General features: G+C 31.5%; 4 protein-coding genes and 1 pseudogene across 7 annotated transcripts in view; 2 read left to right on the top strand and 3 right to left on the bottom strand.

Annotated features, from left to right (window-relative positions):
- The window catches only part of LOC114739213 (zinc finger CCCH domain-containing protein 53-like), a 4,928-nt gene extending 2,197 nt beyond the window's left edge, over nt 1-2,731 (top strand). The window contains exons 5-11 of the mRNA XM_028927262.1: nt 47-226; nt 325-407; nt 485-739; nt 853-1,045; nt 1,213-1,449; nt 1,627-1,705; nt 1,862-2,731. Of these exons, the coding sequence (XP_028783095.1) occupies nt 47-226; nt 325-407; nt 485-739; nt 853-1,045; nt 1,213-1,449; nt 1,627-1,690 (1,012 nt within the window). The 3' untranslated portion in view covers nt 1,691-1,705; nt 1,862-2,731. The remainder of the gene's footprint in view (nt 1-46; nt 227-324; nt 408-484; nt 740-852; nt 1,046-1,212; nt 1,450-1,626; nt 1,706-1,861) is intronic.
- A 6,095-nt stretch (nt 2,732-8,826) lies between these two features.
- Nucleotides 8,827-12,925, bottom strand: LOC114739211 (uncharacterized). The gene is made up of 3 exons (XM_028927261.1): nt 12,746-12,925; nt 11,093-11,404; nt 8,827-9,257 (listed from the first exon to the last, which is right to left on the bottom strand). The coding sequence occupies exons 1-3, from the start codon at nt 12,871-12,873 to the stop codon at nt 9,188-9,190; spliced, it is 510 nt and encodes a 169-aa protein (XP_028783094.1). The 5' UTR covers nt 12,874-12,925; the 3' UTR covers nt 8,827-9,187.
- A 13,259-nt stretch (nt 12,926-26,184) lies between these two features.
- Nucleotides 26,185-28,685, bottom strand: LOC114739216 (cytokinin dehydrogenase 6-like). The gene is made up of 5 exons (XM_028927267.1): nt 27,984-28,685; nt 27,587-27,714; nt 27,226-27,486; nt 26,831-27,093; nt 26,185-26,743 (listed from the first exon to the last, which is right to left on the bottom strand). The coding sequence occupies exons 1-5, from the start codon at nt 28,651-28,653 to the stop codon at nt 26,422-26,424; spliced, it is 1,644 nt and encodes a 547-aa protein (XP_028783100.1). The 5' UTR covers nt 28,654-28,685; the 3' UTR covers nt 26,185-26,421.
- Nucleotides 28,686-42,280: 13,595 nt separating this feature from the next.
- LOC114739214 (protein IQ-DOMAIN 14) lies at nt 42,281-47,110 on the bottom strand. 4 transcript variants are annotated; one of them, XM_028927264.1, is made up of 8 exons: nt 46,928-47,110; nt 45,578-46,151; nt 45,167-45,279; nt 44,752-45,015; nt 44,185-44,403; nt 43,523-43,654; nt 42,713-43,292; nt 42,281-42,579 (listed from the first exon to the last, which is right to left on the bottom strand). In XM_028927264.1, exons 3-8 carry the CDS (start codon nt 45,239-45,241, stop codon nt 42,551-42,553), a joined length of 1,299 nt encoding a protein of 432 aa, XP_028783097.1. In that variant the 5' UTR covers nt 45,242-45,279; nt 45,578-46,151; nt 46,928-47,110; the 3' UTR covers nt 42,281-42,550. The 4 variants fall into 4 exon arrangements, with proteins under 4 accessions (XP_028783097.1, XP_028783099.1, XP_028783096.1 ...); XM_028927266.1 differs by lacking the exon at nt 45,578-46,151; XM_028927263.1 differs by lacking the exon at nt 46,928-47,110 and having other exon boundaries at nt 45,578-46,312.
- A 21,190-nt stretch (nt 47,111-68,300) lies between these two features.
- The window catches only part of LOC114739212 (tetratricopeptide repeat protein 5-like), a 6,646-nt pseudogene continuing 2,857 nt past the window's right edge, over nt 68,301-72,089 (top strand).

Genomic DNA, 72,089 nt, shown 5'->3' with positions numbered 1-72,089 from the left:
TCTTATTCTTCTTTTTTTTTTTTTTCCCCTTTTATCTTTGTTGAAGCATTTATGGTCCTGTTCAAGATGTGAGGATTCCATACCAGCAGAAGCGTATGTTTGGATTTGTGACCTTTGTTTATCCAGAGACAGTGAAGCTCATTCTATCAAAGGGAAACCCCCACTTTGTTTGTGATGCTCGCGTGCTAGTCAAGCCTTACAAGGAAAAAGGCAAAGTCCCGGACAAGTACAGGCATTCTCTCCGTCTTTTCTTGATGTGTGCATAGTTTTACCTATCAAAATCCTTGAGCTTTTCTAATACAACATATTTCATTTCTTCTACAGGAAACAAGTTGAAAGGGGTGATTTCTCACCTTGTGGTACTCCTACTGGGCTTGATGCTAGAGATCCATTTGATCTTCAACTTGGTAAGTTCCTTCTTTTGCCTTTGATTGTCTCAGAGTTTGAGCTCGCCTTGAGATGCCAACTGTTTCCTAAAACTTAGGAGGGAGAATGTACTATAATACCCAAGATATGCTGTGGAGGAGGAAGCTGGAGGAGCAAACTGACTTGCAGCAAGCTCTTGAGCTTCAAAGTAGGAGACTCATGGGTCTACAATTTCTTGACATCAAGAAGCAGCACCAGAGGGCATTCTCAACAGGAAGCCCAATTCCTTCCCCTACTCAATCTCCCAACATGTTCAATCAGAATCTTGTTCTTCCTTCATGTCATGGTGGCAGCTCTGAAGCTTCTCTAGAGGGTATATAAGCTTAAGACAATCTAATAAATGCAGTTGCTTGCGACTGGTCTTAATTTTACATGGTTCTTTCTGGGAATTGGAATGAACTGGTCGAGATTTATGTTTGATTCCAGAAAGTGTTTTGAGCTCTGCTCCTCCTAGCGCGGCACAGATTTCTGCTGGTCAGCAGCCACCAATGGAGCCGAAGGTCAATGTTTCTGTTGGCAAAGTTATACCCAATGGCGAGAATGGAGGGGGCAGTGGCTGTGATGGCAATGGGAATGGCAAGCAAAGCACTAGTCATGAAGACTGTAATTTTCAAGAATGGTATGAAACTTTTCTCATTCAGAATTGCTAAAAGGCTACTAGAATAGCAAACATCTTTATCTCCTTTAGATTCCTCTTTTAGTCCATGCTAATTGGATCCAACCATTTATTCCAATAATTCAAATTTCCAAATTAAATTGTCAAAGGTAATGTATTTATCTGTTTAGGTTCCTGAATAAATGCAGTTTGGAGCATAACCTCCCAGATAGCCCTTTTGCTTCTCCAACAAAAGCTGCTGGAGACTACGTGGCTGCCTTCTCCAACGGAGGACCTAACGAGGCCCTTGATTCCGATAGCTCAGCTGCATCTACCAACTCTGAATTCGGTACTACAAGTGCATTTCCTCCAGCAACATCTTCTCTTGACATGGGATCTTTCAAGTCCTTTAACTGTCAAATTCCAAGGTACTACTATCTCCTGGAATCACTTCAAAGTTTTCAGATTGGACGGGGATTGATTAGTCCAAACAAAGTTGCAAGGGAACCTTGGCCTTAAAAAGCAAATTCAATCCCATTGTCACAATGAGTTCAATTATTTATAAATTTTAAATTTTAAAATACGTGATCTGGGTTTTAATATAGGTTTTCTTCCAGCCACGGAAACATTGAAATGTTTGCCGGCAAGGGTGGACCCATCGCCATTTAGCATCCTGAGCTTCGGGTAAATGACTTTGGATCTCTTTTAATTCTGTGCTCGCTTTATTGCATGTTGTCTTCAACTTGCATATAGCATCTTGTGTTTCTTTGTTTATTGAATTTTGGGTCTGCTTGGTCTTATTTTGTCTGTTTTGTGCAAATACAAATACAAATTTTGCAGGAAGAGAGAAGTAATGGACCAAAGAAGACCAGGAACAGCAAACAAATCTGTAGAGAATCACCACCACCAAGCCCATCAACATCATCATCAATACTATACTCCTTACTACCATACAAAATGCATACGTAAAAAGCAGTTTAGTAAAGGAAGTGGGGCAGCCATTCCTTTTTCTTTTATTGTCATTATTGTACCATTGTCCATCTTTCTCGTCTCTCATTTTGTGTAGTAGCTGAAAGTGAATGAACCACAGGTTAAAGAAAAAAAATAACGTAGAAAGAATCTGAGTCTATTGGTATTAGGAAGAACTAAAGTCCCTGGTACTGTAATTTCTTCTTCCCCTTCCCCTTTAATTGCTAGGGTTGAATGTATTGAAGTCTTCAGTCCTGCGATGTTTTAGAGCTTAGAGGTATAATTTGAGTCCTTGGATTTGCTGGAGCACAAGCAGATAAAACATGAAGAAGTGAAAACAAGTAGAAGCTGAGTTGTAACTACCGGGGCTGATTCAATCAATCAAATTCCATTATGGACAATTTGACTTTGGAGGCCAGAAGGGAAAAAGGGAGGGGATGATTGTTATTCCTAGCTGGCTGAAGTTTCAAAGTGGAGATTTCAGACGTCAACCTCTGTTGTGTTGTAGTTTGTCTGTAATTCCTACTTAGTTTATAATATACACAGTCAACAAAGCCCTTTAGAGATTACCTGAAAGCAAAGACTAAAGAGAAAGGTTTAGAAGAAAATCACAATGCAAAAAAAGAGAGTAGAGATTTCTAGACAGAATGGTCTGTGTCCTTGCCTACCCTTCTCTTTTGTTATTATTTATAGATGAATTCTTGTCTCTTTGTTGCTGCAATTAAACTTTCATTTTCAAAATTTGTAACTTGGTGGGGGGGTGGTGTGTCTTTATTTCCTGTGCCATCATTGGTGGGGAGAAAAGGAGGGGGTCCCACGGGGATTCACTGTCTCTCATGTATGGGGTTGTTGAAGCTGCAAGTGAGGCCTACACATTTATAAGATGCCAGGTTGTGTATGGGTCCGGCCCCACCATCAACACCCACCCATGTGAGCCTTGGCCACATTCTCTCTTGAATCCATCTCTAGAGAGGAAGTAGGATGTTCGTACAAATTTTATAAATATATAAAGTCCTGATGTTTCTCTATCTTGCTGACCGGAAAGGATATGCACAGATGTAAAAGCAGAAATATTTGCCCACACGTATGACAAAATTGCACGGTTTCTGGAATCTTTCGGGGTCTGTGACAGTAACCGCAGTCTCTACGTGGTTACTTTTGATTTAACTGCCCCCTAGGTGTTTGTGAAAACGCCTAGCTGAACTCAATGAAATTGAGAAACCCATCAATTTGAAAATTACAAACAAATCTTAGAACAGGGAAAATTACACCAATAAAGTAAAAAATTGATAAATGCCAGATCTCGAAAAGTAGGCGAGAAAGTTGAAGAAGAGAGAGAGAAGAAGAAACGGAGCAGAATCGGAACGGCGCACCTTATGGATAAGAATAAGCCAAATCTGAAGGCGAAGGCGTGGCGACGTTTCGAAGAAGTTGGGTTTGACACGTCAGTAGGGCAGTGACTGGGACTGAGAGCGAAAGATCACTGGCGAGAGAGAGAGAGAGAGAGAGAGAGGAGCTTCATCGATTTTTCGCGCGTCCTGCAAAAAAATACACAGCCGATATTTTCGAATTTGTTCAATTAAATATTTAAATTTTAACGATCTATCTACATTTGATATACATTTGTCTTTTTCAATGGAAAAAATATTTTTTACTGTTATTTTTTGTTTTGTGGTGAGAGAAGGAAAAAGTTATGAGAAGCTTCTGAAAGGTCATAATATTTTTTATTTATATTTTTTAATAAAAAATCGAGATTTTATTACCACAAAAAAAATAGAACTATCAAATAAAACTATTAATCTTTATATTCATTATATCAAGTTTTCAAATTAAACTTTCTTTTATTTCATGTGAATTTATAACTAAATACTATTAAATATTAATATTTTAAGAATACAACATATGATTATGTGTGATTAGAGAACTTGACATAATAAATAAAAAGAACATGATATAAGTATTGTTCAAACTATTATTATCATGCAGGAAAAAAAATCTCAACAGGGTAACTACCTCTAGAATCTAATGTCAAAGTACAAAAATAAATAGGCACCTCATCAAAATTAAAAAATTAATTACTATTATTTCTTTTAAAGAGTTAAATATTTAAAACTAACCCTTAAAATCTTATTCCTTTTTAGATTTGAACTGTTATTCTTGTTGTTATTATTATAATAAAAAGAAGGGGAAAAATTGAGGAGAGAACATTAGGGAAGGGAGAAAGCAATAATTGGGGGAAGGAAAGGTGGTGTTTGGTTGATTGGATAATGGATGTTAAGTGTGACTAGATTTTGTGTTTTGGGGACAGATTTATTGTATCCATCAATGTTATAATCCTGTTCCCCAAATCTGATTACGACATTTTTTTTTCCACGTCACCCTTTTTAAGGTTTTGGATTTTTTTTTTGGTGGCAAATGCGTACTGGACATCACTATTCACTAGAGATGGGAAATTATTTTCTACAGAGCTTCCCCTTTTTTATAATTGTTTTTAGAAATATTAATTTTTTGGTAAACAAATCATAATTAATTTGTTATTTTTTACTTTATTTTTTAAAACCATTGTGATAGTTATATATGTGTGTGTATTTTTGAGTAATTATTACCATCCGGTATCACAAACTAACAAAAACAAATCATTTGCATTTTTTTTGCCAACATAAAAAAAAGTCATTTTCATTTATTTTAGTTTGATCAATTTGTTAGTTGAACCCATTTTAAATATAAGAATTATTTAAAGGAGTTTATTTTGGTATTAAATATGATATCTTAATCCTTTTTATCTCTCAAATTTATAATTATTTTCTCAAACGATGATCGAAGGGAGTATTTCAATACACACATTTACTATAAATAATTTAATTGGTTTTTCAATATTTATAAATTAATTATAGAACTCATACATTTAGAATTGTCATGAGTATTAACTTGTTAAAATGAAGTCGTGCAACTTTTTGATAAATTGTGTTGTAAATTCTAGTGCTTTTCTCGGAAGAATTATAGCTAATGTTTTAAGTAACAATGCTATAAGATGATAACACGTACTAATAAATAATACTCCTTCAATCCTAAATATAATAACTATTCTATAGTATAAATTACATTACAAAATGGATTTTATATTTAGGACCGGAGGGAGTAATTGTTTATTTATTTTATATGGTTAATTTTTTTAATCATTTTGGGTGACTAGTTTGGTCAGATTAAGGAATACTTATTGGTTTTGGAGAGAATCTTGGATATTGAAGGGATTCACTCAACCTTCATTAGATTTGAACAGAAAATAGACAAGTAAATCTGATACAAACTCTTCACCTAAAATTATATCAGTTTCTTATACAGTAAGTTTGAGTTAACTAGAAGATTCTACAAACGCTGAGGGATTAATTTTTTCATAATATTATTTTTTAAAAAAATCATTATTGTTTAACATAAAATAATTGTTTTGATTATTGGAAATATTGACATATGAATTATTCTAGTCGTATCAAAATTCTCTATTCAAATTTTATTTAATGAGGGACTCTCTTTTGTTAGAATATTTGGTAACAAATATTATAACATTGGGTATTGAGACATCTAATTAGTTCTCTTAACGTGATTTTTTTTTTGGGTGTGATATTTGTATATCTAATTTTATTCAAACTGAAACTGGACAGATCATTGAATTGGTCGAAATTGTGTTTTCAAGAGTTAGTAGTTCAATTATGGTTAAATTGGGGTTAACACAATCATGATTCAAATAATATAATTTAATTAAAATATATAAAAATATTAATATATAACCTTAACAATAGTAGTATTTAAATAAAGAATCACAAATTAATTAATAAATAAAACATTCATATATAAACCAAATATATTCTAGTAAAACAAAGTACTAAAACACTAATATGACGGATTACTATTTTTCACCAAAATGACATCGTTTCAAGCTTGGCAAGAGGCCAAAAAAAAAAAAAAGAAGAAAAAAAAATAGACCCACCCAATTGGCCTAACCAGTTGAGGTGTTCATAGGAGAGAACGGGACAAGAACGACCCCGTGTCCCATTCTGTTTGTCCTAATAGCGTCCCATCCCAACATAACTAGGACGGATAGGGACGCTTTATTTTTTTTTTATTTTTAATTTGAAAATTAACTATACATAAAATATAAGAACTTATGATTAAAAACCATACAAAAAAAAAATAAAAATGAGAAAACAAGGACAAAGAAAAGTGTTTTTTAATCTTGAGAGACAAAAAATAAACAAACCTAAAATATTCACTATATAGAATATCACGTAATTCATACAAAACAACTTATAAACAAATAAAAAAATGATAAATATCATTACCAAAATATTATTATTATGATAAATAAAATAAATTTAAAAAAATTAAAAATAAATATATTATATCGGGATGGGATATCTTTGTCCCGCATCCTGTCCCGCTTTACAGGATTGTTACGTCCCAAAATGATTGAGATGAGACATTGTTGAACACCCTTACTAACTAGAAGATTGATTTATTGATTTATTTTTTTGATTGATTAGTTGAGATTGAGTTTTAATTTCAAGAAATTGAGTCTCTTTTACGTAAACACAAAAGTGGGATTGGTTTTCAGTCATAAGTGTGTGAAAATCCATTGGATCCCTATTTGGATGATCATCTTTGTACCTGTTTTTGTTGAAGTTTGAACCTAGTACTATTGTTAATACTTCATACATGACAAAACCTTATTCCAATCATATTCAGGTGAGCTTTTTTTTTTGGGGGCGCTATTCATTGCATACACTTGACCAAAACAAAAGTTACAACCCAAGGCATCAAGTGATTTTGTCTGCAATACTCATAACATCAAGGTCAAAGCAAGAATGTCCAATGATCACATTGCAATATGTATGATTTAATGCATTGGCAAATTGAATAACATAATTGGTTTAGTATAGCAGAAGGAACTTCATTTTTTTAAGCAAGGTTGAAAATTGAAGATTTAAACTTTATGGATTAAAAAAAATCATGTTTTAAGAGTTACTATCTATCTGTATCCAACTTTTCCTATGTAATTACTTAATACTCCCTCCAGTTTTAAATTTGAGTTAGTTAATTAATTTACAGAAATTATTTAAATTAAATTATTTATTTGTAATAAATATATATTGGCTTCCCTAAGATGTCTATAAAAACCTCTTATGTATGTGTAGTTAATATTATTACTCAAAAAAACAAAAATTTAAATTATAAGAAAAAGTAAATAGAAGTTTTATATTCAAGATCGGAGTAAATTTTTCTTAATCTAACTTCTATATTTAAGAATTAAGATAAGAGGAGGTAATGTATAATATTATATAGTAGTAAAAAATGAAAAAGTTCATAATTAGCACATGTACTCAACATGAACATGTCATCACATGGACATGTCTTGAATTGAACAGAACAATGTGCTGCCATAGTGGTGAATATCATTATTACAATTTAGAGACAGTTTTTGTAGTACATGTGTTAAAAAGAGACCATGATATTAAAAAAACATAAAAAAAAAATTTAAGTACACTTTTGTTCTCGTGAATATTATAAGTACATCAACTAACTCGTAATTCATATCTATATTCTAATAATTTGAATTAAATTATTCTTGTCTTTTCATATTTTACAATAATCAATAATTAGCTTTAACTCTTTCTGTCTTAATTTATTCTTATGGTCAACTAAACATTGACCAAGTCAGGTTATGGCTCAAACTTTAATATTTTTAGATTTTAGACTAACTTAAATTTAAATGTTGATGTAAATCTATTAGAGACAATCCTATTTAAGGTACTGTCGAGCACTAATTGTGGATACCTTTTCTAATAAGAATTTGAATCTTAGTTCGTTACGTTAACTCCTTCTGCTAGACTCAACTCCTTCTGCTAGACTCAACTCCCGTTGGTAATGTTGACGTAAATCTAAAACCTGATAGAAATTTATTGGTGTGAGGGCCATACATGAACAGCATCGTCGTCAAAAATTGGAACGCAATCACATTGGGCTCATATAGAAAGTTGTGGGCCTACGGAATCTGAATAATATTAAGCACATTTGCAGATCGGATTTTGAATTCAATCAATTCGGATTATTGTACCCCAAAAAAAAAAAAATTCAATTCGGATTAGGTCTAATTAAAAAGACTAGTCGATGAATCAAATAAAATTTGAAAAGCTGAACTTTGACATGAATTGATAGAGTTGAACACAATACTTGGTGTTTCTGTGGCAAACTCCCATAATCACTTAAAAGGAAAATCTTTTATGATTTAGAAGACAATACTCCTAAATAATTTAAATAATCTAATATTGTAAGTGGACTGTAGATGTAATATCGACGTCAGGTAAAGTTTCACTCATTCTTTTGTTGAGTATTACTATCTCTGATCTTTAATATAAGACCTCTTTTGACTTTTATTTTAGTCCTAATTATAAAACTCCAATCCACTTTATCTCTCATATCTATACATTCTTTCCTAAGATAGTTCCTTTAATAATAGTAGTTCTAACCAATAAACTTGATTAGTAAGGATATTTTAGAAAAGACAATACCTATTTATTACAAATAATTAAATTAACTTCTTTTCTTAATCTATTTAAATTAATCAAATAGTTCTTATATTTAAAACCAGAAATAGTATAATTAGAACTGGAGGTAGTATTTCTCAAAATTGATGCCAGCCTTAGGATGAAGTTTATTTGATGTTTTAAAAACATTTATTTGAACTTACACATTATGAAAACCATTCATATTGCCATTTCGAAATTATAGGAACTTAATTAATATGAAATGAAACATAGATATAATAAAATTTAAATAATCAATTTTTAAAAAAAATCAATTTTTTTTAATAACATGAGAAAACACAACCGAGGTTACATATTTCTCAGGGAGTTTATCCCATTATATCAACAACAATCAGCTTAAAATTTAAATTCTCTTCAAATAAGAGGCCTGCGCAAAACTTATATCCGTCTCACAGAAACTACTCATGTTCCTCCTACAAGTTTCACACATTTTGGATCAGTTTCTTCCCCTATAAAAGTTTAGAAGAGCCTAGGGTTGTAAATAAACTATGCAGCTGTCCATACTAGAGTAAGAAGTACAAATTTAACAAGGCCTTCCACAGTTACAGTGCTTGGAACATGCGAGGCTGCAAGTTAGTCGCTCATCATTATGTGATCTCTAGTGAGCTGATGAAGGCTTGGGCTTATTGACAAATAGCTTGGCCATGTCTTCTGTAACAACGTTACTCCTGTAAAACACAAATCAGAATTCCATGAATACTAGTATCATTTCAACAGTGGATCCAATAACAGATGTCTTCAGTGATAAATATATGCAAGAGTCCCGTGTACAAACTGTAATCTTAGCTTTGGCTTAAACAAGAACAGAAAAACGTGAGAAGAACACCAAGCCATGGATTTATAATCATATCTATCCAGGCAATTTCCTTCTTTCTTTTGGTGATATCTATCCACACTATTTCAAACAAACAATAATAAACCGTCATGTGGTTAGACAATTTGCTTCTGCTTCGTTTTGGCATTTAAGAAATTTGACTGGTAAGAACCTATTCTCATAAAAAACACATATTGAATAAAATTAAAATGTTCCCCTGGGTTTGGGGGGAGGGGGGATCCAAAAGTCGTAAGAATACATGTCATCTGATAGAAGACGCTGCAGCATAAGCAGTGTGCCTTACTGAAAATATGGTTACAACAAGAAAAACAGGGAGATGACATCATACCTCTTCTGTGTTATAAATAGAGTTCAATATTTTAATACAATAAAATCAACAGAAGTATATAATAGAAGATACGACAACAGAAGAATATGCCTCCGGCATACAAGTTTCAGCATAGGCAGGAGGACTATAGTTTGGAAAATTCTTCGCTCTGTATGGCAATATGGCTATCAATAATAAATATGCAACTAGGGGTTATGAGTTCTTGGATTGAGGTTCGTCTCCCACGAATACCCCCTCTCTCTTTCCTCTACTTCCTATGCAACTAGGGGTTGAATCCCAAATATGTTATCTTTTCTGTGGAAATTCCCCCCTTCTTGCAATTTTAGTCCGAAGTGACCATACGATCTGGTCCCTCAAAACTATGCCTCCTTATGATGTAATCCTTGGATTTTTTTTTCCCCCCCCCTCCTATGCAAACAAATCTCTTCATAACAAACTCATGCGCAATTGAGTTAGTCCTTCATAGTTGAGAGTGAATGAACAATTCAATCCAACAGCAGGATTAACGTTTAAAAGATAGAAAGGTACAAGTTTCGAAGGATTAAATTGTTTAGAAGATGAAATCTAAACAATAAACTGTCAAGAGGTATATAATTAAGAGACCAAATGGTGTGTCTCTGTATTCTACCCCCAATAATGCTCTGATGTGATCCCCCCGTTCTTCTCTGGCAAAGGCTCCTGTCATGTGTTACAGAAGTTCAAAAACATGCTGATGTGGCAGTTGTAAGCAGGTTGTTTGGGAATCAGGTAAATATCAGATTTTTCCGCTTTCCTTAGAAATCCCCCACGCATCAACCACCCCCCCCCAACCAAAAAAAAAAAAACACCTGGAGGGAAATGTAAGATGAAGGTCTTTGAGGAGCTAAAGTCTTTTCGGTACAAGGTAGGCCTCCCCCATTTCTGATTCACGCAAGGATTGGAGGGCTTTGAGACAATTTATTTTTATTCTCCCATTTTTGTTTACTTTTTTGCTATACAAGCAAGAGAGATTCTTAATAGTCCTTTCTCAATGATTAAAAATAATATTAATAGAAAGTTGCAGAACATTAGCCAGTAGTCTCCAATAAAATTAAAATACGGTACATACGAAAAACAGCAAAAATTATCATATTATTAAAAAATATAAAATGAGTAAATAACAGACTGAAGCAGTAAGTCGATGCCAATTTCAAAGTAAGGTTATTGTCTAAATGTCACCCACCACCAATTTGGATTGTTTACCGATTATCACATAATATTTCTATTAAAAAATAAAAAGCTAGATTTTAAAAACGTCTAGTGAGCGCAACATGAGCGTATTAGAAGCTAATAGAATTATTCTATAATATTTCACAACTAACCTTCCTTTGACCTGAGGTGGAACTAGCATGCCACTGGAAGTATCTGGAACAGTCCTTGAAGGAGGCAAGTCACCTCTAGGAACTTTACTGCGAAGTGTAGAGGGAGCCAACCCATTTGAGTCTCTCTTACGAAAGGCATTTTCAGCCTGAGCAGCCGCTACTCGAGAGGAGTGGTCGCTAGTATTCATCAGATTGGAAGATACCGCTGGTGAATTTAATAGAAGTGAAGCATCAGGAAGTTTCTCCAAAGAAGGAGGTGGCAAATCTAGTTTTTTTTCCGGCTCCTGGTCTGATGAAGATCCTGATTTGGTCCTACATATTGAAAATGCAGCAAAAAAAAATACAGAATCCAGAGACCATATTCATCGAGCAAGAAGCACCATCAGTATAGGCAATGCTAAATAGATAATGTAAGCATATACACACTCCCTTAGAGTCTTCTCCGTTTCTCTCTGTCATATTTTGGTAATACGGTCTATCAAACAGCAGGCAGTAGGTAGCATGATTACCTTCTATATCTCATACACTCACATTTTGTATGTTGAATTAAAAAATATTTTCCAGAAAATCTATCTATTTAAAGGGATTTTAAAGAGATACAAGAGTAAAACAAATTTTCTTGGTCTCAACATCAGAACTAGCCAAACATAAAGGGTGGGGGTGTGGAAAGCAAACAAGGGTCACTCGAAATATTCATCAAATTATCAAGGATTCCTTGAAGAAATCGTAGTGGAGCAGAATAAGAGAGGCTAAAAAGAAATTCAATCACTGATAAGCTGAAAAGACATAAACCAAAAACCATTGTGAATATTAACATTATGTTCCATCCAAGTAAACCCAGGCCTATTTACAAAACACATCAACACCAAGCCGCTTTCCCCCTCCATCTGCCGAATTTTGTTAAAAGAGTCAGCAATGAGTGCTCCAAATTTTATAAAATTTATTCATAAACAAACTCCCAAAATATTCCAAGGTACCAAACAGAAAAAGAAGAACTAAAGTTCATTTGTAGGGTCTGGAGATGGAATTCAACAAGCGGAGAATAAGAAGTAAACATTCGCATCCTGCATTCATAACATGTTTGGTCTGTAAATTTTACAAATTACAAACATGAAATTTGCAATTTACATTAGGGAAAATTTTCCAACTGAAAAGGAGACCAAACCTACTGGATTCCCTTTAAAGAATATGAAACCAGAACAATTTCAGTCATTTTGACAAGTTTTTCCACGATTTACCCTTCCATGAGTTGGGTTTTTTCGGTTTCAAACACCCTTAATGGAGGGTGTGATGGCTAGGACTGGAAAGAGAATGTGGAAATGCGGAAGTGAACTTTGGCAGAGTATTGGAACTAAAGGTCTAAATACATCCCTGACGTTAAATTTCCTCCATATTTCACTTTCTCAAAAGCACATTGAGGTCTGAATTCCTACCAAGCACAACCAGATTCCTGAATTTTTCCAGTATCAGAATATCCTAACAACAGTATTCCATTAGAAATCCATATATAAGCATTTTCTCATTTTCGCAATAAGCAAGTGTGCACAGCAACCATTTATAATTTACAAGCAATTTCTCAACAATCGATTTCTGAAAGAAAGTGATGTCAGCATGTAAAGAAAAGAAACGGGGTCAAAAGAAACTGAGAATTACTGCGTCGCAGGAGGTGAAGGTTCCGATGCCGATGCTTGTGCCGCTGGATTGTCTTGAGGATGTTGGGGCTCTTCAAACGAATCGGGAGCTTCCTCGTCCGAAGAGGAAGCGTAGTCTACCAGCGACATCTTGCGCGTCTTCTCTCCGATGAGGGAACTTCCGGTGGCCTTCAACTCCGCTAGTTTGTGTCCAGTCTTCCCTCTAATTTGGTTCTTGCTGCTACATATGAATACAGATATACTATGTTCATTATACCTCCGATGATGCTTCCGATCATATATTTATCCAAAGATAAAAATTAAATATAAAAAAACTAATTAATTATTTTAACTAAATTAAAAAAATAAATTAAATTAGTTATTTGTAATATATAAGTATTGTTTTTCTTAAAATATTTTTATTAATTAAGTATATTGATTAGAATCTTTAAAAAATATATAAATATAATAACAAAATAGATTGAGATCTTATATTTAGTATCAAAATAAAATTAAATAAGATTTTATATTAAGATCAAAAATAATATTTACCAAGTACCACACTAAATGTTGTTTACACAAAAAAAAAAAAAGTTCAAAATTAATTATTGTCAAGAACAATTTAATTTTAAAAAAATTACAAATAAAGAACATCCCAGAAATTATAGAATGGGTTTTTAAATTAACTTAATTATCCCAGAAGAGAATATGAAATAATATTGAAATGAACAAAATGCCTTTTTTCTTTTTTTATTTCTTCCATCTCATCCTCTCCTCTTTCTTTCTTCTCTTCTCTCCCTCTCTCCGTCATTTTCTTTCCTCTCTTTCTTCTTTCTTTTCCTTCTCCCCCCCCCCCCCTCCTTCCTCAATGCCACCCCATCTCCCCCCCTGCTCTCACTCTTTCTTCTCTCTCTATCTGTGAAAAGATTGTTGATACAAGATGAAGCTGTTTGCCAATGTTGCCCCCCAAAATTGCTGAGAATTTCAGGTTCATTTTGTCCAGGCTGCGATTGCTTTTTTCTGTTTCTTTAGCTTGTTTCCTTAGAAATTTGACTGAAAGAAAGTTGAGTAGTGGTTTGTTCACTATCGGTTTCTAGCTGCCACTATATGGCTGAAAACACAAGCCAAAATTAATACCAAAAAAATTTCTGGATAAGACTTTGGTTAGATTCAGTTATGTGTTTGCAGGTAGATTACCTAATACAAACTAGGATAAAAAGGCATCCAGCACCAAATCTCTTTTTTTCCAAGAACCACCACCACCCCCCCATCTTTTTTCAGTACAATTTTACCCACTATCTATTTTTTTAGTGTAATTTAACCCAATTCTAATGGATCCCCTAACGTCTGTTAAGAAATTTTTTTTTATAAGTTCACATCAACACAGTTAAAAGGATGAAAATTGATAGATAATACAAAGAAGGGAAAAAACAAACCGAGCTCATGTGCACATTTTGCAAGCACCGAAACCTCACCTATTTGTGCGATTGGGAACACTAGCATCTGGTGAAGGAGAAGGCAACAAATTCTTGTGAGGAAAGTTGTCTTGATTTGGAAAGGTAACAACCTTACTTTGAAATTTTACTTTTGTTTTCCTTCATACTCCGTCTCCTTTGTTTTAGAGGAGCAATTTGACTTTGCAAGCATTGGAACCCTAAACAAATTGCAAATTCTCTAGCAGCGAAGGTCGCGAGGAAAACAGTGAATAAAAAATCTCCATTGCCAAGGTAAAATCGACCTTAGCAAGCATAGGAGCCGGTTAGCCAAACATCGAGAATGGGCTCCAATTCTTGAATATATATTAAAGAACTGATATTTTTGAATACATATTTGAGAATTGGTCTTCTCAAATACATATTCGAGAATTGGTCTTTGGTCTTCTCGAGTACATATTCGAGAATGACATTTGATCTTAGACAAAAACAACTTCGTAGCCAAACAATAATCGCATACCTGATTGTAATTGAATAAACTCTTATCATTCGAATTCATCATGATATTAATGCAGTTGATTATCCTTCTCAAACTACTTCAAAAATTCTTTCAACTATGTGAGCCTTACCAATGTGTTGAACTTCATATCTTGTTCCTCAACGTAGCTTCCTTGTCCCTATATCGACGTCAGAGCAACTGATGGTCTCCAGATCACGTTCAGTCACTGACAAATGGACCGCCACATCATCTTTGTCCCACGCCATATCATCTTTGTCCAACTCCACATCATCTCCCGGGTTCGCATCTCCCGTCATTTTCTGATTATAAAACCCCTTTCAACAAACTCGATTTCAAATGTGGGACCATACAAGGAAAACAAAAGTAAGGTTGTTACCTTTCCAAATCAAGACAACTTTCCTTGCACGAATTTGTTGCCTTTTCCTTCACCAAATGCTAGTGTTCCCAATCGCACAAACAGGTGGGGTTTTGGTGCTTGCAGAGTGGGCGCACGAGCTCTGTTTGTTTTTTCCCTTCTTTTTATTATCTATCAATTTTCATCCTCTTAGCTGTGCTGATGTGGACTAATAAAAAAATTTCTTAACAGACGTTGGGGGTGTTGGAATTGGGTTAAATTGCACTAAAAAAAAAGATGGTGGGTAAAATTACATTGAAAAAAAGATTAGGGTGGTGGGTGTTCCTGAAAAAAAAATTGGGGTGCTGGGTGCCCTTTTACCCTACAAACAATACAAGATATGGGGTCTGTTTGGATCAGTAATTAGAAAAGTAACTTTTGGAAAAGTAAAGTTGGTTAAAAGCTAAATTGGATAAACTGAATTGTGTTTGGATTGAAATTCAGAAAAGCTAGTTTGCAAAAGTGAGATTGGTAAAAAGTTGTTTGGATTATAGTTGAGTAAAAGTAAATTTGGTTGTAAAATGACCAAAATAGGTATGAGTTTTAATAAATAATGAAACATGATTAAAAAAAATAATTTCATATAATAGAATGAAATTAAAATAATTTAATATAAAGAAGTCAAATTTAATAAGTGAATTAAATTTTAAAACTTTAAAGAAGTCATAAAAAATATTTTAAATATAAAGTGAAACATGGCAAAAAAAAAAAAAGAATTGAGATGATACAATAAATTTAAATTAATTTAATATGAAGAAGTGAAATTGATTGAGTAAATTAAATTCGAAAACATCACATAAATGAAAAAAATATTGTAGAAGGGAGAGGACTCGGTGACTACTCTAGATAAAAAGAAAACAAGTGAAGTCACGAGATAATAATGCCAGAAGGGAGAGAAAGAGGGAACAAAAGTTTTCTGACACACTTAGAACAGTAAATAAGCTCTTCAGGGTTGAAAATAAGCTCCCTCCTCTAACTTATTTTAAACTCACAATTGGGAAGCAAACGCTTATCATTATATGTTTTTGTGAGCTCATTCTCTAATAAAATTGAAATAGGTTTTGTCTTTCAGTATGTGGTTCAAGCATGCATGATTAATTAATTAACTTGATCAAAATCCCAAAAAATGATTAATGATTTTTTCTAATCACATGTTGAGTACTTGATCACCTTTATATGATTTTGGATATGTTAAAGGTTTCTATTATGTGGTTTGAATTTTATCAAGCTTTACTTCTGGAACACCAGTGACGATTACTTTAATCTGGGGACACAAGTTCAATTATGAATTTGTTATTTCTATATGCAGTATTGTTACTTGGAATAGTAGTTATTTCAAAGTTGTTATTTGTTGTAATTCATTTGTTATTTACAATAGTGAACTTTTTATTTTCATATTCAGTCTTCTTAATTAGAATGGTTATTATTTGCAGAGTTATAATTTGTTATACTTTACTTGTTATTTACAATAGTAAACATGTTATTTCCATATGCAGTATTGTTATTAGAAAGAACTGTTATTTGTAGAGTTGTGATTTATTATACTTCACTTATTACTTGGAATAGCTTATTCGTTATAACATCAAAAGTAATTAAGTGTTGAATTTACTCAGTAGGGTGAATTGTCAAACTTTTGGCATGAATGTCATCAGGATGTTTTGGGAAGAATCCCCTTTGTTTTCGAAAATTTGGACAGGAGCTTATTACATTATTTAGTTGCTCACTAGGCTAAGTTGTTAATTGTTAATGACAATTATGTATAGCTGACATGATATTTACCTAATTTATGATAAGTTGCCATTATTTCCATATTATATAGCCAAATGACAAATGTGTTAAGTGAAATAACAAATATGTCATTGGGTTTCTCATGAAATTGAGTTTCATAACAAGTTGTCATTATTTTCATATTATATAGCCAACAACAAGAGTGTTAAGGCAAATAACAAATGTGGTAAGCAAAATAACAAGCCCTGTGACTGGACTTCCCATGAAATTAAATTTCATGAAAAGTTGTCATTATTCTTATATTTCACTGCCAAAGAATAAGAGTAGTAAGCCAAATGACAATAATGATAGGTCAAATAACGAGTTTGGTAAGCAACATAACAAGCCCTGTGACTGGGTTTCTAATGAAATCAAATTTTATGAAAAGTTGATATTATTCCCACATTTCATTGGCAAATGACAAGAGCGGTAAGTCAAATGACAAGAGTGGTAAGCAAAATGACAAGAGTGGTAAGCGAAATAATAATTTTGTAATTGAGTTTCTCATGAAATAAAGTTTCATAAAAAGTTGTCATTATTTCTACATTTTACTATCACATGATAGGAGTGGTAAGCTAAATGGTAAGAGTGGTAAGCCAAATATCAAGTTTAATAAACAAAATTATAAGCATGTGATTGGATTTTTGATGAAATTAAGTTTTATGAAAAGTTGTTATTATTTTCATATTTCGTCATCATATGACAAGAGTAGTAAGCCAAATGATAAGAGCAATAAGAGAAATAACAATTTTGTAATTGGGCTTCTTATGAAATTAAATTTCATGAAAAGTTATTATTATTTCCACATTTTACTACCAAATGACAAGAGTAATAAGTCAATTGATAAGAGTTATAAGCGAAATAACAATTCTGTAATTAGGTTTATCATGAAATTAAGTTTCATGGAAACTTGTCATTATTTCCACATTTCATTGCCAAATGACAAGAGTAGTAAACTAAATAACAAGTTTGCTAAGAAAAATTACAAGTATGTGATTGTGTTTTTCATTAATAACACTAAATAGATATATATTGTTACCCATTAGAACTGATAAATACAAAATTTTAACATTGTTTTGCCCATAAACAAAAGACCAACATTTTGAGATTTTCATGCCGTGTTATTGTCATCATAGTAACAAGTTTGTAGTTGTAACAATAATAAGCCAAATAATAAAAAACTAGAGGTTCTTTGACAGCAACCAATTTTTGCATAAATTAACTCACTATCCTGTAGCAGCCTTCTTCAAATCTCTCTAAAAATCCAATAGCTCAACAATCAACATTTTCCAACCACTCATATCGATGCATACTAGTCTCAAACCTCCCTAGAATTCAGCGGAGTTGGCGATTAAGAGTAGGGAGAGGAGGTTCGAACCAAAACTGGTAGTTGTGATGCGTCGTTCAACGGCAGCTTCTTCAAGAGAGGAAAAGGAGAGGAAGCAGGTAGCCATAACAAGGATGATGAGGTTTGGCTAGATTGAAGATGAGTTTAATTAGCCAAGTTGAAGAAAATGGTTTTGGGTATGTGAATGAGGAGATGATGTAAGATGTAAAAGTCTTTTTGTTCTTTTGGCGATCATTTTATATTTATAATTTAAGACTCGGTCTCTTCAAACAATTATGTTAATTTAGGAACCCATTTCCCTATTTATTATTTTTAAGGGTTTTTTTTGCCATTTTTCTTTTTAATTAGTTCTATCTATCACATCATTTGACATTTATATTTTTTTAATAAAAAAGTAAAATCGTTCTTCGTTTTTTAGGTGAACAATTTTTCCTTTTTATACTATCTCTTCTTCTTCCTTCTTTAATCTCCGGCTTCTCCTCTCTCTTTGATTTCAGCATTTTCCTTCTTTCTCTTTTCTTTTTATCCTTTTGCTCCAACATTTTCTCCATCCTTTCTCACTTTACTATATCTAATAATTTGGTTTTGGAAAGGAAGTAGATGGATCATGCTATTGAATACAAGCATTAAAATGTTATTTCCACGAAAATGATAAGGAGAGGGCATGGGAGACTAAGGGTGTTGTCCACTTATGGTGTTTTCAAATAAAATATGGGTAAATATGCTATTTTATTTTTGATTTTATTTCTTATGTGCAATCAGCATCATAATCTTTTTAATGGCACAAATTTATCCATAATCTTTTTATTTTAGTGCAATTTTACTCATGACCATTTTATTTTAGTGCAATCATGTATTAACAGTCATTTAGAGTACCATTAGTAATGGCTAAGAATGCACAAAAATAAAAAGATAATAGATAAAATTGTACTACCAAAAAAAATTATGAATAAAATTATACCATGAAGATTGGAGCATTGAGTATACCTATAAAATAAGATCAAGAGTAACTCTGTGAGAATCAAATAGGTATGTAATTAATAGTTAAAACTCACCGACATTGTGATAATAATATGCAAGTTTAAAGTCTATATGCTAGGGGGGAAAAGTGCAGAGTCTATATGGAGAGAGAGACAACAATAAAACATACTTATCAAATAATACAATGCATGTAAAAATATATCTAATTTATCTAACAATATAAAGCATGTGCACGTATCTTCATTTTATTTGGCGTGTTTATGTTTTGAACATTATTGTTGTATTTATGTGAAGTGGACAACTAAGATGGAATAAAGTTCATCTTTATCTGTTGAGAGGGTTTTAATCTTTAATACTTCTTGCTTGATAGAAATTAGTTTCAAACTTAAAATAAATTAAAAATAGTCTGAGTTATATTAAAAAAAATGGTTCATCATCATCTTCTTTTCCGTGTCAGTTTCTATGATATGGATTCAACAAAGGTATACTCAATAAGATATGGTATGAGTTTATTGTAGACATGATATTAATAAATTAATTATGCGGATTTCTATCAATTAATTATATGGTAAATATGTGGAGCCAAGCATTTGAAGCTGATTTCCAAGTTTCACAACTTATAATTTTAGTAGACAATGTATTTCATAACTATTTCTAATTTTCTTCTATTTCAACTGTTTAATATCCTAATTACTCCCTTTGGTTCAGGTGGATAGAAAATTTTTTTCCCCCTAACTATATAAAGTATATGCCTTTTTTTGCCGCCAACTATGCAGACCCCTTAAAACAGGTCAAGCCTATCGGGCTGGTTAGTTTAAGCCTTTTTAAATGAAAAGTTGAATTTGTATTTTAGGAGGTCTAAAGGAAAAGTAGGGTCAAAAGGGTTAGTTTTGTAAGGCTAAAAAATAAAAAGGTCAACCTATTAAGGTCGAGGGTCAATTCTTTTAAACCCATATATTTTTTTTAATTATTATCAAGATATTTATTCAATTATGAATCAATTTTTTATGGACAAGTTTGAACTAGAAAATTATTTAGAAGAACCAATACTTAAGCTAGATAATGGAAAAGAATTATGTGTCATGAATTGATAAAGAACAATTAAAATCAATTTCCAATTCTTTTAAGAATGGCATCTAATATTATTAGCACACCAATCATTATAGTAGCTAGAGAATATTCCTTTACCATTGGTTTAAATGTCTTGACAAAATATATAAATTCTCTTATTCTAACAAATATATGGCTCTCATTTGTACTCATAGCTGTTGTATAGTTTCACTTTAGACAAGAGTGATGATAACAAAAATCTTGATATTTTTATCAATAAAGAAGAGTATACTTGTAGTGACGAACAATCAAATATTATTAATTTTGATGATAGTGATGAAAATGAATATAAAGATAATAATCATATTGATTTTGTTAATCTTAAGCTGCTTGGTTTTTATCTTTTTGCTTCCTTGTTTTATTTGGTTTTGGTTTTTTTGAGCTTAGATAATAGTTTTTGAGTATTTAATGTCTTTTTCTATACATTATTAGTTTATTTTACTAATATTTATAATTTGAATAAAAAATTTTAAAAAAATTATTTTTATTTTTTATTTCAAGACAAATAAAAAGAATTTAAATTTTAAAAAAAATAATATAGAAGGCTAACTCTTTTAGATTCTAAACCCAAATTTAAATTTTAAAAAATAACATAAAAGACTAGCTCTTTTGAATTCTAAGCTTATATGTTCAAGGGCCAGGTTTTAATAATATGATAATTCTAATATATACAATTTCTAAAAGGTTGGCCCTTTTATGCTTTGGCCCTTCAAAAATTAGCTCTTTACGGTCGGGCTGACCTTTATTAATAGCTCTAAAAGTATGCCATTAACTTTTTATCATGAGTTTTTTCTTTTATTCTTATTAAATATTATACTATGTTTTCAAAATAGAAGCAAAAGAATGTATATTTAGAAATAAAATTAAAAACTTTTTAAATTTTCAACAAAATTAATAAATTTTAGAATTTTTAATTATTTTTTTATGGTATTTTCAGTTATTTGTTGTTTTTTTTCACAAATCCTGTTATTAAGTACTCGGGCAACAGACTTATCCCAAGTTGAAATTCATAGCTCCCTTTCGCAACATAGGAACTTGCTGAGCTGACAATAGGGATGGAAATAGGCTAGGCGGCCTGTGGCCTATTTAGATATCAGAACAGACTCAGACCTATAAAAAAGCCTGTTTACTTTATCATATCAGGCTCAGGCCTAATAATAAACCTATTAGGCCTGTCAGGCAGCCTGAGTCTGTTATCTTTTTTTTTTTTAATGTTAAGATTGTAAATGGGCTTGGTTTACTTATAATTAGTTATTAGTTTGGACCAATAAGATTTTGGTCCAAGCAGGCCAACGCTCTTTTGCCTCTTATGTTTTTGGCACGCGCATCCTTATGTTTTAATTGATACATACAAAATAGTCTCAGTTTATTCTCAGGTTCTCATTCTTTTACAAGCTCTTTTTCTTTATTGTTCTTTTGGCCATTTGGCTATTGACGTATATATTGCGTAAAAACATTAAACCTCCTCCCATGGTATTCTCAGTGTATCGTCGTGCCCTGCCCATATATTTATTTTAATAATTTGTTACGGAAAAATATGAATAAAAATTAGGGGGAAATAGCCATGTAGATTCTTAGGTATTTGAACAAGAAGAAAAAATTGTGTTGAAGATTTAATGCTTTGCAGTTTGATGGTTTGTTATAATTGTAGCAACTAGCAAAAACAAATTATGTTAATTTGATAATTTCATATTTTCTGTTTGTATTTTAGATAAATTGGGTTGAATTATTGTAGTTTAGAATTGATTTATGTGTGTTTGAAATTTGTTAAAAAAACAAGTTTCTTAACAGGCCACAAGCCAGGTTAGGCCTAATTACAAGCCATGCTCAGGTCGAACAAAAAGCCTTTCATAGGCTATAGGTCAGGCTCAAGCTAATAGGTCTCATCATAGGCCGGGCCTATTAAGGGTGAGGTTTAGCCTGTTTCTATCCCTAACTGACAATGACCCTGCTTGCTATCACAATTGAAATAATTTATAAACATGTTTTATGTGAGTTAAAATAAAACTCCTCTTACATACTTACCTTGTATTCTGTAAATCACGATTGAAAAGCTAATTATAAACTATTCCAAACAGGCCCAATACCTTGACTTATAAATTAAACTTGAGATTATATTTATATATGTGTGTGTGTGTTTGGATCAAACATTCTATACTAATTGCACGAGCTAGCTTGTTTTACATAGCTATCTTAGCTTTCTAGAAGCTCAACTTCTGCAGTAAATTCCCAAAAAACAGAATTATAGTCGAGTGGTTGTTTCATTTTTTAAAATTTTATTTAATAAATTTTTATAGATAAATTTAGAAATATAATAAAATTTTGGTCAAAAAAAAAAGAAATATAATAAAATTTTTTAGGAGTATTCGACTAGTATCTGGACTTGCCTGAAGGTTGCATTATTTGGAATTGCGGTGGCTCTCCGGCTTGTTGCAGACGGTGGGTGCTGGCTGGTCGTCACCGACGACGACGAGGGATTCTTTATAATTTGTCATCAAATGGTGGTTGATGGTAATCTCCTGTAATACCAAGCAACAAGCTCTCTCTGTCAGACGGGGCCTCTAGTGCTCTTAAAATTTCTGCCGCAAGAAAACCAGACCGGACAATTCCTTTTTAAGCTTCACATTCCACACAATTCACAAGAAAAAAGATTGAAAACGGTTGATTTGGACGTATTATGGTAATACATAGACTTGGGAGTTGAGGCCACGATTGCTTCATCCCCTGCTCTGCACCTCTTCAGCTACATTGTGTATGATACAGGAAAACTCACTTCGTGATACTACTTTTCTTGTCCATTAAAAATGTGGTTATTGAAGTTTGATGTACAATTACAAGAGCAATTCTATGCTTGATAGGGAACTCATCTTAGTTACGAACTTGTGTACATTTGCCTGCTTCTAACATGGAAGAACCCCATTGCATACGCCTCCAGTTCAGCATTTTCTGAAAGGAAGCTCTATTTGTTTTGACTTTTCATTATTGAATGAAAGCATGTTTTGTAAGAGCTTAAATGATCATTATCTTCTGCTTTAGATCATTTGTCATACCAGATGATTAAATCTTCCGAACTTGGTTCCCCATTTTTGCATGGTTTCGAGTTATTTTCCTTCAGTTGTAACTACATCCTTTTTCTTTTCCGTACTAAAACTTTAATTAACAGTTGATTCGTGACTAATTTATTTTTCTTATCAGTACAATTGACCAATTCCTGACTTTTGGATATGCCGTAGGAGCAACATAATTCTATGCTTTCATTTCACCAACGTTATGTTTGTAAATTGCAATTAGCTTTAGATTGCTCATACATGCTTCATTAGTCTTGGGTTGCTTTGTCTTGAAGTGCAAATGTGTTTCTTTTCCTGTGAAAACAAATGATTTTTAATAGAATAGGCCAGCAATCATGTCAAAGCCCTTGAGTTCTGATGCACAGTTTGTCTGTGAGGAGATTTGTTAGCACTTCATGGCGTTGCATTTTTTGATGAGTCTACGCTCATAGGACCATAGGATGCATCATGCTCCATTCTTCCATACATCAGCGTGACTTCACTTTGCAAGTTACTTCCCTTTTCTGATCTCTGTTTTTTCAGGACAAGAGGCTGAAGGTTAAAGCCTCGTGACATTGGTGGATTGCATGTTAGCTTATGCAAATTTTCCAATTCCTTATACATTAGCAGATGATTTCCCTTTTTCTTTTGCCATCAAAAGATGATTTCTTAATAGCTATTCAAAACAATAATAGAATAACAATACCACGGCATAAATATATTGAGAATTATTTTGGTTCAGTAACTACACTCTTTTTAGTTCTGCTTCCTGCTGCTTTCAAATATTTACGATTTGTGTAGAATCTTAATCAAATTTGGTTATTCTTCTTTCATTTGATAAGCTTGGACTGCATTGCTACCGGTTATCGTGTGAAAATTCATGTTATACTCAAATGAAAACTGAGCACCGTTTCTGGTGAGTCAACCCTGCATATCAATGAGAAATGAAATGGTCCTCTCATAACGGAAGTCTTTTAAAAATATATTTGGAGGCTAGTGCAACCCGAATTTCGTCATTTACATCATAAAATTTGCATATCTCATTGTTTACATGCTACAATTAGAATCTATGCATTTGAAGTGTTTTGGGCGAACCTTTTTCTGTTCACTTCGACTGGGGTGCCTGAAACATTAGGCCGAGGTTTTATTTGCTTTCAAATTTCCTAATTGAAGTTTTGCTATCAAATAAAATATCTTAGAGGCACTCAGTACATCCCACATTGACTTTCAAATCTAGCACAATGAAGTTACCATCTAATCATTACATCCAATTTTCTGATTAGAACAACTTCAAAATCATATTCCCAGAAGTCTGTCAGGCTACATTGCTTTTATCATTAAATTCCATTGTGCAGTGGCATCCATATGGGCAACATATGGCCCTGGATCATTCAATTCTTCTTGTCATGGACAATGATTAATGCGGTCTCAGTTAATCCATCACCAAAAGAGAACTTGATGACAAACTGCTTTTTATCAGAAGATATAATGCAGAATCTTCCAATAGCTTATCTACCGTCATCAGTAAATCTACACCATAATTGACAATAAATGTATGCGGGGAAGTATTTGCTGCATAAGGTGACTGCAATTATTTTCATATTTAAGAATCCCGCTAAGTTCATCCTTGGGCTTGTTCTACTACCGTATGGAGAGCGTGGACCTTCAATGTACAAATTATTGGCTTATTCTGCGTTTATCTTCAACTTTATTTACGTGCACGTCTTGCCTGAACGTAGTTGGTACCTTTTATAGAATGTATTCCCAAGCAAAGGTCCTTCATGTTTTTTGATAAGTTGCTTTATTATTTAATAAGTATAATCAGGTGTGTACCTCTTCGCTGAGTGCTTTCAAATCCAACATTAAATGTTCTACATGCTTTCTGCTATAACCTATGTGGAAAGTTGTGCGGTATTATTGGTAACAAAAGTTACGTGCATGTAGCTGATTATTAAGTGGTTTCAAAACCTGAGCCAAGAGGTGATTTGTCTGAACCACCACTTTCTGGAGTCTTGGTGCAACTCGCGTTGTGTGATGGGTATTGCAGTGATCAATAGAAATGATCCAGAAGCTACTGAATGCCATTCTCCTCTGAAAAACAGTGACAAGAATCTTTGAAACAGTAAAACGTTCTTTTTTGTAGTTCTCCTTTCATTGGTCTTATCCTTTCAGCTGATGCTGAACAAACATAAAGTTATAAAACAAAGGAAGGAAAAAGCATACCCCACTATTAGTTTGAAGGGAAGAAATACAAAAACTGAAGGAAAATAAAAAATTAAAAGACATAAAATGATTCCCAATATTTTTATAAAATAAAGCACATGAGAGACAAACTGAAATTGATCACGGAGATAAGCTTTCACAGTCGGAATTTTGGCCTATTACTTCTCTTGACAAAGCATAAACAGTTTTCTGATATGATGTATTGTTATTATCTGAGTTTTTATTTTCACGTGATTAGTAACACATACACCAAAACATGATTCTGCCTATCTGAAGCATTAGAATCACAAACATAATAGCTGTTAAAAAGAAAACTGAGATTCTGTTTCGATTTGTCTTGTGTGATTGGTCACTGTAGGAATAGTGAATTATGGGTGTGCGATTTTATCCTTGCTACAGGGGCTAAAGTGATTTTTGCTTTATTGCTCTAGCACACTGACATTATGGATTTTTACAGTTTGATATCCACCGCCTTTCTGATTCTTGTCTATCTTAATGTTGTTTTCCAGCATTTAGCTTAGCTTGAGTAATGTTGACAAGTCAGAGTTCAATTCAATCTTATCTGTATTGTATTCTATGATATGTTGACCAACTCACTTTCGTGATGTATATCTTAACCTTCATGGAGTTTCTTGTAGTCTTTAAATTAAAACCGGCTACACTAGATTAGAAAAAAAATAATAGAAGAGGTTTGTTTACAAAATTGATATATACATGCTTCCTAGCGCTAAATTGTCTACTTTAATCTACTACCTAAAATCTAAATCATTTAGTATTTGGCCCCCTCTGTTGACCAGATCTCAGTCAGCCCTTCTACCTTCTGTGTTACACTGCATACAAAGGCGGCTTCTCTAGCAAATTAACAATTGCTGCGGTCAATAGAAGGATATTGCTTTTTGAAATATACGTTGGCCAGGAGCAAGTATTGCCAATGGGTCATAATCAGATTTTCTCTGCAGAAATGCTTCCCACTGAGGACCAAAGTGGGCCCTCCATTCTTCCTGTGTAGTGTAGTGGGGCAAATATTGCTTTACCCCAAGACGGGCACTTTCACAGTATTCTAGAATCCTTTTATTTTGAGTTAAAATATGTTGTAGGCCATCAGGTCCATTGGAAGAAGGAACTGCAGAGGTCAGAAATGCCACTAAGTAGAAAGTGTCTTCGTCAGGGATAACTACAGAAGTTCTGTTGTCCCACCTGCCAACAGCAATATACGTTAGTCACACGTTGAAGGCTAAAAATATTTGTAGAGAAATGAAGATCGCTTGTTTTAGGGAACATTACTTTGATTTGTTTACTGGGTAGATAAGAATTGGACCATTGCTTGTTTCCGTCAGGATCTTCCCAAAGACGCCTTCAGCAAAGTCGTGTATTTTGCTCTTGGGTATGAAAAGATTGAGCCACGGGTGTGGAACGTCCCACAAGCCTTTTGACCGCAATTTGACCTCAGAGACATGAACTCTGTCTAAGAAATCAACATACGTGACTTCTGTTAGAAAAAGTGTTGATGGTATATAGTTTAAGTGGGACAAATGCTCTTCAACTTCCTGCATACGAAAGAAACATAGTAAGAGAAAGTTGATGCATGTTTTAATATTTTTTATTTAATGACTACATGCATTGGTGATGTATATATTTCAATAATACGGATCCTTGTGTTGACCTATTGCTTGCCTCACCTCATTTATTGCGTCAGAGTCTTCCAGATTGAAGTATTTGGCCAATTCTAGGCAGAAGAGAGTTCTTCCATCTGATTTGAACTGACTGGCTTGAACTGGGTCTTGTGGTTTGAAAGATGATCTCCAGTTGTTTAGCAGACCAGTTCCGTTTATTATCACAAATCCTTCGATGTAATCAAATTTGCCTTCTGAATATATTAACTTCTCCTGATCTCTCGTGAATGCTGTGAAATCTGAGTATAGCAATCTAATCCATTTGACCTGCTCAAAATAGAAAGTTTATCGGTGACTAATCGTAGTTTCAAAACACAATAAACTCGAAATGCCTTTTTATGGCTGAGAATCATTTCTGTCGCTTTACCTTAGAAGGTGCTGGTTCGAGGACTATTCTTGCCCTGGTTATGATGCCAAACTGACCAAGCCCTCCAAGTATACCGTGAAAGAGTTCACCATTCTGCTCCTCAGAACAATTTACCACCTCCCCTTTTCCTGCAGACATACATTGATCATCTTTTAAAATTCAAAGATCATGCTATTTTTGTACTTTCAAAGCCTTAGGAGTTACTCATGGTTAAGACTTTCCCATGTCACCCGGGTCAAGTCGCAGCATGTAAGTACTTTCTCATAGTTATGTTTTTAAGGAATCATTAATTCAGAGAAGGCAAAAATTGAGTTGTTTTAGCTGCAAAACTTTTCTTCTTGTTTATCTTTTGAACTTGGTTTCATCAGCTTTATGGGTTTCTCACCAAGTTACAAACCTGTTACTATCTCCAGCTGCTGAACGTTACTTATTTGGGGACCATGACGAAATGCCTGCCCACTGATTCCAGCATTAGACAGGGTACCACCAACTGTCAGATGCAAGTAATCTGTCCAAGATCTTGGTGCTAACCCATATTTTAGACTCTCACGCAGGATGTTTATCCACAGCTCGCCACCATTGACGTCCACATACGGAGAATTTCCTGTATAAACCTGCATTTCAGGGGACTTGAGCGATTCCATATTGATCACAACTCCTCCATGAGCTTGTGCCTGTCCCTGGAGTGAGTGGCCATGACCTCTGGCTGCAACTGTAAGCTGGGAACTAGGACCCATCTGCCAGATATGCTTGATGATGGTTGCAATATCAGATACTGATTTCGGATGCAGAACACCCATTGGATAATATTGGTACCTGTTGCCAAAATCCCTGGCTGCATGGCTAACATCATCAAAGTTGAAGTGACCTTCCAGGGGAAGTGATTTTAATGAATAAGGGATACTGGAAACACAGAAGTTAAGTCGGATTGTTATGAAACTGAAAAACAGGATCATGAAGCCTTTAAGGAACAGAATGTTGTGTTCCCTAACTAGACCAAGTTGTGGGGGTCTCATTTTCCTGTTGAAGGATATGAGGGTAGTTGAAGGCAGAAAAAGTCGAATCATGTATGAAGGCTTTTGTTGTTTCTCTGTGAGCAAGAACAAAAGGAGGGAAGTGATAGAGAGCGAAGGAATTGAAGGGTTGGGCCAGAATTTAAACAAGTTGGGGGTGGCTGAGTCAACCCATTATCATCAATACGTATGTAGACCGCTTACTTGGGAGGAAGAGTTTTAAGGATTTTTCTTTCTGGTTCGGGGTTTGTTCAAAAGGGACGCCAAAGCTATCATGTATAATCCAAGTTGAAGCGGGAAAGTTGAAACAAAGAGAGATCTCACAAAATCTTTGCACTTTTTCCAAACAGTTGCAACCACTATTCAATCTTTCCATCAACGACAGACATGTTTCACAGTTAAGGATGCCCTTTTTCCCAATTTAGAAAAGTTCATTTTATGAAACTGTGCGTATATTTCCGCATCTACCTTACACGTACGTTTAGGAGACTGTTGCCTAAGGAATCTGTAGCTGTCAGAATGTAAACATCGCGTATCCTGCTTTAAGATTGGATGAGAAGGACAATGGAGTTCCCGGAGGAGAGATGGAACCGGTGGGGTATGTGTTGGTCCACGAGACACGTGATTTTGGTTCGTGTGTGCTTCTTTGGCACTCCAGCTTCGGACATGGTTAGCCTGTGGGGTCCTCTCTTTTGGGGCCACTCTTGAAGGCAAGAAAGAATAGGAAGAAAAAGAAATGTCAATCACAGAGCTTGGATCTTTTGAAGTAAGGATTGAATTAAAGAAATAAAGAGATGAGCATCTCTAAATCTAACCATATACAAGTTTTACAGAGGTGAGCTCTACCTTTCTCTCTCTCCCCCCCCCCCTCTCTCTCGTTAGTTTAGAAGGATGTATTTAAGAGATCATGTAAGTTGGTCATCTGTGATACGATTAATTGATACTGAGATGGATATAGGCATGACAAGATCCATATACTGCCACAAAATATGGTGCATGCAATTTCATATTGTGCAGTGTTGTATCTGATTTTGATTTAGTGTTAGACTCATATTAGATAGAACTCTGGTTTTAGAGCAGGAGTGCTGCATAATGGTGTAGCATTGCCGCCAGAATTCGTTCTTATGCAGAATCCTGAATTCCCAAACTTACATGTTTTTAGTGATTCTCGTTTATGTTTTCGTTTATCTCTCACATGGGACCATATGCTACCTGCACAAGGTAGCACTGGATTATGTATAAATCAACCTTGACATGCAAGTTCCACTCTCATTTTATCTCTCTCTCTCTCTCTCTCTCTCTATGTCAGATCGTGCTGTAGCAGGATAGAATCTTCATGACAAATTGTTTTTATGCAACAAGATTTGTTGTGTTTATAAATAACTTATTTTAAAAGGTTGCCTAGGATAGCACTAAGCTTGAAGTATTAATTCCATGTAATTCATATGTCAAATACGATAAAAGATTTATTTTTAAAGTATCAATAGTGCTACTGCACTTCTACTGTGCGAGTGAAAAGTTCCTAGCTATGGTGCAAGTATAGGGTGATTCTCTTTTGAATACTTCGTCTTGTTTCATTGGACGGTGGTAGAAAATCAACGAGGTACAACTAGGACTTTTTTCTTTGCAACTTGCATATAGGGGCCTATGAGAAATTTGCAGCTTCATGAGCTATATCTCACCCTCTTTCCTTCCATTGTGGGTAGATTCCACAACAATGTGGCTGAGTCAGTTTCTTATTTCATTATAATAAAAAAACTCCTCTGATCCTCCTAAATGTAGGAGTTAGTGAAGGCATTTGCTTTAATCCCAAATGCAAGCCTCAATCCAATTTTTCTTCCAAATTATTTACTTTTCAAATTATATCTATTAATTACACTTATTAAGAGAGTTTTAATATGAGATAGTTTGCAGTTAGTTCAAATGGTTTGGAACTGTTTTCTTTTATCCGAATTCCAAAATTTAGGTCTTGTATATAGAGAAAATTGTCACCAAGAAAGATTGACATTCATGTGATTCAACATGACTTGTTCCATATTAATCAAAATCACACATGATTTTTGAAAACCATTTGCATTGTAAATGGTTGAGATTTTAAACAGAATAATACCAAACCTTGCCAATAGTATAAGATTTAGGGGGTATTTGGCAGTTGCAAAAAGTACTTCTCAGAAACACTTTTCTGCAAAACGAGACAAACTTCTCTACATATTTACTTTGTAAACCGTAAAAGCATTTCTGAAACTATAGTTTAGTTTCCATCCAAACACCCTCTTAGATTGGATGTACATCCATATATGGCATGCATACATGTACATATATAGCTTTTTTTTGTGAAATCGGTGAGCTAGGGTTTCAAATGATAGGGCATATAATAACCTATATGAATTAAATAGTGAAAAGAACAACAGGGTTTTACCACCTTGTGTGGCTTAATGGAATTTGACGGCTTCCTTTTGGGGAGAGTGATGAACTCACCTTTTTTTTTGGGTATTATAATTAGAATTAGAAGTAAACATACAAACACAGAATCCACAAAAGTATTAAAAAATGGCATAATCATTGCAGCAGCACCGACAACCCCATATATGGGGGCCTCTTATGTTCTATTCATATGTCCTAATCAGCATATTCTCTCTCTCTCTCTCTCTCTCTCTCTCACACACACACACACACACACAAAATGGAATTGGAGATTCCCATAATTGTCTCTACACAATACAATACGCTACACAATGATGTGTGTGACTGAGTCTGTCTGCGTGTGTGTGTCTGTGTGTCAGTGTGTGTGTGGGGAGTAAAAGTAGTGTGAAAATATGTGAACAAGTCTTCTGTGTGTGTTGTGGTGAAAACCTAATCCTTAATTATAATTAACTCTGATAGATTTCTAGAAGAAAGCCATTTGTTACCACCATAGAGATAACATTTAGTAAGTTATGGTGAAAAGAAATGCGATTTTTTTTTATTGTTTACCATATAAGAAATTTTTAGTATAATTAACTAGTGATTTAATTTCTTATATAAGAATTAGTTGAGATCGAATTTAGTTATAAATATAAAATTTTAATATACTTTATTTTTCATGCTCATAAACAAGACAAATTTTTTTTTTTTTTGCTACATATAGATATCCTCCTAGTAGATGTATTTCTATTCAGAATATTGTTAGATACTAAATGTGGACTTCTTTTTTAGCAAGAAATTCAAATTTTAGTTTGTAGTCATTTTTACTAAACCTAACTTTTATTGATTAAACAAGACAATTTAAATACTCACAAATATACTAATACTGAATTCAAATTCAAAACACTATCCAAACAAGACGAAAAATGTTATCACAACAACTTGTTGTCAACTCATAGTAGTTTATTTTATACATAACGTTCAAACACGCAAGTTCAATTACGAGATATCCGGTTTCATTTGCTTTTAACCATCACTTATTAGTATTTTATTTAACAGTATATTGTAATTTTATAGGATATTCAAATTATAATATTTTTTTTATTTTGAACATGTATATGTTTTTCCAAAAGATGCATTTTAAGAAATTTCCCATAAAAGCTATAATTATATCATTTAGACCAACATTTTTATATGTATTGTTTTACATAATACATGACAAGTATTAAACAAATGATATTGAAATGATTAATATTTTAAAATATAACTCAATATTATTCTTCAGAGCATAGCAGACATTGACGAACTTTTAGTTTTTAAAAAATAGGAGAATGACAAAAAAAGAAGCTGGAAATTATAAATCTCAAATCAGGTTTGGTAACGTAATTTTATTTGGTATTAACAAGTCTAAATTTGCAAATGACAACAAATTTTTGTTGACATTCCTTATTTAGTATTTACAAAATTTCAGCTCTTTTTTTTTTTTTTTTGTCATTGTCCCTTGAGAAATTTGCACATGCTTATAAATAAGACAAATATTTAGGGTTAAATTGCAAATCTGCTTCCAAAGTTTTCATTTATTTGTCTTGGATACTTAAAAGTTTTTTTGGATACAAATTTACTCCAAATTTTAAAATTGTAGCAATTTTTTTTTCACACTATTAAAAAGCTAACGTTCATTAACTATTAAAATTTTAATAATGGGAGACAAAATTATTATGATTTTAAATTTTTAAGATAAATTTAAATTTAAAAAAGCTTTTATGTGCTCAACTCTCATAAGTGAAAATTCACCTTCACCCTAGATATTAATGCGTACAAACATACAGATTAATCCACATGTAAATAACTCGAATGTTCTTTTGTCAGGAAGTGATATTTTTGTCTTTCAATAATTATCATAATCTAGTTTTTTTTGTCCATAATTATCATAATCTAGTTACTTAAATCATTTTAATTATAACACAATAAGACCATAAATGCCACGTCAGCACCATTCAAGAAATTCTATTGGTTGGCCGGAAAAATTGCAGGTTGACTTGACATGTATGATTTCTCTATTGTTAATAACATGGCAAAATCAAAATACAACAGGTGGCCTCCAAGGAAGAGAGAAAATATTAAATTATAATCTTGATTAATTAGTGTCTCAACCCTAATAATTATCGGTATTGCATTGAGTAATGAGAAGGGTTGGTAGGGCACAGGCTAAAGTTGATTTAGGATGTTCAAATTAATCAAATCCATGGGATGATTATTATGTATATATAATAATAATTAAACTTATCATATCTCCTTTTATCCCAACTTTTATTATCCTCTCTTATCATTGTCTCCCTCCTTGTCTCATCTCAGCCATATTCATCATCTTCAAATTTAATTTTGATTAATCTTCTTTTATCCTTTTTACTTTTTTATTTAATCCATGGCCATTAATTAATTATGACTAATCACGCCTACATTTGTGTACTACCGCGGGCTTGCTTGAAGCTCCGTTCAAAATAGGCTTTTAAGCAGATTCACATAAGCAAGAAAAACTTTCCTCACATGCTTATCTCGTATTCTGTAAATCGTGTTTAAAAAGCTATTTATAAGTCAATCCAAACAAACTCTACATTGTCATTTATTTGTACTTCAAGTCACCATTTTTCTTGAGCATCCCATGAAAAAAAAAAAGAAGCAAATTTTTTATAATTTTAATGTCATTAATTAAATTAACTAAAACTTTTAATTTTTTTTTTATAAAGTATTAAAAGAGTTCTGTACGCTAGATCCGAGCAAAATAAAAATGTAAGCTCTTATTCCTTTCCACGCGGGCCAACCCCACCAAACACCTAAGTTGTACTGACACAAAATTGAACAATATCTAGGTAGTACAAAAGATTCTCAAGGACACTAGACTTCATGGAGAATGTTAAACAATGGAAAGTCATAAAATAATCAAATAATAAGAATTATAATCTATATAAGAAAAAGGAAAAATGATAATAATTAAAAGGGTTTAAAAGTATGAAATGACAAAAAGAAAAGTTGAGAGCTAGAAATGATGAAAAAGGAAAGAAAATTTAAATTAAGATTTTCAAATTTAAATATAATTACAGGGCATTCCATTTATTTAAATAAATAAAACCACAAGTTTCCAACACTAGAGATCTCGTCGATGGCTGGTTGTCGGTACCATAGCCCCGCCACAACCAATAGCAAGCTAGCTACTAAAAAAGCGTCAGAGGTGGGATTTGACCCCACCATTACTTATATATCTTAAAATTAAGCATGACCATTAATTCACAAATGTTTTACTATTTAAGTAATGCAAGTAATATATACGTTGACTACCACTACAACCCACTCACAATTTCTATATAAGTGGTGATTGTATTTGATTAGTTATTAACAAATTTCATTTAGCAATAAGATTACTGACTGCAGGCCATTAATAACTTTTGTATAAGCATTAATTATGTTTTATCTTTTATTAATAACTTTCATGTAACAAGTAATAAGTTTAGCATGTTTTGATGAACAACGTAAATTGAGATTCTGAAATTGAAATACAATTATACAAATGCCCTCTTTTTGAAAAAAATGGTTTTCAAGCCCTTTCACAGCAGCTCCGGCCACGAACTCTAGTAATGACCAATGACCATGGGAGGCCCCCGGCAAAATTAAGGGTATTTTGGTAAATATCCACTAAACTTGTTTTAATTAAAGGGTTTTTTTTTTTTTTTTGTATTTATACGTTAGGTAAGGCCCAAGTTGTGTGCAGTAAGAGCATGTATTTAAATGATGTTACCCATATAAAAATCCTTGTTGATATTAATAAAGTTTGATGTAAAAGGCTAATTTCTTACAATGTCTGCTTCAAATAAATGCCCATATTTCTTAAACAATTTTTTTTTTACTTCTACTCAAATAACCTAAAATTTATAATTTTCAAATAAAGGGTGTGTATATGACTATTTTTTAAAAAATAATGATCTTGGTTTATTATTTAAAATGCTTAAATATAATTAACTTACTCTAATATAGTATTGGTTTGTACAACCTTTATTATGAAAATATGTTTATCCAGCGTAGTCCTCACTAAGAGCAGGCCCCCATTCCCAAGTGAGGAAAACCAAAAGAAATTGGAAAGCTTAGCTAGCTTTGTATTATAATTAACATGTATATATTTTATTATTGTCAATTTTTTCTAAGCAGACTTTTGGATAATTAATTTATTAATTAATTAATCATAGCAGATTCTGGTCAAAAACTTGGGTGGGGAAAAGTATTACATTAAACCACTAAGGAACGAATGAATATTTGTAAATAAATAATTAGTTGGTGATGTTGGGAGGTGGTGAAAAGATTAATATGTGTCTGCCATTTCATTAGATGGAAGGGGTCCATTTGGAGTTTGCTAAATTATCATTACTTTGTGTTCTCACCTAAGAGCATCCAAATCTATCCTTAGTTCTTTCTACATTGTTCCAATCGATATTTTAAAAAAATAAATTTATTGTTTAGCATTTATTCTAGGATGAAAATGCATCCAGTACTCTAAGATATTTTTTTAAAAACATATATTATCTTAGAGTATTTTATAGTGTATCTAATATTTTAAAATATTTTTTAAGTGCGTCCAATATCATAAAATATTTTTAAGTGTAATTTCACACTTAACAATTTAAATTGTTAGATGTATTAAAAAATAATTTAAAATACTAAACGCACATAAAAAGATATTTTAGGATGCTAAATGTGTAAAAATACAATTTAAGGACACACCTAACCAAATACTTCAAGAGTGGTCCGCCTTAACCCTTTATCCTACAACACATTCTTTGTTAATAAAAGTGGTTGTAGTTAACAAAGATTAACATTTCAAAATGGTCAATATAAGCCTTTCAGGAGGTTTCCATTGAGGGGTGTTTAGATAAAACCAAACTATGGTTTAGAGAATAGTTTCTGAAAAATAGATTTTGGGTAGAATAGATTTTGTCAAAAAGTGATTCTGAAAAATGAGAGTGTTTGGATAGTTGTTATTAGAAACACTTTTTTAGATATACAAATTACTAAAAAAGGCATAAGTTAATATGATAATTACATAAAAGATAGATTTTATGATATATTTTAATTTGAAGGAATAAACTTATTAATAATATATTTTTACCAACATAATTAATAATGCATAAGATAATGTAATTAATAAATAATTAATATGTGTATATATATTTATAAGATATAAAATTAAATATGTTTATAAAAAATAATCGATGGATGTTAAAATCATATTATTGTTAAGATTTACTTTGACAGGCACAATTATACTTTCCAATTTGAGCCAGAGGCAGAATGGATTTACTTCTCCTGAAACCATAGTTTCAGATTATTTCTCCAAAATTGATGCTGTTTGGGTGACATTCCAATCAAACCATGGTTCTGCCTCCCAAATCATGGTTTTGAGGGGCACGCGAACATGCCCTAAATTGAGTTAGTAATAGAAATGTCATTAATTATTGACTCCTTTTTATTAAATCGCATTATCTAGTGAATAATACATGTTATGCTATGTAAGCTTCAAATACGATATCTAATTTCACATCTGGGTTATAAATATTTTTATTGTTGATAAAAAATATTTAATAAAGATTTTATCTGTAGGAATATGAGTTTAAATTCTATTACCAATGTTATTGGTGAACAATAATATATTAATATATTTGTAAATGCTTTGAGTCATGACACTTGCTTTAACTCTAATAGCTTCACCAGATCAAACTCACCCAAAAAGTATTTAAATTATCTTACAAATTAAAGTCTTGATGAATTCTCTTATGGTGATAAAGTCTTGAAAATGTGATTATATATTCTTTTTAGTTCTAAATATAAGAATTAATTAAGAAATTGATTTTGATTCCAAATGTAACATCTAAATCAATTTTATCTCTAATATTTATCATTTTAAAACTAATTTATTTAACTTATAAACTAATATTTGACATAATGTTACAGAAAAATATTTTAAGAAAAATTATTTTATATATGTTAAAATTAAATAATTTATTTAGTTTTCTTAATATATTCAAATTAATTAAGTAATTCTTATATTAAATATTGGATAAATATAAATTATAAATTTGATCCCAAGATAGTTTAGTCTTTTCTAGTCCTCAAATGGGATCAAATTGATAATTGAGTTGTTGGTTATCATTTTCCAAGGAGGCAGTGTATTCACTATTAATTTCAAAACCCTAAAAGACAAGGCAGCCCATCAAATCAAAATAACACATGGATTCAAATATTTATTGACATGAGGAGGCAGTGTATTCGCTAATAATTTCAAAACCCTAAAAGACAAGGCAGCCCATCAAATCAAAATAACACATAGATTCAATGTGTTCAATTCAAACCATATTTTTGGTTCACTTCTCCAAATTCCAGACCCTAACTGTCATCATAAGTGTCAAGTGTGTCTCTATCTTTATCTCCATGTGTGAATAATATTGACTAAGTAAAAATGGGTGTTTATTAAAATTTTAATGTCTCTTTCAAATTTTCTCTAGAATATCTACAAGAACAATGTTTATTAAAATTTTGTATATCTTTAGCTAATTGTTTTTGGGCCAAAATATCTCTAACTAATTAAAAGTTGATCTAGTTAGTAAGGATGTTACTTAGATTTTGTGGCATAATTTTGATTTTTTTTCTTACTTTATTAATGGGTAATTCATAAACACTCTTTGAATAGTAAAATTTATGGTGGTCCTATAATTAGTTGTCAAGCTTTTTTTTTTTTTTTTATAATTCATGTGCTATTGTATTATTTCATGTTCTTAATATAAGTACTAGTTTGACATTCAATTTGGTCTCTAATATAAGACTCCAATCCATTTTATCTCTCATATTTTTTTTAAAAAATAGTTCTTGTAATAGTTATACATATTAAATATTTTATTAAATGTTAGTTCTAGCTAACACTAGAAAAAATGGGGCGGTCTGGCCTTGCAGGGCCAGTCTGTGATGGGCTTGGGCCTAAATGGGCTGGCCCAAAAATGACCAATATTTTCAAGCCTAACCTGTGAGATGATAGGCTCGGGCTAGCCTACGGGCTTTTTGGCCCGTTTAACTAAAATATAATTTTTTAAATATTTTATCAAAGTAATAAAAATGAAATGATAAAATTACTAATACAAGGTATAAATATAAATAAAATTAAGTCACAAACGTAAACATCATTATGTCTAAACATCTATTACAGTATAATAGAGTCTATTGAATAAACAAACTAAATGGAAGAGACATAGACAACTAAATAAGCACTAAATTCAACAAATAATTACAATATGAATGATCTGGTTTAATTATAAATAATTAACAAAAAAGTGTAACTAACAAATATAGTATACATAAAGCATAATCATTTGTCCTACCGGCAAAAAAGAAAAAATCCCATCGTCCCTAGTTCTAAATTCGTTCCTAACTATAAAGATAATATATACTTTAATTCGAAATATTCTTTAATTAATTCTATTTCAAGCATAAAAAATATGAGAGAGTGACAAATAAAGACAGTAAAAATTACACATACTATATTTTAACAGGTTTTGATAGCTTATAAATAGCAACACATTTTTGTGAATATATCTAGTTTTAAATTTTGTAATTTTAACCTTTTTTTGGTTATTTTTCCAACAATTATAATGATTCTTTTTTTTTTGGTAAATGTTGTCTATGTGAGCTGCTGGAGTGAGTAAAACTAATAGTGTGTTATGTGTAAAATATTAGAGTCTTCTTTTTTAAGTTGAGAAAAAATATGGAAATTTTTTTAAAAAATAGTTGGCGGGCTTAAACAGGCTGGTTTGTTTATTTTTCGGTCCTCCAGGGCTGGCCATTTTAAGCCCAACTTCCCTTTCAAGGCTCCAAAATACAAGATCGGCCCTCAACTTAAACAGGCTTAAACGAATCGATCGATGGGCTCAGCCTGTTTTTCCGACTCTAGTTCTAGCTAATACACATGATTAGTAAGAATATTTAGGAAATACAATACTTTTTTATTACAAATAACTAATTTAACTAATTTTTTAATCTATTTAAATTAGTCAAGTAATTCTTATATTAAGAACTGGAGTTAGTATAATTTATAGGGAGTTTGAACTCACAACCTCATGTTTGAAGAAATACTTAAAGAGACTTCTGTTTTTTTTTTTAAACCAAAACCTAAAGAGACGCTTGGTGTGAATGGGTTATAAGATTTTAAAGATTAGTTATCAAATTCTTTTGAACTTTATTTTTAAAAATATATATAATTTGAATTAAGTGCTTTGTCCAATTACAATAGTCAATTGAGATTTGATGATTAGCTAAATTACGTGGAAACTTATGAGAATATTGACCAAATAAGTGGGTGTTTCACGTCTTCAATTTTCAATGGAGTGCTCGATTAAACTTTTTGTTTTGTGTTGAAAATAATAAGTCCGTGTGATTAACAAAGTGCTTTGTGCACTCACTGAAATTAATGAGTATCTACGTGGAAACTTAGAATGTATTGCATTGTGCGTTGGTCAAATTCAAATCTTACATGCCTATATATTTAAATTATAAAACCACTTTCTATTATTTTCAAAAAAATAATTGGATGTCATTTTCATTTTTATTTAAATAGAAAAAAACTTCTTGTGATTTCAATAAAATCTGAAAAAGTGTATGTAATTTACATTTATTAATGAAAGTGACTCAAACTTCATTAAATTCATATTGAAAATACTTTAAATTACAAATATTTCAGGATAATATTTTAATATTAGATTTAGGAAAGTTATTATCAAAGTGATTTAAACTACCATTCTGTAAAATTTATGCTCCTCTCGTTTCTATATATAGACATGTTTCTATTCATATGTGATGTTAATAACATGTTTGAAATTCTTCATATTATTTTTTTATTTTTGACTCATTAATTATTAGTTAGTTTTACTACATTAATTATCTACTTAGTCACTTACTCTTTGGGTACTTTTTTAAAAAAAAAATAAGTTGTATTTTTTTTTATAAAGTTATTTTGGTGATGTGTATCTTATAAAAGGAATGAGTAATAATTATCTTAACACTTAAAGAATAATTTAAATTGATGATAACTTTAATCTTCAAAATAATTAAATTCTTGAAGGCCAACAAATAATTGAAGTGTTTATAATATTTTAATTAAAATATTTAAAAATTCAAATTTGTGCTCTGACTTTGGAACGTTGGTTAGGTCCAAGTCCAAGGACATATGTTGGGTGCCGTGTTTCTTCAACTCAAAGTCACAACTCAAAAAATAAAAGTCACAACTTTTTGACCCAAAAACAGACTCACAACTCACAATAACATAATTAAGTGGAGGCACATCTTCACTTTCACGTTTCCAATTAGTACAATGTTGGAAAATTTTAATGTCTACTAGATTCATAGAACCTGGAAACTTACTTTTATTTTTTGTTTTGTTTTTTGGCTATAAAATATTATAAAGAGAATTAATTAATGGTCAGCTAATCATCGTTTTAATTATGTAAATATGACTATGACTTTGGGAAATTTTTTTAAAATTTTTTTCCAAATGATTGTTACTTTTTCATGTGTATCAGAACACTCAATAAAATAAATTGAATATAAATTTAACTACCTTTAAATCCATTGTTTTCATATTGCTCATTAGGATTACTTGTCTTTTCTTATTTTTAAAAAATCCTTGTTCACTTGAACGTGGACAAAGTTAGGTTCAAAGAATTTATTTGTCTCACATGTATTTACAATTATTCTCGAAGAAGTCGAAAAGATATTTTAGAGTTGATAGTATGTCACGTTATTTATAATTGTTAATAAATACTACCTCCGGTCCTAATTATAAAAACAGTTAACTAATTTGAAGAGATTAAGAAAAGAAATTAAGTTAGTTATTTGTAATAAATATATGTTGTCAATTCTAAAATATCCTTGCTAATCAAGTGTATTGGCTAGGATTATTATTGCTAGAAAGACTACCTTGAGAAAAAATATATAAATATGAGAGACAAAGTAAATTGAGGTATTATATTTAGGACCAAGATAAAACTCAAACAAGGTCTTATATTAAGGACCGGAGGTAGTATTAAATTAAATTAAATATTTTATTTATATAATGATATTATAATTAGTAATAGAATGTCTGTTTCATGTGACATTTTATTTACATCATAATAAAATAGTGAGTGATGATTTTATGGTTTATTTATATGATTTGTCATTATTATATGGGCACGTGATTTTTACTTGATTTGATTTTTTCGGCCAGATTATTTTATTTGATTTGAAAGTTTCAAAAATATATATAAAAAATTTAAATTATTTAAAATTATTTAATATATACAGGATAACAAAATACAATTTTCCGAGTTTATTTGGTGAGAGGATTTATTCTACCGTTCTCATTTTATGTTTTAGTCCATTCCCACATATTTAATAATGTAAACTCTATCCAAATTTTGAAAAATCATTAAAACATGATGTTATGTTATTATAAATATATACAGGATAAGAAAATACAATTTTTTTCCAAGTTTATAATCATTCCATTGCCCTTTTGCAAATGCATGATGCTATGTTAGTATAAATATTATTGATAGTTGAAGAAAAGTTATTTTTATTCATATTTTTATCTAATTATAATTAAATTTTCAATGATATATACATCCATGGTATTTAAATATCTATTTATATAACATAATCATGATACAACTTTTCAAAAAAAAAAACATTAAAGAGCCTAATGAACAATCAGAAGAAAGATAAATCCTTCGCATATCCAATTTTCATTGAGTAAGTGGCCCATCTTATTTTTGGGTCACCACAAAGGCCCATAACTTTTTTGACGTTCAACAACCCCAATTTTGGCACCCACCTAACACCATGGGGCCTTCGTACATAAATGTCTTTTCCGTTTGTTAAAAAAAAAAGGTTTTCACCACAAAAAAAAAGGTTAGGTGGGTTCTAGAGATTAAAAGACCAAAAAATCTTCTAGTTTAACATGATAAGTTTAATTTATCATATTTACCAGACAATTTGAAATAAGAAATTCATTATATATTTAATTTTTTTAAAAAAAATGATAATGGTCAATTATAATTAGAAAAAAAACTTGCTTTCACGTCAACGCCATACGAGAGTTAGAATCTGATATACATGCATACAGACATACATAAGACTAAAAAAATAAAATAAAAACTATGCAATAGTGTATAATTAACTTAACATCTTCACTTTTAAAAGTCCTAGGAGATATAAAATAAAAAACTATTAGATAATAATTACAAAGATACAATAAACGTTATGAAGAGAAGCAACAAAAGGAATTGATTTTCTCCTTTCCAACCACAACCAGACGAGGCATGAGCCTTTGTTTTCCCCTCGGCAACCAATCTTGACATTGATGTTCACTCAAAATCAAAAACAATTATATCCACTCAAAATTTACAAGGCAAGGAACAGAGTCATTCTCTTCAAAACCCACAGAGTTCTGTTAATGCAAGCAGCATCAGGATCCAAAGCCTCATTTGAAAATACCTGGCCCATCCCAATCTACAGAAAGAAGAAAATAGGTTTAGTTTTTTTTTTTTTTTTTGCTTTTTAATAATTTTTTAACACATTCTCCAATAAAATCACAACACGTTCTCAAAGGAAACCTTGACAGAAAACGCCTGAAGCAATTTACCTCTATTGTATCCGTACAGAAATGAGCTATCAGAGTTAATGCTGAGATCCTTCATTGTCCTGCTTGCTCTAATAGGTCCTGAGACTGCCTTTAAACTTGGAGATCTTGGCTGGTTAATGGAAGAAGATACAAAATATAGCTTCTTTTTGCATGGTGAGTTCCCATCAAGTTTTGTTGGATCCACATTCACCGTTCTTAGTTTTGGGGAGCTTGAAGATCTTGCTTTTGCTCTGGCTGATTCTGTTGCTGCCATGTATGGGGGAAGTACAGAAGGGCTTGAAAGCTCATCATTTCCCAGAGAATGTTGCCTTCTGTGAGGAGAAAGTTTTCTTACTGGAGCAAGTTTTGGAGAATATAGGCCTAGGCCTTCAATCTGATTTTGCCTTTGACTCTGAATATTTCTCAGAAGTAGCTGTCTTCTTCCTGTTCTTCCATCTTCTTCCCCTGCTCCGTAATGTGAACTGTAAACTGAATCCAGATCCTCAAGTTCTTTACTTTTGGAAAGTTGAGTATCTACCCACTGCTCCATCCAATACCTCAATCTTCCATTTACCTTCTTTCTCTCTGATTCTGCTGATCTCTGGGATTATATTTCAAGTAAAGTAAATTTAGCATCAGAACTATATATATGCATGATTTTGAACCTAGGTATGGTAATGAAAAAAATTGATATTTAAGAAAAATATAAAGATTTACCCCAAAAGGTTAGCTTAGTTAGAAAAAGTAACATCTTTCTTTAACAATCTGAGTTTTTCTACGTGCGAGGATACTATGATTATGAGAAACCAAAAACAAGAATCAAGAGCTTACTCGATGATTGAACGAGTATTCTTTCATTCGTTCTCTCTTAATTTCTGCTTCCTTTTTGCTCATGTGAGAAACATTTGTCTCTTCCTTCAACAAAATGCTGTCATCCCACCTCCTTTCACCGTTTGAATCCATCTGAAAAACGAATCTATAATTCAGCATTCACATTTTACAAGGTTGTGTAATCTTCAAAATCATTTTTAAGAAAAATATGTCAGTTAAATACCTATAACTTATATTAATGAATCAAAATTTCTCTACTCATGCTTCTTAAAGTTACCATGCTCTCTAAAGTTATAACTTTATTTTCCTGATGTCACACAGACCTCTTAAGAACCACGAAAATAAGTTACCGTCCCGAGTTCTTTAAAGTTACAACCCGATCTTCTTTAAATTACAAACCTTTAAATCGAAAACTCTTGCATGAAGATCATGTTATAACTTTGAGGAGCAAGAGTAATCATTTCAGGATACACTAATAATAATTTATTTCTAGAGTTCTAAAGAGAAATTTTGATTCTTCAAGGCATCCAACTGTCATTAATATAAATTTAAGACTCCTAGACTATCATTTTTCCTCTTCTTTTATAAGTTTCCATGATTTGAGAAAAGAGAGGTAGAATTTGCTTTAGAATTTGCAATGAGAAGAGAACTTGTAAGATTACCCTGATTATCTTGTCCCTTGAACTTGGAATCTCTTGGTTTTCATCATAATCCCATCTTCCCTTAACCATTTGGAGTCTCTTGGCACAGACCTGTGACTGGATATCAACGAGTGACTGCAAGCACTTGAGGGTGCTCATAGTTTGCCGCCTTACTGCTCTGCCTCTAATGATAGCTTGTAGCTTCACTATTCCCTTCAATGCCCTTAGAGCCTTCCTTGCCTGTAATGTCATACCGGTTAAAAAATGATGAGATTATTGGATTAATTCTTCAGACTAAATTAGGATTTTTTTTTTTTTCCAAAAGAAGGATGACTAGAGTGATTTCTTCTCTTAAAGTCTTGAGCCATCTCATTCTTGTTTTTGAAAGTACTAATTAAGGAAAACGTAATCTTTTAAACTAGCAGTTTCACCCTCTGAAATTTTGTTCAACTACGGTTTTTCAGTACTTGATTATACTTCATGAAACTTTCCTAATTCATCTGTGAGCATTTAGCAGAAAAGATAAACATGATGGGAAAAAAGTTGTTTAAGCTATCAGGGGGAAAAAAGGAGCTTGAACAAACTCACAAGATAACCCCGAAAGGTAGTTTGAATTTTGATGGCTGAAGATTCTTCAATCTTGCCATGGCATTGTGATGTGGGTTGAGGAGCCTCAATTCTGGAGTTAACAATTTGTAATTCTTCAGTTTCTTCGTAACATTGATTGCCATTATTGAGCTTTTCAACCTCTTGTTTTGTTTCTTTTTGTGTTGCTGGTGGAGCTGTAATAGAAGGTAATCTCTTTATCTTTAGCCTTCCAATTCCAAAGATCCATTTCCTTCTTTTCTCTTTCTGGGGTAAAAAAAAGGAAAAAGCTGAGTCCTATCAGTCACTAAGAATTACTTCAGAATTAATGAAAAGAGAAAAAGCTGAGTCTTATTAGTTACAAAGAATCATTTCAGAATGAATTAACAGAGAAAAAGGCTGAGGATTTTACTTTTACCTTCTCTGGTTTGGACTGTGCGTCCCATACAAACAGCCTCTTCACGAAACCAAACCAGCTCTTCCTCTTTGCCATTTAACAATCTCACATAGAACAACTACAATTTCTGTGATCTGATAATATGCCCATTAGATAATCCCCTCTTGTAAATCTTCTAAATGTCTCTAATAGGCAACTAAGCAATGAAGTTGTACGTTACAGACTGGAGCATTGAACTCGTGAAGAAACAAACAAATAATTTGCAGAACTTGTCGTAGATTTAAATTTTTGCAGAAGTAGTGGCATAGAAGGCCAAGTGCTGTGCCCATTAACATTAAAGTAAACAAAACGGCAATGCACACAAGTCAAGATAGTGGATAGCATGATGAAAGTTAAGCAGATTTGGAGTGAGATCTAAGTTTGATTGCTTACCCATCTCATGAAATCCTGCAAAAATTCGTTGAAAAGGACAAGAACCACCAATTCAGGGAGCTAGGTGCTTTGAAACAAGTGCTAGTGATGTCAGAAAACTCAGAAAGAATAAAGCCTTGAAATCATCAAACATTCTTTATAATATCAGATACCCAGAAGGTCGAGATTGATTTTCATCAGAAAATGCAGAAAGATGCAGATGTTTTTCTTTTCTTTGTTACTTATCAGGAGGAGCTGAAACTACATACGCACTCAGAAAAGAGGTCTGTGGGTGAAACCAATCATTCACAATTCCCACCCTTTTTCTCCCTCTGTTCAAAATGTGGGCCTTCAAGAGCAAGCATTACACAGAAGAAAGGAAAGAAAAGAAAAAGAAGGAAAAAGAAAAAGAAAAAATAGATAAAAACAATGAAAAAAAAAAAGGCAGAACTATCTTGTTTTCATTTAGGGAGCCTCTTAATGAGGCATGAGAAATTCCTTTCAGTTCAATGGGTCCTCTGGTTTTCTCAACTGTAGCAAGCATGTTCATATGTCTGTTGGGCGTGAAATTACAAAACCATCCCTCCAGTTGGCCCTGCTATTTATGAGAAAATATCAAACATGGCAAGGACAAGCGGCCCATCCTTCTATAACGCGAATTTGTTTTTTTGCAGTTGAATTTAGTTTCATTATTCTGGTACATAAGAATAATTATTATGATGATATATGTCAACAAAAATATATCACTGACGATTAAAGCGCCAAATCACATATTAGAAGTCTTGAAAGAACAGAATTAAGTATTACATCCAAAATGTCCACTTAAAGCAAGGTATTTGATTAACCCTTGAAAACCAAAAGAGTTTTAAAGTCTAAACAATATATAACAGATTCACGCAATTATCCATGAGTTGAAGAGAAACGTATAAACGTGATGTAAAAAAAAGTCACTATTTGAAAATAATTAAAGAGAGTTTAAGGTTTTTTTTCCCCCTTCACAAGTACCTTGTAGATTACTCACTTAAGGATCCAAATTATAAATCCACATAATATCAACATAAAAAATGAATAACTTGAGACTTGAGCTTGGATTGATCATTTTTTTAAGGGGAAAAAAATAAAGTTTTCAGAGGAAGGCATGAATTAATCCATAAACGCTAAAACATCTTCTAGAAAAAACTGACCACTAAAGAAATTTATCAATATAAAAACTTTGCACATGGAAGTCCTAACTTTTGCTTTTTCCCCCTACCAGCTCAATCATTTAATCCAAAAGCTTAGAAAAAAGATAATGCTTGGACATCAAGAAAATATTATTTACTGTAGGTTAGATAAAATTACTGGGTGAAATTCAAGCTTAACCCAAATTACCTCAACCAACCAAGCCAATAATTGTTGATGAAGATTTTCTTTCTTATGCCAAATAGTTAGTGCTCATCAGATTGGGAAAAAGACTGGAGGCCTCAGAGTATTGACATGGCCTTTTCTTTTGATATCATGTGAGATTGGCCCAATAAGGTCAAGATCTCTTATCTATAAGATAAAGAAGAGAGAAAAAAAGAAAAGGTCAGATGGTTACAACTTTACACAATCTCGATGAGGCATTGTTACAGACAGGTGGAAGGTGAGGTGGGGGACTGCATAATTGAGCCAATGTGGAGACACAATGTGCAGAAGGTAAGAGAATGTGTGGAAGAAAACAAGGAAAATTTGGGTTACGAGAGACCAATACAGCTGTCAAAGGACCCGCGGGCAAAAGGATGATTCCGATTCGTCCCAAACATTTTCTCGTAATTTAGCCCTAGAAACACCAATACTAAACACGGTTCAACTTGGCTTTTATTGGGCTCATAAATTCTGGGAAAATGAGTGAGGAGTGAGGAAGATGTGCAGTTATGATTGTCTAAGAGCACGGGCGAATTTTCAAGCAAAGATTCCACAGTAAAAGAACTGTTGAGAGGGGATGAAAGAGATGTTTGTTCGGCGAGAAAAGAGACTTATCGAGAGGAAAACGGAAAGGCGTTTGTGATATTAATGGCGAAGAGGGAACCAGTGTGAAGAGTGAAGAGGGAAGAAGAAAAATTCAGAGATGAGGAGGGAACAAAGACAGCGATTGGTCTGATGAATACTCAAATCAAATGAAAGTGAAACTGCCTCCATTGGATCAAGCATTGCATCTGGGTGTGCAACTGTAACGAAAACATGCTAGAATGAACACGACCAAAATAGTCCGCACTGAACTACACAGCGTTGGTCAAAAGGTGTGGTCCTTGCAATTTATTACCATGATTTTGATTTTGTTATCTAAATTTAAAATCAGTCATAGTGATTTTTAGAAAATATTAACCGAAATAAAATTAAATTTTAGGAACCAAAATCTTTATTTTCAAATTGTAGAGACAAAAGTCAAAATGATATTAAATTTGAGAGACAAAAACAACCGTTTCAAATTGCAAAAAATAAAACTAGAATCAAATTTTGAAAAATAAAAAATTATAGTCCTCGGGTACTTAATATAAGACCTATTTAATTAATTTGATGATATTAAGGAAGTTAGGTAAGTTAGTTAATTATAAGAAATGTGACACATTTTTCCTAAAATACTATAATCATCTTTCTTAATACCTCCTCTTCTTTTACTTAATTATGGTTGAGAGAATATCTATAGGGGTAATTTAGAGAAAGCTGATAAATATGAGAAATGAGTTTTATATTTAGGATCAAAATCAACTCAACAATTGAGTTCTATATTAAGTATCGGAGGAGTATTAACTTGTAAAAAGGACAGACAATGCTAAAATCCAAGCCAATGACATAGTCATATAAAAAACTACATATTAGATTTTAAACAAGAAGTTGAAAACCATGTACTTCCTAATGTTTTTAACTAATTATAAAACTTCCTCACTAATTAATTAAACTCTTCTAACCACTAACTTTTATTGAGGGTAATTTTAATATTTCATAAGAAATACTACCTCTGATATTAAATATAATAGGTAAATAAATAATTTTATTTGTGGCTATTAATGAAATTAGTTAAGATCATTGTTGGTAACAGATATGTGTTGATTTTTTTAAGCTGCCATTTGTAATCATGTGCATTAGAATTATCTCATGATGAAGACTTTTTAATATGTGCAATCACTAGGGATATCTTGAAGAAAAAATTATAGATTTGGAAGTAGACTTTAGACTTATATTTAGAACGAAAACAATATCTTTATTTAGTTCCTCTTAATTTTTTTAGCTCCTCTATTTAGAAGATATAGGAGGTAGTACCTAATTTTAACTAATTTGATTAATTTATATAAAGTTAATATTATATGCTTATAATAGGTACTGAATGGAGTGTCGAGAGTGTGTATAATGGAAACCATTCTAAGTTGACAATATTTTAAAATTATGCTTCTCATAAATCATAGATCATGTGTAAGGACTAAAATTTGTTAAGTTGGCTGCTATTTTATAATTTTACAAAAAATGTATGCATAAATTGTAAATTATAATTACAAATAATTTAATAGTTTAGGACTTAGTACCTCTCTCCGGTCCCCGGCCCCTACCTTCCAAACCAAACAAGAAGGGATTAAAAATATATCTACATTTTAAAATTTCTTATATTATTATATTTCAAGACACAAGTCTATTTATTTAAGAAAATGTTTTTTGTTGATTGACCAATCTGCTTTCACAATGGTTCAATATTTTTTTAATTAAATTTTCAAATTGAACGGTCAAAATGCTAGTTGTATGGTGGCAATTGACTTAGCCTGGAGCTATCAAATGAGCATTAACAAATTGATTAAAAAAATGTTTTTTTTAATAAAGGCACACAAGAATAACTAGTTTTGTCTCATCTGAATATAAAAATTGTACATTCGTTATGTTTTATTAACAATTAAAATTTTAGATAAATTATTAACTCCAAAATGTTTGGCTCAATAAATTCGTTGAAAAATTTTTCATTGATCTATATCGTAAAGATTTGATGCAGTTTTATGTTAGCCGTGAAAAGTCTAATACAACTCTCATCTTTTACTTAACTTGGGATTACCTATAAAACTTAGGTTGAATTTTGATATCAAAACAAACATAATAATATAAATCATAAAAATAAATGTTTAAGTAATACAAATCATGTCAACGATAATTCAACTTAAAATGTATCTTGTTTTCTGAAACCAAAGATATCCTATTTAATTTTTTACCTAGAAAGAATAGATTTAAATAGTTCAATTTTGTTGGCAAAAGAGGTGTCCAATTTATTGGTAGAAAGGTTTCTTATTTTTTTTTAAAAAATTTATTGAACTTAATATGAGTTTAATTGTTAATGCAAATCAGCATAGAACCATTTTTTCCCCTTTTGTTGTCTTTAAACTTTCAAACCCCTTCTCTACCAAAAGAATTATTCCTCTGTCAGTCAGTGGGCAAGCTATATATATATGTGTATATAATTTTTAACCTTATATATATAACATAAAAGTTGCATGAAAGAAGAAGGAGGAGGGAAAAAAAAATCAATTTTCTTACAATATTACGAAAGGGGCCCCTTTTTTATAAAAAAAAAGTTTGCATGAGTGAAAAAAGAGCTTTGGACTTTGGGTAGGACTCAGTTGAACACCCAACTCATTTTTATTTTTTTTAATTGAGTCTAAGCATTGACTAACTAAGGGAATAGAGAAAAAAAATTGGTTCTTTTTTTTGCCAACTAAAATCTTGGTTCTTTTAATTCTATAATAAGTTTAGCGTTGTTAATTAGAATTCATTTTAGTGTGATCAATGGGTTCCTTATCTCATTTTCTCATACCACCGATATTGGAAACTAATAAAGAATTAGTTCATATAGATAATAGTAATAAAGAAACAATTCCTACTCCTGTTAGCATTAGTAGAAAAGGACCAATTAATATAATGAAGGAAGAATTATATTTTTGGATTAAATATTATATTTGTATCGCTCATTCTCGTCTTTAGAGCATTGCAGTTTGTCTTTTATGCTACACTTGATAAGTGAAAAAAAGTGAGGGGAAGGGAAAAGCACGAAAGAAAAATGAAGAAAAACTCAATTATATTTTTGTTTTATTTAATAAATGTTAAGTTTTAGGAAAAAATATATAATTTTATACAAGATTTTAGTTTAGTCTTTTAACTTTAAAAAGTATGTTTTTAGTACTTTTATTAATATTTAATATCTTAATATCATCATTTTCTATTAATGGTTTTAGAGTTGAAGGACTAAAAATATATTTTTAACATATGACCAAATTAAAATCTTGTATAAAATTAAAAAACTAAAAATATACTTAGTCTAAATTTTGCCATATATAAATATTTTCATATAATTAATAAGGTTACTATTATTCATAAAAATTGACCACTTTTTTCTATCTATTTTCTACCTTTCAACCAAGCATATGGAGAGAAAATCACACCCCCTCAGTTTTCTCTTTTCTCAATTTTTCTCCCCTATTTTTTACTTTCATATAACATAATAGAAGTTTTTGATATATTATGTAATAATATGAAACTTATATTTTTTTTAAAAAAAGATAAAATTAGTAGGAATCTACTTGTATTGACGTTCAAGGAGTGACTTTTCCTTTCAGGTATAGTTGATAAAGAAGCCAGCATCAGTCAGAGACACATGTCTCAATCGGATACTTGTGAAATTTGTGGGAAAGCATTGGAAGATGTCAATCACAGCCTTCGCGATTGTAATTTGGCTATATCTTGTTGGAAGCTCGTCGTTCCTGCGCACATTCAAATAGGTTTCTTCAACAAACCCTACCAGCAATGGATGGAAGACAACCTAAATTCAAGAAGCTCCAATCAACTATGGTGCACTCTCTTCGATATGCTTTGTTGGAAATTTTGGGGAGCCTGAAATAGGAAGCTTTTCAACATGAGGAAACTCAAGCCCATAGACTAGTCAACGAAGCACTCTCCTTTTATAATAATGTACCGCTAGGCTAAGTGAGAATGTTTTGTTATCTTTTGTTTTTCTTGTAAATATTAATAAAATCCCTTTTCACTCGAAAAAAAGAAGCTAGCATCAAAATCTCTAAGGCTAAGGCTTATCAAGTAGGTATAAAAGAAATAGCATTCAATTATTCAAAGTTTAATTCTACAATATACAACAAACAACTTACAAATATGTTTGCATTTCTCAACCAAAAATTAAATATTTTAAATTGAAAAAGAAAAAAACTTATATATACTTTCGTATTGGTTGTCAATAGTCATAGGCGTCTCTGATACCAATTGTATCATATACTCATTAATTAGTAAAATATGCATGAGAATTAATTCAATTAAATAATATATCAATTTTTCATTCAACTCAATATGAGACTTCTATCCCACACAACCAAGTTTCTATCATGTACTAATGAGTATTATGAAGCTTATTTATTGCAAGTGAGAATGAAAGCTTGTGGTGTAAGGATTACGAAATATTGGCTTTCATTGCATGCTCCCGATCTTGAAATAATTTGAAGGATTACTTGGCATAATAAGCTTTAAAAGTCTCAGTTCAAAAGGAAAGGAAAAAAGAGAGCTTCATGTGAAGAATATCAAGCAAAAACTCCTAAACTCCTTTAAGAAAATGAATTAAAATATCAACATTTGGTTAAAATACCCTAAAAGCAAATCATATGCATGTCAACTTAATTCAAAGCTTGAATCTAGTTGACATGTACATGATTCCTTTCTAGGATATTTCAATAAGAGATGCAACACACATACCTATTTCTTACATAACTATAAAATTTTTGGGAGAATCCCATTTAAATCCAATTGAATTACTAAAATTTAAAATTAGACCTATACTTTGAACAAATTTCTAATCAGGCCTTAATTAGGCATTTATAAAATGCTGTTAAAAGTCTAGAATATCCCTCAATAATTATAATATAAGTTGTTACTTTTATATTTTTCTTCCTCATAAATTCTTTTCATGAAATTTTTTTTTAGATTTTCCTAAAATGTGAAAATAATAAATCTTTAGTAGATGATAGTAAATTACAACACAGTCCTTGATTCGTATTAATAATTAATCCAACACCATTATCAATATAACAACATAGATATTGATAGATTTTGAAAGATGACCTATAGTTTGCATGCAATATTACAATATTCAGAAGAGAACGAATATCGACAAGTCTTATTTTATAGATATCATAAGAAAAAATTTCAAAGATTACTCCAAGATTGATATCATAGTCCTAAGATAAGCAACACAACTGATAAAAACAGAAGCCTTCAAAGTCACTGAAGATCTTTACCACACCCGAGACAATTATTTTTTCGAGAACAAAGATGACAATCTCTAAATTGTAAGAACAATCTGATGTTGCTTTAAAACTCCTGGATTTTATTCCTCTAGGTAAATTTTCTTTCCCATATTCTTGTAACACATGTTATTCTATTCTCCTAATATATTCTATGTATTCATCTAAAGTGGGATTGTTATACGTGCGAGGATCCCCTTCTACTACCCAAGAAAATTGAGGCAGCGGGGTATTACATTGAGAAAATTGAAAATAATTAGTATTCTAAGTTTTACTATATATAAATATTTTTATATAATAAATAACATTATTATTATTCATAAAAATTTATCACTTTTTTTCTTTCTTTCTTTTTTTTTTTCATCCAAGAATAGGAAAAGAAAATCACATCTCCTTACTTTTCTCTTTTCTCAATTTTTTTCCTCCTATTATTTTCTACTTTCAGCCAAACATAACATAAAATCTTAATAGGTTAAGTAATAATATGAAACTTGTTTTTTTATGTAAAATTAGACTAGGAATGTACTTGCATGGAGTTGTAGTTGATAAAAAACCTAGTATCAGAAAATCTTAACATGATACTTATTAAGTTGGTATAAAAGAAACATTATTGAATCATTTAAAATTTAATTTTACAATATATAACAAATAGCTTATAAATGTATTTGCATTTCTAAACCAAAAATTACATATTTGAACTTGAAAAAGAAAAATGAAAAAAAAAAACTTGTATATACTTTAACATTATGCTATGTAGTTTTTAATTGCCATAAGTGTCTCTGATATCAGTTGCATCAAATACCTATCAATTAGTAACATAAGTACGAGAGTTAACTCAATTAAATAATACATGAATTAGTGTCTCCATATAATAAAGACATTCATTCGAACTAAGTATTCACCTTTGTATTATGTCTATTTATCCTACATTAGCATTACCAGTTCAAGTTTATACGTGTGGACTTCTCGGAACAAGTGCTTGTAAATGGAAAGGCTGTGACTCCTCAATAAGTTATTCACTCATCTACACATGCACGACATATATCACATCATGATGGCATTAGTATGAGTTTTGTTTCTTCGACTGTTTGTGTGCAACATGAACTTTTGTGAGGAGATTTTAAATCTTGCAAGGAAATTAATGCCATTTATATTTTTTCAAAATTCACAAATTATAGTGAAATCTCTTAGCACTTGTGTAACATCCTAGTTTTATTCCTAATATTTAAATAATATTAGAAGGAGTTTAATTTTTAATAAATAAGTTTTATTATCTAGTTATTTAAGAAAAAAAGAGAATTACTGAAAATAAGATTTATAAAATATGTATACAAGAAAATTACTAAATAATAATAATAAAACAGAAAAAAGGGAAGAAAATGCAAAGAAAAAGGACAAAAAGGGGTCATAAATTGTAATTTTATCTCATTTTAACATGAAGTCTTTAACTAGAATTTACCTCAAAAATTTATTTTAACCTTTGGAGGGTGAAAGAGTTAGTTTTTTTTTTTTATCGTCTTTCTTCCTCCTTTCTGGAGCGACTCTACTCTTTCTTTCAGTAGGGTTTTGATATTTATAGATCATTTTGATAAGTCAAATGATTTCTTTTCGTCAAACTCTCTTCATTAAAGCTTTTTAACTCATCTAAATCTATCTAATGATATCAATTTTATACTGTTTAGAGAAAATTTTTGGATTTAAGATTTGAAGCAAGTGTTGAGTTTTGGTGATAGATGAGTATAGTATGGTAAAACTACTTTAGTAGATCATTTTTATTAGTTTAGTTTTATTTATTGATTGATATAATATTTTTAAATGAATTATTTTAGTTAAACAGATATTTATTTGTGAAAAATATGATATTTCACTATAGAACTTTTGATTAGATTATTTACTTAAGTGTATTTGATGTAAATTGAATTTCTAATGGTTTATTTTTTGAGATTTAAGCTTGATAATTTTTGAATTTTAAATATGATGATTTCATGTTTTAAAAATTTGAGAAACATATTTATTAAAGTAAATATTTTGAAAGGTTTAAATGAAAATTATGGATTGTTGGATATATTAATTTTGTGCTAAAAGATTTAATTATGGGTTATGTGAGGTTTGGAGTTTTAGCATAGAATTAGAAACTTAAACTTATATATATATATATATATATATGTGCTCAAGTAATTAATTAAATAGCTTGTATATTGATATGTAAATGTATTGATTGCGTAGATTTGAATTATTGGATTGTTGATTTGAGCACGGGGTTAACTTTGTAGTAATCCTTGTCCTGTTAGACGAGAGGTAACCACTTTCCATTTATTACTCATGCTTATCGGTTGTTTGTGATTGATTGGTAATTATATGAGATTTATGAAATATTATTGAATTATGATATGAGCTATGAAATTATGTTGTTAGTGAAATTGTCTTGTGAGACTTTCTTCACAAAATATATGTGTTTACAATTATAATGATCTCATGTGTTATGAATTAATTGGGAATTGGAAATTCAAATTGATTTTGATATGCTGATAATTTATTATAAATACAATACCTTGAATATTGATGTGTGAGGAGTGGTGGATGTTGATTGATGGGAATTATACCAAAGAGGATATAAGGGGGTGAATTATGTACATTTGAGAATATAAGGTGATAGGGCCATCAGGTATACACTGATTAGTCCTTTGGCCCAATTACTCATTATAGGGTATTAACACCCCACTAGTAAACTAGAAACTAGAAAGAGAATCCATGGTCCGGTCTTGTGCTCTGTGGATTTTGGCCCATATCACTTGATCGGTTAGCTTGTCTAATTATCAGCCACATGGATGAGGATTTCGCCCATGCGTTTAGTCAGAGGATATAAGGTAGGTGGATATAAGGGATGTGAGAGGATTATTGACTCTATTTTGTTATATGTAGTGACAATATGAAATTTGTTTGAATACTATGAATTTGTAATTGTCTCACTTGACATCTCACAAGCACCTGCTTATATGCTTGATAAGTAGGATTGTTGGTTACTGAGGCTTTTATATTGTCCCGTTGATTTAACATTTTTCCAAGTGATAGTTCCTGTTCAGGTCAGTCACAGAAGGCTCCAGAAGTTTAAGTTGCTACTGCAAAATTATAGTGTTTCTACTCTTTTGGTTGTGTTGGATAGATGTATATTGTCATAATAGGACTCATTTCATATACTCTGATATGTTTGAGATTGATTATTTTGACAATGTACTTTTAATAATTGTTGCTGGATTGTATGCTAGTAGAAGGCCTAAGGCCTCTAGGTATTTGCATGTGATTTTTTGATATGAGTTGTGGATCCACAACGATCTTTGACATCAGATGAGTTTTGATTTTAGAAAGTTATAAAAGATATTATTCAGTAAAATTGTGTTATGTGCTTATGGTTAAAAAAGACATTTTGGGCTCATAATGCCCAAATCCATATTCATTGTGAATCTTGATTTGCATGAAGTTGATTTAGAAAAGGCTCTTTTAACCATGATAAACATATTTATATATTAGTTTAAATCTTTTCTATTATGGCTAATCTCATGTGATTTATGATGCTTATATAACAATGATAATATTTTTACATGTTTACAAAGTTTCTTTTCTATATGGTTAACTTTTTAATATTGATTAATTTAAAAGTGTAATAGTTTCGTTATTACAACTTGAGTGCTATTTGTTTATGAATCGGAAAAATGCCTCTTGACCACTAGCCATTGGGGTCATGCTGGCATCGGTGACTTACAAAATCATTTTGGGCGGTATAAAGTTGATTGATTGATTGATTGTTAGAGTATTAATATTCTAATTAATAGATATTATAATGCACTTAATGTTCAGTCCTTCTTTTTCTTGTAATAATTGTTTCCTCCAATAACCTTGTTTTAACTCAATCCTGCCCATTTTAAAGCGAATTGTGTATTACGAAAATTTAAATATAAAGTTGATTAATGATTGATGATAATCGATTGACTGACTAACCATTTTAAAGCAAACCAAGTATTACAAGATTTTAAATATAAAGTTTATAATTGATAATTGATTGGAAATAACCAAAATGTCTTTTGATCGGTTAGTTACCAAATCGTTTTGCATTTATCTATACTTGCAATTAATTTTTAATTTGATACATGTTTTTTTTTTTCGTCTCTTTAGTAAATATTAGCAGTATCACAATTCCCAACCTTTTTATCATGAGTTTCCCTCTATTCAAAATGTGGGCCTTCAAGAGCAAGCATTACACAGAAGAAAGGAAAGAAAAGAAAAAGAAAGAGAAAAAACAGATAAAAAATAATGAAAAAAAAAAGGCAGAGCTATCTTGTTTTCATTTAGGGAGCCTCTTAATGAGCCATGAGAAACTCCTTTCAGTTCAATGGGTCCTCTGGTTTTCTCAACTGTAGCAAGCATGTTCATTTGTCTGTTGGGCGTGAAATTACAAGACCATCCCTCCAGTTAGCCCTGCTATTTATGAGAAAATATCAAACATGGCAAGGACAAGCGGCTCATCCTTCTACAATGTGAATTTATTTTTTTACAGTCGAATTTAGTTTAATTATTCTGGTACATAAGAATATTTACAAATATATCACTGACGATTAAAGAGCCAAATCACATAATTGAAGTCTTAAAACAACAGAATTAAGTATTACATCCAAGATGTCTATTTAAAGCAAGGTATTTGATTAACCCTTGAAAGCCAAAAGATTTTTAAAGAGATTTCTCAACAATATATAACAGATTCACGCAATTATCTATGATTTGAAGAGGAACGGATAAACATGATGTAAAAAAAAGTCACTGTTTGAAAAACGCATAAGTTCTTTCCCCCCTTCACAAGTACTTTGTAGATTACTCACTTAAGGATCCAAATTATAGATTCACATAATATCGATATAAAAAATGAATAACCTGAGCTTCGATTGATCATTTTTTTTTCAAGGAAAAAAAATGAAGTTTTCAGAGGAAAATTCATAAACACTAAAAATTCTTCTAGAAAAGACTGACCACTAAAGAAATTTATGAATATAAAAAATTCGCGTATGGAAGTCCTAACTTGTGTTTTTTTCCCTACGAGCTCAATCCTTTGATCCAAAAGCTTAGAAAAAAGAGTACCGTATGAATCATAATGCTTGAAAATCAAGAAAACATTACTTACTGTGGGTTAGATAAAATTGCTGGGTGAAATTCAAACGTAACTCAAATTACCTCAACCAACCCAGCCAATAATTGTTCGTGAAGCTTTTCTTTCTTGTGCCAAATAATTAGTGCCCATCTGATTGGGGGCAAAAAATACTGGAGGCCTCAGAGTATTGACATAATCATGTGAGACTGGCCCAACAAGGTCAAGATCTCTTATCTATAAGATAAAAAAGGGAGAAAAAACTAATAGAGGTTGGATCCAGCAGAAGGGGCTAGTACCTCATAACGTGATAAACTAAGTTTCGAATCCTTATTAGGAGAGGTGTCCACATTTAGTACTCGATAATACCTCAAATAAGATTACCTCCAATTAGAGGATACCTATGTTTTACAGGGGAAAAAAAGAAGAGAGGAAAAAAAAAAAAGTTAGGTGGTTACAACGTTACACAATTTCAATGAGGCATTGTTACAGACAGGTGGAAGGTGAGGTGGGGAACTGCATAATTGAGGCACTGTGGAGACATAATGTGCAGAAGGTAAGAGAATGTGGGGAGGAAAACAGAGAAAATTTTGGCTACGAGAGACCAATACAGCTGCAAAAGAACCCGCGGCCAAAAGGATGATTCCGATTCGCCCCAAACATTTTCTCGTAATTTAGGCCTAGAAACACCAATACTAAACACGATTCAGCTTGGCTTTTATTGGGCTCGTAAATTCTGGGAAAATGAGTGAGGAGTGAGGAAGATGTGCAGTTATGATTGTCTAAGAGCACCGGAGAATTTTCAAACAAAGATTCCACAGTAAAAGGACTGTTGAGAGGGGATGAAAGAGATGTTTTTTTTTTTTTTGGTGACAGGATGAAAGAGATGTTTGTTCGGCGAGAAAAGAGACTTATCGAGAGGAAAACGGAAAGGTGTTTATGATATTAATGGCGAAGAGGGAACCAGTGTGAAGAGTGAAGAGGGAAGAAGAAAAATTCAGAGATGAGGAGGGAACAAAGACAGCGATTGGTCTGATGAATACTCAAATCAAATGAAAGTGAAACTGCCTCCACTGGATCAAGCATTGCATCTGGGTGTGCAACTGTAACGAAAACATGCTAGAATGAACACGACCAAAATAGTCCGCACTGAACTACACAGCGGGGTCCTATTTGGAAAAAGGTGTGGTCCTTGCAAATTATTCCCTCCGTTCCTTATTATAAGAGACGAATAACCGAAATACCGAATTGTGTTGATCAAAAAACAGTTAAAATTAGTTAAGAACAATTAATGTGCAAAAAGTATAATTTTTTTCCAAAAATGCCCTCATTAATAAGGAGAGAGAGCATGAGAGAGAACAATAGTAAATTCTTAAAAGAAAGAGAAGTGGAAGGAGAGAGAGTGTGAGTTGGAGACAATAAATATGGGTAAAATAGGAAATTACACAAAAAATAGAGACAAATTTTAAGTGTCTCTTATATTTAGGAACATACTATAAGCATCAAATGTCTCTTATAATAGGGAACGGAGGGAGTAACATGATTTTGATTTTGTTATCTAAAATTTAAAATCAGTGATATTGATTTTTGGAAAATATTAACCGAAATAAAATTAAATTTTAGGAGCCAAAATCTTTATTTTCATATTGTAGAGACTAAAGTCAAAATGATATTAAATTTGAAAGACAAAAACAACCGGTTTCAAATTTCAAAAAATAAAACTAGGATCAAATTTTGAAAAATAAAAAATTATATTAACTTGTAAAGATTTTTAAACAAGATGTTGAAAACCATATACTTCCTAATATTTTTAACTAATTATAAAACTTCCTCACTAACTAATTAAACTGTTCTAACCACTAACTTTTATTGAGGCTAATTTTAATATTTTATAAGAAATATTACCTCCAGTCTTAAATATAATAGGTAAATAAATAATTTTATTTGTGAGTATTAATGAAATTAGTTAAGATGATTGTTGGTAACAAATGCGTGTCAATTTTTTTGAACTACGATTTATAAGTATGTGCATTAGAACTACCTTATGATGAAAACCTCTTAATAAGCGTAATCAATAGATATATTTTAAACTTTATTAAAAAAATAGAGATACTTTAAAAAAAATATATAAATTTGGATGGAGATTGTGGATTTATATTTAGAACAAAAAACAACATCTTTATTTAGCTGCTCTATTTAGAATATATAGGAGGTAGTAGCTAATTTTAACTATTGGATTAATTTATATAAAGTTGATATTATATGCTTATAATAAGTACTGAATGGAGTGTGAGTGTGTGTACATGGAAATCATTCTAAGTTGACAGTATCTTAAAATTATGCTTCTCATGGATCATAGATCACGTGCAAGGACTAAAATTTGTTAAGTTGGCGGCTATTCTATAATTTTACCAAAAATGTATGCATAAACTGTAAATTATAATTACAAATGATGTAATAGTTTAGGACTTAGTACCTCTCTCCAGTCCTGGCCCTACCTTCCAAACCAAACAAGAGGGGATGAAAAATATATCTACATTTTAAAATTTTTTACATTATTATATTTCAAGACACAGGTCTATTTATTTAAGCAAATGTTTTTTGTTGACTGACCAATCTGCTTTCACATTAGTTCGATCTTTTTTTAATCAAATTCTCAAATTGAACGGTCGAAATGCAAGTTGTATGGTGTCAATTGACTTAGCTTGGAGCCATCAAATAAGATCGATGAATTGATTTAAAAAAAAATGTTTTTTTGCCTTTTTCGCATAAAGGCACACAACAATAACTACTTTTGTCTTATCTAAATACAAAAATCGCACATTCATTATGCTCTATTAACATAGATAAATTATTAACTCCAAAATGTTTGGTTCAATAATTTCATTAAAAAAATTTTCATTGATCTATATCATAAAGATTTGATACAGTTTTATATTAGCCGTGAAAAGTCTAATACAGCTCTCATCTTTTACTTAAATTGGGATTAGCTACAAAACTTAGGTGGAATTTTGATATAAAAACAAACATAATAATATAAATCATAAAATAAATGTATAACTAATACAAATCATGTCTTATAATTCAACTTAAAAATGCCTCTAGTTTTCTGAAACCAAGGATGTATATCCTATTTAATTTTTTACCTAGAAAGAGTAGATTTAAATAGTTCAATTTTATTGGCAAAATAGGTGCCCATTTTATTGGTAAAAAAGGGTTTCTTATTTTTTTAAAAAATTTATTGAACTTAATATTAGTTTAATTGTTAATACAAATCAACATAGAACTACTTTTTTCCCCCTTTTGTCGTTTTTAACCTTTCAATCCCCTTGCTCTACCAAAAGAATTATTCCTCCGTCAGCCAGTGGGCAAGTCATATATGTGTGTGTATATAATTTTTAACCTTATGTATATAATATAAAAGTTACATGAAAGAAGAAGGAAAAGAACATCAATTTTCTTACAATATTACGAAAGGGGTGGCTTGTAGTTCATTTTAATTTGAATTTTATAAGGCATACCCCTTTTTTATCGGGAAAAAAATTGGGTGAGTGGGAAAAAAAAAAAGAGCTTTGGGCTTTGGATAAGACTTAGTTGAACACCCAACTCATTTTTTTCCCTTGGAATTGAGTCTAAGCATTGAGTTAATTCAGGGAATAGAGAAAAAAATTGGTTTTTTTTTGCCAACTATAATTTTGGTTCTTTTAATTTTATACTAAATTTAACGTTGTTAATTAGAATTCATTTTAGTGTGAATATTAATGGGTTCATTATCTATTTTCTCATACCACCTATATTGAAACTAATAAAGAACTAGTTCATATTGATAATAGTAATAAAGAAACAATTCCTACTCCTATTAACACTAGTAAATAAAACCACTTAATATAATAAAGGAAGAATTATATTTTTGGATGAAATATTGTATTTGTATCAATCATTCTCGCCCTTAGAACATTTTAGTTTGTCTTTTATGCTACACTTTATAAGTTAAAAAAGTGAGGGGAAAAGAAAAGCACGAAAGAAAAATGAAGAAAAACTTAATTATATTTTTGTTTTATTTAGTAAATGTCAAGTTTTAGGAAAAAATATATATATTTAGTTTTTTAATTTTATATAAGATTTTAGTTTTATTTTTTAACTTTAAAAAATATATTTTAGTACTTTTATCAATATTTAAAACATTAATATCATCATTTTTTATTAAAGAGTTTAGGGACTAAAAATATATTTTTTAAAGTATGACCAAATTAAAATCTTATATAAAGTTAAAAAACTAAAAATATACTTTAGTCTAAGTTTTGCCATATATAAATATTTTTATATAACTAACAAGGTTATTATTATTCATAAAAATTAACCACTTTTTTCCTATCTATTTTCTCTATTTCAGTCAAGCATATGAAGAGAAAATCACGCCTCCTCACTTTTTTCGTTTGTCAATTTTTTCCTCATATTTTTTACTCTCAAACAAACATAATAGAAGATCTTGATATATTATGCAATAATATGAAATTGACGTTCAAGGAGTGACTTTTCCTTTTAGTTGTAGTTGTTAAAGAAGCTAGTAGGTTTTTAGAAAAACATTTTTTTGTGATGTAATCCTTTGTAATCCACCCTGTAAATAACTATTTTAAAAGTAATCCTTTTAGTTGTAGTTGATAAAGAAGCAAGTATCAGAATCTTTTAACCTAAGGCTTATCAAGAAGGTATGAAAGAAATATCATTCAATCATTCAAAATTTGATTCTATAATACATAACAAATAGCTTACAAATGTGTTTGCATTTCTGAATCAAAAATTAAATATTTTAACTTAAAAAAAACTTATATATACTTTAATATTGGTTGTCAATTGTCATAGTTTTCATTTTTTTCATTTTTAGGATGGATTCTTGGGTTTATTTTGTGATCGTCCTTCTTGCGTCTGGGTCCGTAACCTGTGTTTTCGTCAGTTCCATCGCCCCGATGCACCAATCAACCCAGTGGAAGAAGACTCGGCCTCAGACTCAGACGTTGAAGCCGCGGTTCCTCCTGCTCTACCCCTTCCTTCGAAGCTTCCACTGCCGCCTCCAGGCAGATTTGCCTTAGGAGACCGCAAGTGTGCTTTGACTTGGATTTTCTAGAGTGTTCGGTTGTTCTGCCTATTTTGTTTCTGTTTCGGGGGGGATTTTTTTTTTGTTTCTGATCGGCTGGAAGTAGCCAGTGATATTTTGAAAGGGTTTTTGAAAAAGCCCACCACCACCGATGATGTAGGCTTTTAGAAAAACCTTTTTTTGTGATGTAATCCTCTGTAATCCGTCCTGTAAATAACTATTTTAAAAGTAATCCTTTCAGTTGTAGTTGATAAAGAAACTAGTATCAGAATCTTTTAATCTAAGGTTTATCAAGAAGGTATGAAAGAAATATCATTCAATCATTCAAAATTTGATTCTATAATACATAACAAATAGCTTACAAATGTGTTTGCATTTCTGAATCAAAAATTAAATATTTTAACTTGAAAAAAACTTATATATACTTTAACATTGGTTGTCAATTGTCATAGATGTTTCTGAAGATAAAAAAGAGTACTCCACAAAGTATAAGAACTATAAGGATGAGCGGTGAAATTAACGAGATTATTAAATAAAACAGCAGAAGTAGTGAAAACAGAAACATGTGAGAATAACTTGATTAAGATATTCACGTCCCTCTAAATGACATTGTTTGAGGTAGCAGCAAACTGTGTGGGATCAATCCTTCTTTTGTTAATGCATATAAGATCCAAATAATTCTGATCAGAAAGCAGGCGATCTCTTCTATTATAAATCCAGTAGAAACTTGCTCAAAAGTATAATAATGCAAAAGGACTTGCAGATTGAGACTTCTTTTTCCAATAAAAATGGCATATCAAGTGACCATGTGGGTAAAGAAGAATATGACAAAAATAATCCCTATTCTGTTTGTACTTATGCAAAACCATTGTCCAAACACGATTGGAGATGTTAACACAACCGTTATTAGTCTGGTGAACCTCAGGCTTGAGAAGCCAAGTAAGCGAAGCCAGTAAGGCTATTTAGCTCAACAAAGGTAAGGAAAGTTATATGCTTTGTTTTTTTTTTTTTTTTAACCAATGAGTTATCGGCTTTGTTTAGTTGGATGGAAGGTTAGGTGTTTTAATAATTCTCTCTCTTTTCTTTTTATTTTGGAGGGAGGAGAAGTCTATATGAAGTAACATAATAATTGAATCTAATAGAAAAACAAGTGATTTTAAACTCACGGTTTAAGTGATAAACTACACAAAATCATTGAATCAAATTGGAAAATAATAATAAATAAGTTATACAATATGCATGTACACAAAAAGTTTGTTTCAATAAAAAGGAGCAGAGGAATTTTAATATTAGGTTTGTTTAGTTTAAAAGGGAGGAGATGAAAAATAACAATATATGGACTGTCACACTTTAATCATTTAAAATTTTTTATCTTTGCTTTTGAAATAAAATAGTTACATTGTGATTTATTTTTACTTTATTTTTTAAAAATAAGTATTAAAAAAATATAATATCTTATTTATTTTTAATAAAATTATTCAAATATTAAATTGACTCTACCGAAAAACTCAAGGTAACATTAACAGATAAACATGGCAACAACAAAGAAGTACATTGATATAAGGATGTTATGAGAGGACCAAATAAAAATGGCCTTGACCATTTAACCCATCAGTTATATGGGCCAACCCCTTTGAGTCATGGTTTCTCAGTTAAGGATTACCCCTTTAACAAACTGGGCCTGTTTCCTCCTCCTCTGTCGATCCCCATCCCTTCTTAAAACTCCCAACTATTACCAAACATTACTATACATGAGTTATGGGAAATTTTTTGTTTTTTGTTTTTGAGAAAATTAAAATGAAAAATATTAAAAAATATTTTTATTGAGGATGATCATAAAAAAATAATTATTTTAAAGAATCAAAGACCAAAATATATATAAAAATACTAAAGCACCCCTAATTAAACTCTACATTTCCTGTACCACATCTCAACTATTTTAGGCTAAAAATTAGGCGGATTATTCGTTATCTTCAATTATTATTATTATTATTTTTATTTAATTCATACATTATAAAAATTTACAATATCTTCTTCCCTCTCTTCGTTAATCACGAGCCTTGAAATAAAGAGCACCCAAAATTTTGGAACAAAAAATTGAAGTTGTCTCCAGCCATGATAAATTGCCCAATCATCTCTATTTCAATTCATTTTTCATTATTTAGTAAACTAGTATAGTACCCGTGCATTGAATTGATACTTTTCTTATATAAGATAAAAATTTGAATCACCACAAAATAATTAGTTGAATATTACATTTCTGTTTCAAGTCATAATTTCAACTTAATTTAAGAATAAAGTATCCATAAGCTTTTGAAATATGTAATATATGTAAATCTATTATCAACATTTTAAAAAAATTTAATTAATAAAAACAAAATGATTAGTGAGTTAAAATATTTTGAAAACCACACAAAGATGTACTTCTATAAGTTGAAAGTGATTGTCATGGACAATAACTTCAAGTTTAGACGCCTTTTTCAAAGAGAATTGCCTCTATAGCATGCAAATAAGCAATTCTCACTAAAAATCAAAAAGAGATTCTAAATCAAGAACTGAAAATATAAACTTAATATAAAACTACCAAAACAATATCAAAATATCCATATTCAAGAAATATTTTATGAAGACAGAAGAAATATAGGAAAGAACTATAATAATAGCTTAGGATTGCAACCCAAAACTTGAAATGTATGCTAAATATGCTTTGGTAGCATTGTATTCAATTATGCAAGAAAACTTCAAAAATCATACAATCTCTTGAAAGGAATATTAGAATACAAAATCATAATATAAATACAAAAAATCAATATCTCAAGCTAATCAATGATATGGTACTCACATATTAAAATGTTGAAACTTCCAAGCAATTGGATGACACAAAATGATACTAAAATTTCATTTTTTTAAAAAAGCTAAAATATGATGAAAATAGAGTAAGGACCAGTAATTTAAAAAAAAAAAAAAAGAAGTAAGGACCAAGGTTACTCCACAATATAGGTGGATGCTTGAATGTCTTCGACTATCCCATCACAAGCATAAACTTTCTAGTATTTTTGTCTGTTAAAAACTTAATAGTATCTGTGCCTTTCTCCTTCTGTCAATTCCCACCAACTTCTCCTCCACTATCATGGTCATCACCTCGAAAGGAGTAAATGTAACTTCTAAGAAATGGATAATATATTCTAAATTCATGAATCGATTATTACAATGGAGAGGAAATATGAAACAACACTTGAGACAAAAAGAACAACAACAATGAGAGGAGGGGAAAGAGAGGAGTCGAAATAAAACAAAATATGGAACAAAAATCAGAAACCTATAAGCTAGATGAACATGTCATCTCCTTTTCACCATCCATAGATTCGAAGACAGTGTTCTATATCTAGATCCGTAGCTCCTTCCTATCCTATTCATTTGGCATTGAAAAGTTACGTTGTGGATCTATAAATATTCAAGATAGAGATGATGATGATGAGCCAATGGGGTAAAGCAACTAATCGAAACTAACTCTATAACATGCATAGCACCCCATGCTCCGTCTAAATAGGCCTACCCACCCTACCTAGTGATTAACTCATTCAATCACAATGATAATGGAATATCAGGAAAAAAATGAAAAGCATTCAATTAATTAACTCAAACACGAGTAAGGCTAACTTGTCCTAATTGAAAAGGAAGCAACAAAACCTTTATTGTCATCTTCCTCGCAACATATAAAAATGGAGTCTCGTGGCTACCACCATGGAGAATAATAAAATAAGACTTCCAATGTAATCTTGTGATAGTAGTTTGTAGTAGATAGCCTTGTCATCTTCGTCGTTCATGAGAAAGAGGAAAAGGACGAGTGTGCACGGCAACATTCATGGCTATTTAGATAATTGTGGTAATTGAATAACTGCCATATCCTCCCATACAATAGGTGAAAACTAACACGTTTAAACTAAACACGCTCCCTCTAGGCATGCATGTACAAGTGATAGGATTTGAATCAGTTTTTAATATTTCTCAGATTAATGGTGAATGATTAAGCAATGGGTTGTTACCAAGGCAGATATATCGGACTATTAGAAACATGGCTAGAAAATGGGTAAAAAATGTGGCCTTTTTTTTAAAGAAAAAAAGAACATTTATTTACTCATAGGTGATGTCACGTGTCATGCTGCCAGTAACTCCTGCTTTGTACTATACTTTTATATATTAATAGATTAATAGATAAATAGATGAGTTCATCGTATTAAATATAACATAATTAAAAAATTTATGTTTTAAATTTTTTAAAAAATGAGTTTAAGTAGTTTCTAACATTAATAAAATATTATAGACGAGTAAACAACAAAGATACAATAAAATTTGGAAAAAGTTAAAAACGAATTATTTTTTTATGATTTTAATCAAAAGAAAAATAATTTTTATTTTTCGTCAAAAATATCTTGCATTACTTATTATGAAAACTTTATATAAATTGAAACTAATTTACTTTTAAAGGTTAAAAAAGGGTTTTTGCATCAATATGAGCTAGCTTCTAATTTTTCTGTTTTTTTTTTCAAAGCTAGCTTCTATTTTTTTTTGATAGAAAAAGCTAGCTTCTAATTTTAATGTTATGGAAAAGATCAAATTGAAATCACATAAAAAATTTATTCTTTTGGTGAAAAACGAATGAGAGACTTATCTTTTTTTCTTTGGCCAGATAATGAGAGACTTATCTAATACTCTAATATATAGGGAGATTCAAATATTAATGATGAAAGATATAATTCATATTAAAACACCGACTATCAAATCTTAGTAGTCAAATTTGAGTGAACATTTAAAGTATATAATTATTTTGTAAAATTATTAAATAAAAAAATAAAAAATTGAAGGATAAACGGAATACTCCCCCTATTTTTCGGCCCATAACTGCTAAATACCACTACTTCAGATGTGAGAGAGAATGTTTGGGTTTGATGGGCAATTTATTATTTATTTTATACACTTGTATTTTGGTTTTTAGTATTTTTAAATATTTATAATTTTTAAGATCTTTCCAAAAAATAGTTTTTTTTAAGGTATTTTTCTTTACTTTTTCCTTTTTTGTTATATGTTTTAATTTAATTCAGCCCAACGCACTCACGCTTGCTTGCCGCCAAAGCTTCAACGGCTTGCTTAAAAAGACAGGGCTTTCTAATTTCGCTGGGCTCCTTCGTCTTCGGTTGGCTGCCTTCATCATAGCATAAGATGAGCAACACAACTGATAAAAACTCTTTAACAGAAGCCTCTCAAGTCGCTGAAGATCTTTACTGCACCCGAGACAATTATTTTCCGGGGAACGAAGATGACAAAATCTCCAAATTGCAAGAACAATCTGCTGTTGCTCTGAAACTCCTGGATTCTATTCCTCCAGGTAAATTTTCTTTTCCATATTCTCTGATGATTCTCTCTGGACTCTCTCTCGTGCTGCGTCTCGAACAAGCGACCCTGCGGCTGAGACCATTACTCCACGCCAGCAAGCCACGCAAGACGCAAGCTTCTTTTGTGGACAAAAAGGTAGCAGCAAGTTTTGATTCGGTTTTAGTCAAAGTATCCAAAATTCACTTCGTTGATTTTTTTCTTCCCAATCATAAATCATCCTCCCTGCTAGAGGAAAAAAAGTTACCCCTGCAACAAGGAACATTTCAATATCTCAGGGGAAGATATTGGATGTATGCCCTCACTATAGCAAAGAAGCAGAGGATCACCTATTTAATTCAGTAAGTACAATAAAGTTGTTAGTTTTTGGGTCTAAGCGCATACACTATTTATGACTGACTTTTCTATTTCTATGCACCAGGTCAAGTTAAATCCATCACTTGCTGATGCTTGGCTATGTTTAAGTAACTGCATTTGTAAGAGAGGGGATCTACCTGCCGCAAAAGACTGCCTCGGTGATGCATTAAGCAAGGTTAATGCTGAAATTAAGTTCCTAATACTTGGCCGAAATTGAAGATGATATTTGGTGGAGCCCAATTGCGTGTCATTTTTCTTTTACTTTTTCCTCCTGTTGATGGATGAAAACTTATCGAACGACAACCATGAATTTTACCCTAACTGATCTTTTTTCATATAATGGGATTCTATTGTGAGTTTGATAGTTTTGGAGCTTCTAATATTAATTAATTGTAACTCTGGGGAGAACAATCATAATCCGGAAAGTGAACATCGATAAACAAATAAACAAGAAAGATAAAATTTTTCTGAGTGTGTATATTTGAGATTCTTCGTTGTTGCTTGAGTAGAAAGCAAAATCAATGTTTTAAGTGAGGGTGCTTGGATTTTTTTGAATACTCCTACGGCTTTGTGATCAAATCTGTTATGGGCTATGATTGTTCATAAGGCTTCTCTTTGATGTTCAGTGAGCACATGGATTTTCCTTGGGGGTGGGTTCTGTTTGACTGAAGAGCGAAAGAGAGGACAAAAAAGAGAACAATAGAAGGCCCTGATGAATATATAGCACATGGATTCTCTTATTTAGTGCCACGCAGTGTCACCAGAATAAAGAATAACAAACATGTGCGACAAATTATATACTCCAATAATATGACAAGTACAATTTTGGCCATCCCCAATACAAATGCTTTAATACCTTTTTCCGTATCTGCTATGTTGTTTAATAAGTGCTCCAGCAATTTCCCTTTTTCTAGATTGGTGGAGGCATTATCTTGATGCAATAGTTTTCTTCTTGATTTTTTGATATTATTTGTTGGGAAAATTTGTTGCAGAGGAGAAATTTATTGTGATGACTGAAGAATTTTATGATTTTAAACATTCCTTATGCAGATATATATTAAAAGTCATAATTTTTCTGTCCGAGTTTCAGTTTTGGGTTGCTATGGTTCTGATTTTGTGAGTTGATTGACGTAATGATAGATATTGGTTGTTCTTTCAGGGTCCTGATAAGAAGATTCTTTGTCAGTTATCAATGCTTACTAGAAAAATGTCAAAAGGTAAGGGACTAAATTGTAAATTTTGTCATTCAATATCTTTTAATTTGTCCAAATTCTTTGGTTACTGTTTGATTGCATGTAAAGTGGGTGTTTCTGGACTAGTTACTTTGGTTCTTTTTATACTGCATGTAAAATTTGAATTTCTATATATCTGTTCCTTCCCAGGTGCTCAGAATGAAGCAGAACTTCTTGAGGAAAGCATTCGACATGCCAAGGAAGCTATTGCTTTGGATGTCACGGATGGGCATTCTTGGTGTAAGATTCCCTATACTACTAACATGCATTCAAAGAACAAACCCTGCTTTGGTATCAAGCAAAAGTTTACACGTTCACTGAATAACCCTGCACATTTGAAGTTCACATCACCTTGTCTTTATTTGAAGTTCATATATTTTTCTTGTATGATGTGGGAAATTTGGCTGTTCATAGAGATGTAAATGACAGGACAAAATATAGTAATAAAGGTCACAAAATAATTTTATTTCCTTCCTTGATATGAGTGGCAACGATTGAAATAAAACATCATGCTGATACAAAACAATGTAGATGGAGGGGAGTGAGGGGACAGGAGAACCAAGAGGTGGGAAGCCTTAGGTGTCTCTTGTGTTGGATACCTCTTCTGTCTTCTCTCTGTTGGACAGGGGAAACTGAATTAGAATTGTAGACAACAATAGTTCAAAATACAATGTTTATTTCATTCAGAGAAGGAATGCATGTATACAAAGAGAGTGAGCCTTAGCAATTATGGCTTAGGCCAACTAACACATAACCTATAATAAATGAATGAATATTTACACTGATATTCTAACAAGAATTAATAGTCTGGTAGCCTTAATCCCAATTTCTTCAGTTTCGCCAACTTTGGAGGAGGGTTATATATAATATTACACACTCTAGAAACAAGGAAATGAATCCATCATTAGACCTCTTATTATCTTTCCTCCCTTTTTTCTTCTGACTCCAACAAGCCCAAGAGAAACTGTATCTTTTTCCTTAATTCCCTAAGGTATTTTCCACATTCTTTGCTTATCCTTCAAATTCAGTTCTGTGATGTGAATGAATAATGCACATTAGTGGCCCAATTTTCTTTCTCCTTTTTTTAACTTAAAATATTTGGCTGTTCCAAACATAAATGGCAACATCTATATGTTTTAACATCATCTGATCTTCTTGACAGAATTTAGGAAATGCATGTTTTACAAGTTTTTTGGTCTCTGGAGCTCAGAATGATATCAAACTTCTAAATTCTCTAAAAGCATATCTAAATGCCGTGAGTATGCTGAAAACTTAACCTTAGTTGTTTGTTTATTTAATAAATTTATCTTCTTTTTTGTTGTTACTTCCATTATAAGAACTTGTTGAGCATGTTGACTCTTAGGATACTCTTTATACTAGTATTGGAATGGCTGGGCATTAGGCCCAAGACAATTATGGTTTTGCTGGTTTTACTATGATTCCTTTATCTAGGAAGATACGAGGGAGAGGCTGGCTTTAGTCAAATCTAGTACTATATATGTTTTTCTGTTGGCAGGATAAAAGAACATGCAGACTTTGCCTAAGAAAACCTTCACAGAGATTATTATACTATGTAAAATTGTTAGTGAATTTTATGTTTTTGTTTTAATAACGTAAGACTTAAGGTTTTTTTTATATCTACCAGGATAAAGATGAAAGAACGAAGTCCAATCCAGATTTACCTTTTAGTAATGGCAATGTCAGTGCACTTGTTCTCCTCTCTGTGTTTTTGTATCTGTGAATCTCTTTCTTGAATTATGTCACATTTCAAGCAATTCACTATGCCTATATTTTCAGTCTTTCTGAAACTTTTAATTTCCCTCTAATGTCCAAATTTATATATGGTCTTGGAATTTACAATCCGGATGATTAGTTGTGGCAAAGGCTAGCATTATGGAATACTTATCTGGCTCGGTCATTTGTCCATCATCACCACAGAGACCAATTTCCGATTTTTCTGTACTTTGTTGTTTCATTCTTGTTGGCGTAATTATAATTTTTTCCTTGCGTTTCATGTCTAGATTTTACT

The sequence above is a fragment of the Neltuma alba genome, unplaced genomic scaffold (assembly GCF_004799145.2).
Source record: "Neltuma alba isolate B1F8T4 unplaced genomic scaffold, ASM479914v2 tig00013803_pilon, whole genome shotgun sequence".
Lineage (NCBI taxonomy): Eukaryota > Viridiplantae > Streptophyta > Magnoliopsida > Fabales > Fabaceae > Neltuma > Neltuma alba.
Note: the sequence above shows the minus strand (reverse complement) of the source record. Positions and strands in the feature narration are given on the sequence as shown.

Bases quoted from the DNA above. Each gene is read 5' to 3' on its own strand.
- LOC114739211 (XM_028927261.1), bottom strand. From the start codon at position 12,873: ATGTCGCTGGTAGACTACGCTTCCTCTTCGGACGAGGAAGCTCCCGAT. The intron at 11,405-12,745 runs GTAATTCTCAGT...TTCAATATGTAG, and splicing joins CCTTCACCTCCTGCGACGCA to GACCAAATCAGGATCTTCAT. The intron at 9,258-11,092 runs GTTAGTTGTGAA...TGTGTTTTACAG, and splicing joins CCACCTCAGGTCAAAGGAAG to GAGTAACGTTGTTACAGAAG.
- LOC114739214 (XM_028927264.1), bottom strand. From the start codon at position 45,241: ATGGCAAAGAGGAAGAGCTGGTTTGGTTTCGTGAAGAGGCTGTTTGTA. The intron at 45,016-45,166 runs GTAAAAGTAAAA...TTTTTACCCCAG, and splicing joins CACAGTCCAAACCAGAGAAG to AAAGAGAAAAGAAGGAAATG. The intron at 44,404-44,751 runs GTGAGTTTGTTC...ATGACATTACAG, and splicing joins CTACCTTTCGGGGTTATCTT to GCAAGGAAGGCTCTAAGGGC.
- LOC114739216 (XM_028927267.1), bottom strand. From the start codon at position 28,653: ATGATTCGACTTTTTCTGCCTTCAACTACCCTCATATCCTTCAACAGG. The intron at 27,487-27,586 runs GTAAAGCGACAG...TATTTTGAGCAG, and splicing joins TCGAACCAGCACCTTCTAAG to GTCAAATGGATTAGATTGCT. The intron at 27,094-27,225 runs GTGAGGCAAGCA...TTTCGTATGCAG, and splicing joins ACTCTGACGCAATAAATGAG to GAAGTTGAAGAGCATTTGTC.